Source organism: Cibotium barometz, chromosome 53, assembly GCF_041138505.1.
Source record: "Cibotium barometz isolate CiBa-2024 chromosome 53, ASM4113850v1, whole genome shotgun sequence".
In the NCBI taxonomy this organism is placed as follows: Eukaryota; Viridiplantae; Streptophyta; class Polypodiopsida; order Cyatheales; family Cibotiaceae; genus Cibotium; species Cibotium barometz.
In genome coordinates, this window is record NC_141098.1 from 5,254,523 (window position 1) to 5,326,611 (window position 72,089).

Here is a 72,089-nt window from a genome sequence, read left to right on the forward strand (position 1 = left end):
AGAACTCTATTGTCTGAGTTCACAGCTCGCAGATGAGTTCACAATTCGATCGTGATTAGGGTTGTTTTGCTTGCTTGGTTAGTGTCTCGAGACTTAATCTCGATTAGATTGGTGTGTTTGGTAGCTTAAGTTCACTTCGATTGCTTTAGATTATTTTGTCCACATAAGATTTGCATACACATGACCTCAGCACTAGTAGATTAGTTGTGTTTTGGTCTATTGTCCCTCAAGTGGTCTCTTGACACTTGCACTAGTGTTTCCATGCACTAATCAGGTCAGCTACATCCTCGGTAGACATTCTTGTTTGTTGGAGTTATCGCTAGACTACACACACTTGTCATGGAAGCCCATGAATATCCACTCCAAACAAACAAATTTGGGTGCCAAAATAGGTGATCTCAACTCAAAAGGGAGCAAAGCACGTGTGGATATGCAAAAAGGTAACTCCGCAATCCCGCATCTTGCTAACAATGCCAACATCACCTTCAAAGGCTCCCAAAGTACCAATGATCATCATAAAGGTATTGTAAAAGAAACTATCTTTGAAGCCAGCTCTCCCATGCTACATATGTCTACCATAGTGTTGGAAACTGTACAAGGAGAAATTTCATCTCCCACAATTCCACAAATGCCAAATCCATCTTGACACATACGCGAATGTGTCATACACTTGCAGCACTTACTATTTGGCACAAGTTCCTTGTCTCACAAAATAGGAAAGAAGCCTCATCGACAAGAGAGCCCTTGAGCTCACATGCTAAAGAATGCCCTCTCACACACAACATATTGCAGTGCTTATTCATAAATAGGGTCACAATACATGACCATGCATCAGACACTAACTTGATAAACCTAGGCACATGCACGTATCTCAAACCACCTATCGTCCACTAGGAGTGCTTAGGACTAGGTGGGGGGGAGGAAGTTCCTGCAAACCCATGTAAAATTAGAGAAAAAAAGGCTCGTAAATATTATGGGCATAATTTTGGGATTAATCAATTTTTTAAGTTTTTTGAGAAATTTCTCCAAAGTTGTTCTACTTTAATGTCCATGCGTATCCTATATGCTAGCGGTAATGCAAACCAACCCCATAGTGTATAGGTATTTTCAAGTATTTTTGAGTAAATATGTAACCTTCAAGCCAAAAAATCCCAAAAAATCATTAATTTTATCTCTATAACATCGAAAATTTTCATAATTCACTCGTGGATGTCCATATGTATATACCAATTTTCCAAAAAAAATGGTTGTGCTTTGAATAAGTTTTCCTATTTTTCTCGATAATAATAAAAAGCAAGAGATCTTCAAGCAAAAAGAAAGGCCAAATGTCTGATCAATTCAATGATATGAACACATAGAAAAATCTAGGATTGAATTGGAGCTCGATCAAAATTCATCAAATATGGAATGGTCAAGCCGATAGTTAAAATGGACCTATCTCGGCCACCAAAATCCCAAATGAGGAATGATTCGACCTAGGGTGTGTTTTAGGGTGCTAGAAAGTCATAGGGCTAACAAAAGTTGCATGACATCCTAGCTCACAGTTTCATATAGTCCACAAGACCCAAAAAACTCTTACAAAAAAGAAAAATGCACAAGTAGGTTCAATACACACACATCTAGGGATGAATCCACCCCACGGGAGCCAGTCCATGAATGTTTAGAAGTCACAAATGACTTACTTGCATATGAGAAGTTGCTGTAACAAATGAATTTCATGTTTCTTGATAGAATGGCATTGTCTTCAACTCGCAGTCGCAAAGGGAAAGAGAAGATGGAAAGGGAAGATCTAGGTCCCCGTACGAGCTAGATATGGCCACCCTCCAAATCACTCTACCAAAGTTTAAACCAAAAGGGTGAAGCAACTTGTAAAAGGACCTTGCAAACACCAATGGATGTCATACACTCTCTCTGTGGTGCATTTACAAAGGATGGCAAATTGTCCAATCTAAAGTCTCATGATTGGCATAAGATATGCCATGTAACATCTAAAGAAGTTTAAAATTCAACTATAACCATATTTATGGTGCTTAGTTTGTCACCTAATTCATCTTGCCTTTGGCTATTGAATGACATCGGATATTCACAACACCATCTACAAGCTTGTAAATTTAGTGCATGGATCTCTAAAAAAGAGATTGATATTCCATGCATTGATGTGTCTAGGAAAAATGAAATCAAAGTACTGTGTATGTTCGAGAAGGATTTCTCCACCACCATGCTTACCATTCAAGTCCACGTCCTTGCTCACATTATGGAGGAAGTGGAAATAGGAGAAACAATCACTTAAGATGGATGTTGTTCTATAAAATATTGAAAGGCTTTGTGTGACAAAGAGCTCAGCTCAAAGGAAGTATGGTAGAGGGTTGGCAAGTATGAGAGTCACTTGCATACATCTAGGAGTGGTTACTGTCAGAGTTTGATGTAAGCAACAAAATGTGATGACACCTTGAGATGACGAGCGTATCGCCAGTATCATTATGGTTGGGCAAGGCATAGAGAAGAGAATGGATAATGATCTTGATAAGAAGATTAATTGTTTTTGGATGTTGCACCACCCAGCCATGGAGAAGTGGTTAGAGAAATATGAGGACACAAAGTGTGAAAGGCATGTAGCCCAAGCCACAAGAGAAGCATCATCTTGTGCTCTATTTGTAGGTCTTGAAAGCCTTGCCACCCACTCAAGTGGCTTCATGACACTCAAGTGGCTCCATGACGCACTCACAGAAGCTTGAAGCTTGGGTATCGAGGTGATCGGGGAGGAGTGGGAGTTTTCTCGTCGTGGATGTACTAACAAGGTAACAAAGGAGTGGGAGTTTTCTTGTGGATGTAGTAACAAGGTAACATAGGAGCTAAAGTACAAAAATTGTAGAAACTTTAATTAGCTTACATATCTAATGCATTTTTTTCTATGTACATAGCGAAATGGTCCTAAGGAGGACACTTAAGGGAGAAGTGCGTAGATGTAGAGCGGCATACCTATTATTGTTTGTACAATGACCATCTGATCCAAACTCCATTGTGGTAGAGATTGTATATTTTAGGACACATCAAGAGATCATCAAGGTTGATTTTCAGAGATTTTATATGATTAACTTTGATGTGAAGTGGTTGAAGGTTGTAATGGAAGGCCATGGTGCAATCATGGCATAGGATAGAGTCCATAATTGGCACAAAGAAATTGCGAACTGATCTACAAGACACATTTTCTAAAACACTTTGAGTAGGTATGTGCTCACACATTTATAGAAGAAGATAGGATACTTGCATATTCCAACCATCCAAAATTTGCGTTTGCTATGCAAGTTATTTTCTATTCGAGAGCATCAAGTCCTCACTGGTGGTAGGGTTCTATTTTGCCAACCATGAGAGTAGACGGTATGGCATATGCTACAACTTATACAAAAAACAAGACAATATATGCCCAAATAGAGGAGGAGGATGCTTTGATAGAGGATGGTGTGGATATGTCATTAGGTGGAGAGTTCTTTATATATCTAGGCACATTTGAGGAGTTGTGTCAAGATGAATTAGATGACCGTAGCCTTGTCCCTTGGCTCCTGTAATTTGAATGATAAAAAAGCTCGGGTTGTTTCAATGTTGTGTATAATTGTAGATAATCCAAAATTTAACATGGTTTTGTATTTTGGCTAATTGTAATCTTTCAATTGTGCATTTTTTTCCAATTTGTTATGAAATTTTTCTATTTAGCTTTTCCCATCACCATGTCAACTGGTTCACCACTTTTAAATGAGGAGATTGCAGGCGGCCATATTTGCCCAAGCCTCACCAAATCAGTTTTGCTCAAATCAGTTCTGCTTCATTATGGAGCAAGCCTCCACTTGTAGTAGCTCGATAGGCTCTAGCTCACCCAAGGCCTCATAATCTTTGGCATGATCCCAATAGTCCTCTAGGTCCTCACGGCGCCAATGCAAGTCTTTGAGGCCTTGCAACAAGGGTAGACCTGGATCCTCCAATTGTAGAGATGCTAAGTCAATTTCTCCAATAGGCTCTCGAGTGGCCAAGACTCCACTACTACAAAGAAAATTTGTGTGGTCACTTTTTTTGACAATTTTCTCTAGAACCATGGCTCAGACATGTAAGGACATCTTGAGAGCTCAGACATGTAAGGACATCTTGAGACATGTAAGGACATCTTGAGAGCTCTTAATGAGGATAATAAGGAGGATGATTCAAACTACTCTCTTTTTTTGACAATTTTCTCTAGAACCATGGCTCAGACATGTAAGGACATCTTGAGAGCTCTTAATGAGGATAATAAGGAGGATGATTCAAACTACTCTCTTTAAATTTTTATGGGGTAGAGAATGTGTTGATGGTGAAAGGTCTGTTTTCTCCCCAAGCTTTTGCACCTTAGCATTGGTAGAGACGTCAAAAGCTGCATTTGCTATTTATGGGATTATATTTCTAAGGGTGAATCATGACTCTCACAAGGCTTTCGCCTCTACTATAATCAGATGTATAAAAGATCAATGTGGCACTACTACTAGCACAACCTGCTGAACCATCAAGGACAACTTTAGAGTAGAAGAAGTAGGATATGAAGGATGCACAAGTTATGCTAGTAATTGCTGGACCATCAAGGACAACTTTAGAGTAGAAGAAGTAGGACATGAAGGATGCACAAGTTATGGTAGTAATTGCTTTAACTATACTGGGTTCTATAACTTCACACATTAAGTTGTATAAAACATCACACAAGCTAGCATGTTCCAATAATAAAAGAACTATACTTGAATTTCTTTCTTGAATAAAGAGTTAGATAACCTTTGGATATAAGTGACAACATTGTTGATCATCTAGGAAAGATCAAGGATCTTTGGATATAGCTTCTCAACATTAAGTAGCCTATGAAGGAGATCGGGTTCTTATTGTACACATATAGGTAAGGGCAATTTTGCTAGTGGCAATTGATCACACAACTTATTTTTGCAGAGAGAAGCTAGAAGGAGATTGATCCAATGAGAAAGGGAAAGTGTCACTTTTCCAATATTATGGTAAGCATGTTGTAGAGTGCCTTAAGAGAATAGCAAAAGAGGCAAAAAAGAAGAATAAATATTATTGTATGTCAATTTTAGGCTTAGGAACTTCCTCCACCTCAAATACTTCTAAAAACGAGGAGTGTACTAGCCTATTAGTGCACAATAGGTAGCTTATGCATTCAACTCTCAAAGTTAGTGAGAGAAGAAAAATGTTTGGTATTTTGATTGTGAGCCTCAAGATATTTAAAGAGAGCAAGTGGAAGTCCCAGAAGAAAGTTATGGTGATAGTTCCTCAGAGCATCCATTAGGACCTATTCCTATTGGATCACCTGTAATTACTAAAGGTGTAGCACCTTTTCCAGAAAGGTTGAAGGAACCACTGGGACTTAAAGGCATGAAGCCTACCAACTTAGTATTAAGAGTGGCAGATCAAAGACGTATCAAACCTTTAGAAATTCTAAAGGAGGTTAAAACAATAGTAGGAGGACTTCAATTTCTTGTGAGTTATTTAGTTGTAAGGCCTCATACCTATGAAACCTTCTTTCCCATCCTATTGGTGGGAAGACCTTGGCTTGTTCAGTCCTGTTGTATGCAAAGCTCGCACAGAGGCACTATTACAATAGGACCTCATTCTGATATAGTGAGACTGGGGGTGGTGTCAAAAGGAGTTTTAAGGAAAGAAGATAGATTATCATCCTCACATGAGACTGATGTAATGGATTATAGTGACAAAAGCCCTCAAACAAAAGATGCAATAAATGTTTGCTTCACTTTAAACAAAGACAAATATGTAAGATTCTTGCATAATGGTTATCATATTCAAATTGAAGGCTCATCTAGAGAGATCTCTAGGGCTAATACTACTAGAAATTATGCTAAAGAAGTGGGATTAGGAGAGTACGATGTACATTTCTCTTCGGATAATGACTCAGACAACGATATTACCGACTGGATGACTTCTTCGAAACTCTTTAGATTGTTTATGCTTTGATATAGAGCAACGTGTAACTCCCATAGAATAGTTACGAGCAGTGTTATGTGCTCTACAAGACCAATTAAAACAAGAGAGAGAATTGTCTATAGAATGTGTGGATGCAATGATGTCTAAAATCTCATGACTAGAAAGAGAAAAAGGACAGGCATTAGTAGAAATTCGCCAATTGAGAGAACAATTGCAACTCTTAGAAGCTCAATATATTGAGGAGTCACTTTACTAGGAACAAGATATGATGTTATAAGAAGAAATCAAGGAGGATATATACAAAAAAGATGAGATTATATGGGCAAATAAAATTGAGGATGAAATTGAAATGAGTGTTGCTATGGTTGGGCTATATAATGTTGGTCAATCAAGTAAAGAGACAAAATTGATAAAGAAGTTACCTAATAAAGGAAAGGGAAAAGAGCGTAATGATGATAAAAGTGATTGGGATAAAAAAGGGACTAAACATGGATTACTTAATAACTTAGGTTTTTGGAAGACACCTCATCCACACATATATCCTCCAACACCTAGAAGGCAATCTCCTTTTCTATCGATTAATGAAAACTCCACAATTAAATGGGAAGTGGAAGAAGGAAAATTTCTTAATCTAGGTAGCCAACTTCAAGGAAAAACATTAGAGCAGTTACAAGAGGTTTTGCATAAATATAAACATGTTTTTGCGTGTTCTTACAAAGATTTACAAGGGGTTAAACCTGAGGTATGTCAGCACTACATAGATTTGGAGCCTAATACGAGCCTAATACTAAGCTAGTATGCCAACGACAGCACCGTACAAATCCTATTTATGCCGAACTAGTAGAGGCAAAAATTATGAAGCTCTTAGATGCAGGTTTTATATACCCCCATGGCATATAGTGATTGGATTTCACCAATTGTAATCGTGCCAAAGAAAAACAAGAAAATCCGTATATGTGTAGACTATCAAAAACTAAAGAGCAAAACCAAGAAAGATCATTTCCCACTTCCATTTACAGATCAAGTGTTAGATAGAGTAGCAGGCCATAAGCTATATTCCTTTTTGGACGGGTTTAGCGGGTACAATCAAATACATATCCATCCGGATGACCAATCTAAAACCACATTCACTACTACGAAATGGGGAACTTTTGCTTATAGAGTGATGCCTTTTAGATTATGTAATGCGCCAGTAGAGCGAGCAATGATGGCCGCTTATCAAGACTTCCTACAAAAGTGGATGGAGATTTTTATAGATGATTTTTCTATTCAAGGAGAAGAGGACGATATGCCAAGTAAGTTGGCCATGGTATTTGAACGTAGTCTAGAAATGTGCATATCCTTAAATCTCAAGAAATGTGTTTTGGGGTACCTAGAGGTGTGCTATTAGGCCATGTGGTTTCCTTTGATGGGGTTACTATTGATGATAGTAAAATCATTAAGATTAAGGAAATGCCTGCTCCCCAAAAATTTACGACAATTACGAGGCTTCTTAGGACATGCAAACTACTATAGGCGTTTTATTTTCCATTTTGCCTCGGTGGTGAGTCCGTTGACTGAATTATTGAAGGAGGATGTCTCTTATCTATGGACTCAGGAGCGGCAAAAAGCCTTTGAGGAAATCAAAAATTGCCTAGTTAATGCACCCATATTAGTAGTCCGAGATTGGAGTAAGAAATTCCATGTGCATGCTGATGCCTCTCACTTGATTGTAGGCTCAGTCCTATGTCAGGCTGATAGCAAGAAAATTGACCATCCTATCTATTATGCTAGTAGAAATTTGAGTGATGTTGAATGCAATTACACTACTACGGAAAAAAAAATGTCTATCCATGGTATTTTTGTGGATAAGTTTCACCATTATTTATTGGGTAAGAATTTCATTATCTACATTGATCACGAAGCGTTGAAGTACTTACTCAATAAAGCCGAGTTGTCAGGAAGAGTGATACATTGGATGCTCCTACTACAAGAATTCGAGTTTGAAGTAGTAACCAAACTAGGAAAATCTCATGTGCTAGCCAACCATTTGTCTAGGTTACTAACTACTGACACTAAAGTAGGAGTAAATAATGAGTTGCCAGATGCGACACTCTTTGCAATTGCAATAGATTTGCCTTGGTATGCTGATATCGCAAATTTTTTAAGTACAGCCAAGTATCCTATAGATAGTACAAAGCATGAGAAGCACAAAATATTAATGCAGGCTAGACACTATACCATTTTTGGGGGTTATATCTATAGATATTTTCCCCGAGAAGGTATCTATCGACGTGTTTGAGAAGATGAAATGCTCTCTATTTTAAAAGCTATGCACGATGAGCCATGTGGTGGCCATTTCGCAGGAGAATTAATAGCTAGAAAAGTATTATATGCTAGATATTGGTGGCCAACCCTCTATAAGGATGCATTTGTATATTGTAAACATTGTGATAAATGCCAGAGAGTTGGACGGACGTCTCCACAATCAGCAAACCCACTCACTCCTATATTGGCCTTAAAGCCTTTTGAAAAATGGAGAATAGATTTTGTTGGACCTATAGATCCACCAACAAGATATCGGTTCAATCGATATTTTGGTATGTATCGACTATGTAACAAAGTGGGTGGAAGCCAAACCCTTGAGACAAGATCGAGCCATTGATGTAGCAAAGTTCTTGTATGAGGACATAATCACAGGGTTTGGCTATCCCTTGGAGTTGGTGAGTGATAAAGGGTCTCATTTTCTGAATGAGACAATTCAAGAACTGACTGAATTACATAAAATTAAACATAGAAAATCAACTCCATATTATCCCCGTGCCAATAGACAAGTGGAAAAACTAATCGCATTCTCGGTACTATTTTAACAAAGAATGTGGCTGAGAATAGGCGAGACTGGGATGACTGTTTGGGGCACTATGGGCCTATCGGACCACTTTTAAAGTCACAACGCAAAAATACACCATTTAATCTCGTGTATGATAGAGAAGCAATATTCCCCACTGAGAAAGAAATTCCAACACTCAAGGTAGCATTATCAATGTGTTTAGGAGACAATGAGTCATTAAAAGCACGTTTGATTGAATTGGTGAAATTAGATGAAACTCGTTTGTTGAAGCTATGCAACAATAACGAAAAGCATGGCACGATCGCCATATCAAAAAGTGAGAGTTTAAAGGAGATAAAGTACTTATATATGATAGTCGATACTATAAGTATCTAGGTAAGCTCCAAATTTGATGGTTAGGGCCATTTCAAGTACTGGAAGTATTTACCAATGGGTCCATCCTAGTGCAAGACTTAAATCAGGAGTTAGGGCCATTTAGAGTGAATGGCTTGAGGCTCAAACATTATTTTACATAATAAGGATAGGAGTATTTATGTAAATATGTACAGTTTGTAAGAATGATTATTAAAATAAAAATAAAAATAAAAAAGTTTGAAGTTTATGTGTTCTTTTTGTATAGACAGGTTATTAGGAAATTTTGTACAGATTGGCTGAACGGGGTGAGTCTTCAGTTTCTAAATATACTTTATTTTACCAATGGAACCCTATTCTTTCAGGGTTAGGGGCAGAATTTTTACTAGACTTATCCTTAGAGAATAATTATGTAGAGGAGTTAGAATGGGTTGTGACTTGGCGGAGGGTAGACCTGGGCATAAATCTTGATGATGAATTATTAGTTAGAGCCGTTCACTCTTGGGTGATGGCAATTATAGACTTAAATGATCTATCAGATGAATCATCATCATCGTCATCTTATCACCTATCAGAAGTTGAAGAAACTGATGATGACATGATTGATGAGGATGATTATGACCAAACCCATATTTATGGAGTGCCTAGGTTTATGTTCTTCTCCCTAGATGCTGAGATGCAAGATTTTTATAGGGATGGATATTCTCGATGGTGGAGCCTAGAACAAGAAGAGGAAATTCTAGAAGAATATCCAGATTATGTTAATGACCCATTTATAGGATGGCATCCCAGCTATGCCAATGCACGACCTTTTGGTCCTCCTGAAGATGATTTTAGACCTCTTGACTTAGCAAATATTTCAGCCCTTACTTTGCTTGAGAGACCACCTTCTTAGTCATTTTCTTTATTATAAAAAAACAAACAAATAAAAATGGAAAAAAAACAAAACATTTAAAAAAACAAAAACAACGTATTGCATTAAACATGCTAAATAGTCGAGAACGGTAGTTGTGTTGTATGCACGTCAAGAAGAAGTATAGCTTAGCTGATAATACAGAATGAGTCCCTCTAAAGAGTCTAATCTTCAAAGGGTTATTGCATCCAAGATCATGCTCCACACAAACAGGTGTATCATTCCAATGCCTAAGTGTTTTAAGTTTAAGCATGCATGAGAATTGTTTTTGAAAATGTGGCTAATAAGGTCTCCTAGATAGGTCAAGGTCAAAGTGTTGACACTGTAGTCATTTCCTATTTATTGGTTGGGTTTAGTAACCAAAAACTTAAAATCTTTAGAGGAGCTAATGTTGGTTATATATTAACCTAGTTACAAGGTTGAACGAGGTTTAGATGATAGATCTCCTAAGACTGATACTGGCTATGACGTGTTTTCTATCTCTTGAGGGACTCCCTTGATTACGAAGAACCTACTTAGCAGTTGGGTAGTGTGTATTGTCCTTGTCCTGAACCTAAGGAAAGAACAAATAGAGTCATACTGCCTCTGTTTATTTATTTCCTTTGATCTCAAATTTAAAAAAAAAGTACTAAAAAGTATAGGCAAGGATATAAATAGATAAAGGCAAGTAGACCATTGTAAAATGAATCCCATGATGGCTATGATGGCAAGGCAGTAACTTACTCGAGGCTTAGGTTTCTATGGGATTAGGTGTAATGTAGTCCCTCTAGAGGTCTTAAACAAAGATAAGCTAAGTGGTGCTAAATTGCAAAAAGCTCTATAATTTAGACTCAGTAAAGCTGAGTTATTAGGTTAATCTATAACCTATATTGTGCAACCTACTAGCTATTGATAATGGAGTTAAAGGTTTGGGGTTAGTGAACTTTACTGGTTATTTAGGGATGCCTAATATGTGAGTTCTTTGATCTAGGCAAGTCTAAGAGGTCCTAATCAGTCACATTCAGATTACTGTTGAATGTATCATGTAATGCATTGCATGCTAAATGTCTTTATGATAAATGTTACAATAATGTGGTTTTATTGTAATATTTGGTGCTCGTCTCAAAGGAGCGGTCAGGTAGAGCACAAGCAATGGAATAGAGGAACGAGGAGTAATTGAACCATGAAGGTTGATGCGGCGTAGCAGACTTGTCGAGGACGACTTCGTAGTTAGGGGGGGATAAAAATGTCAACCCCTAAATTTTAGCCATTTTTGTATATATTTTGGGACAATCTCGGGGTTTTGCATAGCATAATAGGTCATTTTAGGCATATGCATGGATGCATGAAGGCATATGCATGGATGCATGACATCAGTTTTGTGTGATTATTTTTTAGGTATGCATCTGTTTGATAGTGTATATGGGCTATATTAAAAGAAAATATCAACGTGGAAGAGGAGTATTTGGGTGGCTAGGGGTACTAGAGGAAGTTGTAGCTAGTGTTATTAGAGAGGTGTTAGATATGGGGTCTCTTTGCATATGGGGGTCTCTTTGGTTACGTTGTCATGCTTTTGGTTGGGGTGCATATTCTTGGGCAGTGGTATGATGTGCCGCGACTCTTATGGGGTATGGCCGCTGGCTTTTGGTTGTCTGTTGGGTGGCCATAGCAAATCATCGGCCAGTATTTTATCCGAGAACCTATGATCATGTGAAGCAAGATAGTTAACTCTGGAGCCATCTACTAAAAATGTGTTTGGACTGGAGCGTTTCAAGCTTGCCGGAGTGTCTAAGGGGTATGGAGGCAATAACAAGTAAAATATTCCAACTGTCCCATCTTTCAAAACAATTAATTGTAGAGCTAGCAAACCTGAGTATTTAATAGTTTCATCTTCTTGTGTGTTATGTAAATTGCCCAATCCACGGATCGTGATGCCAGCTGCAACACTTTGCATCCCAAGCATAGATATTGCATACCTAGCTGGGGGAGGTTGGAGACAGGGGAGTGCAAGCATGGGGTGGGAGATTTGGCACTCCCCCCCATTCCCAACCGCATCTAGCTAGGGATGGGGTCCCTCCCGCAAGTAGTGGCTCATCATGTGGAACACAATAGGTGGGGAAAAAGCACACATGGGAAAGAAGCTCCTTTCTCACCATGGGAAAGTGTCAGCTCTTTTTTATCAGGTAGCTGATAATAAGTCTCTTTATATATATACCGATAGATTGTTTAGGTTTGAATGTGTTGGGCAATGAGAGACGTTGGGAAAAAAGAAGCGGGACCAGGTTTTGAAAGGAGGCACGCGTTTTCGCCCTTTTAGAACGGTTAGGTTTCGGCCGTTGTGAAAGGGAAGGACAACGCCCCCTCACACGTTGTTGATCAACATCCTTTGCTCTTGTACTTAAGTAGTGCTAGTCAAACCACTCTTGGGAACTTTTGTAAGAAGAAAATCTTGCTTACCAGTGAAGCAGACGGGTGGTTCAAGTAGTTGAGTGCGCTTGACTTCCCAATGCTAGAACATGGGTTCAAGTCTTCTCGTACCATAAGTCCATATTACGATAACCTCATGCCAAAAATCAAGCGGGTACCTCCACCTTATTATGATGGATGACCTCAACAATAGATGGGGGGTGGCCTCATCTCCACGAGGTTGGATGGGTGAGTTGTGATTTCAAATTTTCATTCTAATCGAAAAGAAAAATAAAATAAAATAATAGTCACTACTAAACTATATAAATCCTCTTTAATCTCATTCTTGGTGACCAAGCATCTTTGCACTTAGTGTGGTAGTCAAACCACTTAGTCTTGACACATCTAGCTCCATGGAAACCTTCTCCACTTACAATCCTTATTGTACACCTTCTTGAGCAAGCGTATGAGTAGCAATCAAACAGTTGGATTCTTTGAGTGGTTGGATTATCACGAAATGGCATTAAATTGTATTCTTGCTCATCAGAGAATTTTGTGGGAGCTTGTTCAATGACACATGTGTCAAGCGTGGTCAGCATTTGTACTTATTCCAATGGTTCAAAGTTAACTTCAGGGAATGGTTTGGGGATGTAAGATTTATTTCGCATGGGACAGTCTAAGATATACTACTCTTTTTGCTGTTCACTATCATTTAGCACTCCATGCATCCAAAGATGTGTGGTTGATTCAAAATCTTCTACATGGGTCTTTGCAACATCCCTAAAGCTATGGTATTTCAAATTTGTCCACATTATAGCATCATCTTACCTGATGTAGATGTAGTTATATGCCAAGTTTTGAATCATTTTGAGTTGACATATAAATGTTTGTTCCTATAGGATTTTGTAGTTTGGTGTTGTGCCCAAATCTATTACAACAAATGTATGTTCTTATTCAATACCACGTGAGGTCATGACAACTTGCTTTAATAATAATATTGGTCATTCTATGTAACCATCTGCAAGTTGAAGTTTCATGCTTGATTTTTTTACTGTTAGTCTTTTTTATTTCTCCTAAATTTGTTCTGTGGGGCTACAACAACTGTAGTTCTATTTTCGAGTATGGCTAAAGTTTTGGCATCTTTGTACTCAACTAAAAGAGTTGTGTTATTATCATCTTCCTCGTACTATTTTTCTACTTTGTTAATAGAAATAGGTTGCATCAATGGCTTAGGGTTATCTTTATCCTCTAGCTCTTTTTCAAGAGTAATTGCGCTATTTTTACTCCCATTTTCTCGAGGATATTTGTCACATATCTTCACAATTTTGGTTCCACCTTCAAAAGGTCTCATAAAGGTTTAAGGTAACTCATTCGAGTCAATAAAAGCTCTTGTAGGCTCCTAGAATCCAACACTAGTGGCATGGATTTTTATTGTGAGAGCAATCTGTGTACCTTAGACCTATCATCATGTTCTCCCAAGTATGAAGACATGATTTTAAACAAGTCATATTTATTAGATCAGACTTCTTTGGACAATGCACGTCTTCCTATAAGGATCCAAGCTCTAGGTTGAGTGTTTTATTTATATCCACTTCATCAATACAATATATTCGAATGTTTCGCTTTCATAGTTTGCGTCTCTAAAGGATTTCCAAAGCTCATATCGTCATTTTTTTACCTTCTAATACTACCGATAACTACGAAAGTTATGCTTGGGGGATAACTTTAGGCGGCACACTTACGATTGTTACTCTTGGAGCATTGTTTTCCTTGTCGATATTTTGCTCTATTTTGCACCCTACAAGCATGCTTGTCTCCATTTCTAGAATTTTCATGCGATGTACCCATCTCATCTGGTTTCTTCTCTAGGGTCTCCTTTGCTGTCTCAATCTAGGGTGCATCTATGTGCATTTTCAATGCTTGGAGCTATCAATACTAAGGGTCATAATATCCCTAGGTTTTGGGATCACTCGTGTGATCCATTCAATGAAATTTTGAGTTAAGCAATCGGTTCTTTTAAAGCTTGCATAGCTTCAAAAATCATTTTCTATATATCAAATTGTTTATATTTAATAGTTTGATATGGGTATCCTCTAAGTCATTACTTTTGAGTTTGATGAGGCCTTAGAATAGCTCCCCAGGCTTCAAGCATGATGTTCAGTGGCTCAAAGACCTTATCAACTAGTACGCTCCCCTCGATTTGACACTATTGTCTTTTGGTTCAGAAGTTGGTTGATTTGCAACTTCCAGAGCATTGTTTGATTTGCGTGAACTCCTTGGTAGGTTTGGACATATTCTCCTTTTTTTAAAAGAATGGAGCCAACTCTTCTTCTCGTTGTTTTCTGGCCTTTAGTCTAGCCGGTATGGCTTTCCATGAGCCCCTATGGTGTTTATGACCTTGGCTAGAAGATTCTCCCTTTGTTTCTTTGTTGTTCCCTTTATCTCTTTTGCTTGAGTCCATGTGATCACATTTAGTGGGACCATTGGATCTAGCTCTAAAGCATTGGGTGATGTGTAAACAACCGTTTGCATAAATTTTCCTATTTGATCTGGGTTCCAAGGACAATTTACAAACAAATGCAAGATTGCGCACTCTAAAAACAAAATCCCCCTTCCTCCCAATGTCTATATCGTGGGTAATCCATCAAATCATGGTCACTTTCATGTTTGTGCAAATTTTGATTTTGAACTAAGATTTTGGTTTAGGCTTGTAAAACAATCTAACTCCTCTGTTTTCTATGAACATTAGCATTTTCTTATCCATTTGGAGTTGGTTCATATCAACCACATCCAAGAAACATGAGGCAAACATCTAACATTCCAATCATCAAAGAAACTAAAGATGTCTAGATGCAACATGGCATTGTCGGTGCAAGGGTTATATCTTCGTGAGTAGATGGCACATATTCTATGTTTTGAGGTGAACTACACAAGGAGATTAATACCTAGGCATTGATGGTCACAATGGTTGGTATGGTTGGGCTACTTGTTTTTCAAATTCAAACTTTGGTTTATAAGCGTGTTGTTATCCTCTTGTATTATATATAGGTGTCCCAATATGCTTCTCTGTCATACCAATCTTGCGGTTGGGCTTGTGCTTGATTTACATGAGCTCATAACTCATATGTATCTCACATTTTCATGAATTTTGGCTCCACTAAAACTCAATGTTTGAGGGTGGGTCTGTCTTCACATCACTCTATGTATTTGACCTTTTAGATTTAGTATCAATACCCACTTTGTGTCCTTGTAGATGTCATTGCTATCTACTAAATCTATAGCCTCAAGAATGTATTGATCTAGTATGGTACATCTCTACATGTATACATCCTTTTTGCAGTGTTCATGTGTCAATCTTTCAAAAAATATGGATGTTAGACGTTCGCGGTCCAAATTTTAGACATCAAGCAACATATTATTTTAGCTGGGTGGTTACACCTTTCACATATTCTCTTATATCTTTTTTGAATTGGTGAATCGACATCAAGGATTTGTGTTTGATGCCTCATCTAAAAACATGGTTATGTCTTCTAAGTCAAGATTAACCCAAATGCTTCAAATTGAGTTAAGAATTTGGACACCTTTTGCTCATAGTACTTGTTTGAATCACATCACATGTTTTTGTATGGGTCCTCTACATTGCTTTGTTGACCCACTCTCATAGATGTGATAGGTGGACACTCTTGATATGCATGCATATGAAATACAACAATCATTTGATTGTGTACATCTACGTGAGCCATTTGGTTTGGTTTGTGTGGTCGCATTGGTCCTAGATTGGCAGAACGGCCACCATTATCCCCTTTAATTTCATATCTTGATTTTGCATTTATGGTATTAGCATCTTGCCATTGAAATTTAGGTATTTTTGGCCTCATTTAGCCTCCACTTTGGGCCTCATAACTTGGTTCAATCTCAAAAGTATTTTTCGTTTACCTTGATAGCCCTTGAGCATGCAAAATGGGATTATTTATGCTAGGCAAAAATCTAGAATTGGCATACCCATGTCTGTTGTTCTAGGAGAGCTCCAAGAGACCAATTCACTATCAGATGATACTGAGTGTACCCCGAAGAAGCCGCAACTTAAATTTTTTTATTTTTTTTGACTTTCGAGAACCCGATGGACCTTGCAACTCCAAATTACTAAATTTAGAATCATTTTATGAGTTCGAGGGGCCAATGAGCTTCCAAGTTGTATATAAGTTGGCCATAAGTTTAGTTTGCCAAGTCGGGTACAGCCTCCCAAGTCAATTAGCTTAAAAGACAACTTTTAAGTCATTTGTAGAAGTTAAGTTGTAAGAGATAAGACGATGAGCTAACCTTCAGGTAAATGCTATGCATGCCAAACTTGTCAAAATTTGATCTCATTTTGAAGCAGGTTGTTTGTCTCTCTGTGCTCTTCATTTTCAATCAATCAATGTCTTATTTTCGTTGATTATTGTGATGATTGCGATTACTGTGATTAGAGCAAGAATAATAGTTTTTTATTGATTTCTTGCAATTTAATTAATGTCTTGTACTCATACTTGATATGAATGATTATTAGTGTTAAGAACCTATTGTTTGTATTTTCACGTGATTCAATTGATTCTTTTTTAGTCCACCTACAGGTCGCTTTATGTCCGATTGATAGATTAGATTGGATTTTGGGTCATTTCACAAGCCTGCTAGCTTAGATAAAATCCTGTGACCGACCATTGAGCTCTAGGCATTAGTTAGTTGATTGTGCGAGAATCAGTTAGAAGCATGTTAGTTTGGTTAGAGATAGTTTGTTGTGCATACTCATGCTATGTTCATACCATTGATACCTCTGGCTATCTCCTGACACTTGCATAGCTGCTTCCATGCACTAGTTGGGTATGTTATGTCCTCTCAAGACATTTTTGTTTGTCAGAGTTCTCACTAGACTACAGACGTCCTTCGCGAGACAATGACATGCAAACATTGGCACCATTGCCAAGGAACTAGTACCTAGACTAGCACAAGGTCGATAGCCACACATAGTTTTTCTCTTATACGTGACCCACCTAAGTGCAAGCCTAGAGCATAGTTTACATTTAGGTAGACTTGTGAGGCAAAGATAGGAATTTTCGTCTTTTAAGTTGACTGGTGTGTTGTTTGTGCATGTAGAGGATCCAGGGTATGTTGTATACATGCTTACATGAGTATGGGATGTTAGAATGTTAGATTAGAGTAGGATGTCTGTGTTTGCATTAATTTTGTAGATAGAATTTTAGTTTTATGCAAATTTTACATTTTTATTAGATAGTCAAGTAGTAGCTACTCCTCACACATGCATCCGTTCCATTAACCATATACACGTACATCCATTGTATCCGAAATACACGCACACACACATATCCATCTCACCCCACCCATGCACACACACTCTCATATACACTTGCACACTTACACACCCATGCACACACACTCTCATATACACTTGCACACTTACACACCCATAGACTTACAAACAGAAACTCAAAGGAAAGGAAAAATGCAAAAGAGAAGAAGAGTTGGTAGATTCAAGCCAAAGAAGTAGATAGGGTAGCCATGCTAAATGACAAAGAGAGAATCATTGATGAAGTTAGCTCTCTCTTGATCTCCAACATCTAGCTTAAAAAGAGCAAATATGGGACCTATTGAGCATGAGCCTGAGAGAGGAGGATTATTTGGAGTCTCCACTGAGGAGATTACAGTCTCAAAGGACAACACTTAGTCTCTATGTGCGAAGAAATGCTAAATGGGAAGGGGAGCTCTACAAGTCAGCATGCCACTTATCTTACATATTAGGACTTTTATCAAGGTATATCATGCCAACTCTCCCCTACTCACTACTCAAGAGAGAGACAAAGCTCTACAAGTAGGAAAATCTTATATCTCCAGATCCAACCCAAGTGGGAGGATATGAGGATATTCTGGATGAAGCCTTCAATACAAGCACATTCAACAAAACTCAACCAAAATGGAGAAGGCTATGGTTCAAGAATCGACTAACTGATAAGGTGTGGTACAAACGTACCCCAAGAGAACTGAGAGTAGATCCATCTTTTTGTCCCATCAAGAGGAGACGTGTGTGGGTAGACTACTAGAAGTTAACTAAAGAATCTCCCCAATGGATCAATTGACAATGGATCCTCCACAAGGTAATCCTATAGACTAATATGTCATCTCCACACTGAAGCACTATGTCAATTTACTTGGAGATATACGAGACTTCACATGCAAAATATTTTTGAAGATTGTTTGGATGCTTCTAGTATGTCTTAAGATCTTTGAACATTTGGATGTCATTTGGAACTAAATGGTTTAGGTTCCCAAAAGAGAAAGATGGCATGGGATTTGATTTGGAGCAAATTTATGCACCACCCAAGGAGATCCTCTATGGATTCTATGCCCGCGCATCGTTTCTACCAGCTCATTATATAGTTACATGGGAGGCAACATTTTATATAGGATTCTTCGAGATCAACACATGTCTTTATACATTTTGCCAGTATGACCAGTCGATTTTTGGCCTACACAGTAGCAAAATAAAATAATCCCATTTGCCAAGTGCTCAAATCTAAAGAAGATTGGGAACGCACACAAAAAATTCAAAGAACTGCTGTCTGCAGAAGACCTAGCTGCCAAGTTTAAAGGATAAAGATAGCAATACCAAAAATCCACAAGCATGTCCGGGGGAAGAATGTTCCGGAGAGTAACAAAGAGCAATGGACTACCTAAAGATGATGGACACGCCTCGAGGAAGCTGCAATGCAATTTTTGAATTTTTGAATTTTTCAATTTTGAGAACCCAGTGGACCTCGTCAACTCTAGTTGCTAAAAATAGAGAGTCTATATATGAGTCGGAGCCGATGAGATTCCAAGTTGTAAATAATTAGTGCTCAAGATATGTCGGCGGTGACTTTGTGTAGAAATCGCCCAAGTCGTTAGTTTATAAGTCAATTTTTAGGTCATTTTTGGGTTAAGTTTTGTAAGAAGATAAGCGAGCCGCGACGAGCGTGTCAAACTTCCATTGTTTGCTACGTGCTGTTGCTACGTGCTGTGTACTTTACCAAAATTCAATTTCGTATGAAGTAGATTATTCTACTCATTGAGCTTTTTGTTTTCAAATATGTTAAGTTTTCTTGATTATACTATTGATTGCAATTAGTGAGTAATTAATGTATTTTTGATTAAGTATTTCCAAATAATCTATATCAAGTTTTCTTGATTATATTATCTATACAGGATTAACCACAACCCCACCTCCCTCCACGTGGGCAAAGGAGGTGGGACTATTTCAAAATAACCACTCCTCCTGCAAGCGTGAGAAGGAGCCAAATCTCACATCTTCCAATGCAATTTTGAATTTGAATCTAAGAAGATCTCATCTCACATCTTTCAATGAAATCTTTGTATACATGCTTACATACCTATAGATACACACACACATATATATTATGTATGTATGTGTATGTATAGGTATGTAAGCATGTATATATAAATAGTGTGCATGTGCATGTGTGTGTGTGTGTGTGTGAGAGAGAGAGAGAGAGAGAGAGAGAGAGAGATTACATGTAAGATGCATTTATTTGAGAGTGAGCACACCTCACCACTCATCCCTACCATTAAAATTTAATTAATTAAAATTATATATATGTGTGTAAATCTATTTAAGTGTGTGTGTGTGTGTGTGTGTGAGAGAGAGAGAGAGAGAGAGAGAGAGAGAGAGATTCTATGTGAGAGTGTGCGTGAAGAGAGAGAGAGAGAGAGTCTGTGTGTGTGTGTGTGCATGAGAGAGAGAGAGAGAGGCTACATGTGTATACATGTGTGTGTGTGTGTGTGTGTGTTTCTATTTACATTTATATATACATACATACATATGTATATATATATGTATATATATATATATATATATATATATATGTTTGTGTGTGTGTATGATATATCTATCTATATATTTAAAAGTGACCACAACTTATCACTCATCTTCGCACATTAAAATTTAATCAAAATTAATTAAATTATGTCGATGTTTGTATTTATATTTTTAAATACATGTATATATGTATAAGTATATGTGTCTATGTATCTAAAACATAATATTGTATATACTATATATTTACATATGTGTGTGTGCGTGAGAGAGAGAGAGAGAGAGTGTAAGTGAGAGAGAGAGAGAGAGCGCTTCTATGTGTGGGAGAGTGTAAGAAGAGAGAGGGAGTGTGTGCATGTGTGTGTGTGTGTGTGAGAGAGAGAGAGAGAGAGAGAGAGCAGGTGTGTATATGTGTGTGCATGTGAGAGAGAGAGAGAGAAGGTGTGTATATGTGTGTGCATGTGAGAGAGAGAGAGAGAGAGAGTTTCAACATTTGAGTGTGTACGTGACAGAGAGAGGGAGAGGGCATGTGTGTGTGTGTGTGTGTGTGTGTGTGAGAGAGAGAGAGAGAGAGAGAGAGAGATGGTTGTAGAGAGGGAATAGTTCTTTTCTGGAACCTTGGTCGGCAGCAGCAACGCGCGGGTGTAATACTAGTTGGTGAGTAATTAATGTATTTTTTCTTGTGATTAAGTATTAATTTATTAATTTCTTTATGTATACGTGTATCTTGATACGGGTTGGAACTGTAATGGCTCTCAACTTCTGTCTAGCGCTAATTAGACCGCCACTGCTGAAGATGACACCAGAGTTGGTTAACCTTCTGCAAGGCGTCTTGCAAATTGCTGACACCGCTGATTGGCAAGTTCATGAACCCAAAGCTGGCAGTGACCCTAACTAAACTCAGAACTGCGTGTATCGAGTTGCTCTGCACGGCAATGGCATGGGCAGATCATGCCGAACTGCGTGCCAAAATAATAGCCATGTTCTTTAAATCGTTAACTTGTCGGACTCCTGAGATTGTGGCCGTTGCCAAAGAGGGGTTGCGTCAGGCAAGCTTATTTTTTTCTTTTCAATTGGCTTATTCATGCACAAGAAGCTTAGGTATGCTGTGTTTTTCATCTCCTCGGATTAGGTATTGTATGCATATATAAGGCCACACACGCGCAATGCGCACATGCACACACGTATGCACGCACAATCATTCGCGCATGCACCCATGTACGCACTCACATATAATCATTCAGGAGTTCAATACATCGTGATTCAGCCCTGCACATGCACGATCAAAGGACTTGCTGCAGAGTAGCTTGAGGCCAATCTTGGTTAACCTTGCTCATACAAGGAGCCTTACCATGCCTTTGCTACAAGGGCTTGCCCGGTTGCTGGAGCTCTTATCCAATTGGTTCAATGCTACTCTGGGTTTGTTGTAAGCTTATGGAACATCTAAGGAAGTGGCTAGAGCCTGAAAAGCTTGCCCAGTCGCAGAGATTGTGGAAAGCTGGAGAGGAGCCCAAAATAGCTGCTGGTATGTGGTTTTAGCTATGATGTTCTGATCCAATTCAAAAGTTAGTTGTTGCTTCTCTTTATAGGTTTTAATTGAGGTGTTCTCCTTTTTGTGTTCTAGTTTTTTACATTGGAGATTGTGAAGCTTAGATTTCAAGTTTTGTGTTTGTCCCTTGTCAACGTCTTAAGGTCTCTTTTGTTCGCCTCAAAAGTTTGAGATTACGCTACTAGCTTAGAACCAATGATTTCAAGTTTTCGAGTTTTTGGTATGTCCTTGTTGTAAGAGTTTGAGATTGATTAATCAAGGATGAGTCTTTTGTTTATTTTGTTGGCTGGCAAAGCATGGGGAGGCCGTCCAAAGGAAAGCTTCAAATGCAGAGGATAGGGTAACATTTTTGCCAAGGTCCCAACAGACCAGAAAGCCCAAATCTGACCTATTGCAGGAGAAGCATTTAGTGCTCAAGTGTTACTGATATTCGACCAAAAACCCAAAAGATTTGCCAAAAATGTGCAAATGGAATTGTGCTTTGAGTTATCTGGAGTGCATGATTAAGCCGTCTTGAGAGTGGGGCCAAAACCATAGAAAATGAGGAACTCTCTGCACTACGTAGGAACATCTCACACAACAAGACAAGATAATAGTGTGTTTAGCCAAGTATTTTCCAACCAGTAAAACCCCTCTCAGACATCTTCATAGAGATAACCTCTATTTTAGAGGTTGCAAAGTTTTAAAAGATCGGATATCTATAGACCACAGAGGGGGGAGCTAGAGAAAGAAAGTGGGTGAATACTTTGGCGGGAGCATGTCTTGCATCAGGGAGGTACACAGTAGGCAACCTAGATTCTGACAACACTTGTGTTATGACAGCCATCATCGAGCTATTTCATCTTCTCCCAGCGGCAGCAGGGAAGTTTCTGGATGAGCTGGTCACTTTGACAATGCAGTTAGAAGCTGCTTTACCTTCGGGCCAGATCCACAGTGAACTCAATAGTCCTTACCGCCTACCTTTGACGAAGTTCCTAAATCGCTACGCAGCAGATGCTGTGGATTACTTTCTGGCTCGATTGACACAGCCGGGGTACTTCAGGAGGTCTGTAATGGTAACTTATAATGTGGGTCCCGCACCATGGGCGGCTGTCCATTTGGATGTGGTCCTACCTGACCTTTTGTGTGTTTCTACTATTGCAGATTTTTGGATATAATAAGATCTGATGCGGGTTAGGTGCTTCGGGAGGAGCTGGCAAAATCTCCAGATAAAATCATTGCTAAAATATTCACTCAGGACACTCTGGCAGCTCAGGAGGATGCCAATGCCGTAGGAATGCCGAACCCGCCAGATGCTGGCGTGGGCCTAACGGGAGCAGAGAGCTCGGTTACTGTCCAGGCTGGCGGTCCTAGCACTGCTACAGAGACTCCAGAGCTCCAGTTTCAGGGAATAGCATTGATCTCGGTGTTGGTAAATTTGATGCCCGATTGGTTGTACAACAATCGGCCTGTATTTGACGCTCTGCTTCGGGTTTGGCACTCTCCTGCACGGCAGGCTCGACTACAAAATGAGCAGAACTTGACACTAAATCAGGTAGGAAATGTCAGTAGGAGGAGATTCATAAGATAAAGGTGGTTGTACTGAGATTTGACGGGGAAATTAGGTACCTTAATAGTGGTTATGACTTTTTGGGCAGGTCAAAGAGAGCAAACGTCTGGTCAAGTGTTTTTTAAACTACTTGAGGCGTGCTGTCTACGACTGTCGTGTTGTAGCTTTTGGTGCTTCTTCAAATAACTCTAGTATGTTAGGCGTGTTGCATCTTCTTTAGCCGATTTTCAGCGCATTTGTTGCATTAGGGAGGGTGTTAGAGGTTCTTCACCTTCCAAATGCTTATCACTTCCTACTTAGGCTCACTCACCATATGCACAGGCCCTTTGTTGTGGGATTGGCCTCCTGTACAACTACCAGCGAGGGAATCTTAGTGCATCTCAGGGGTTGCTGGTTTTCCCCACGTGAAACCACTCTTAAGAATTTTCCCCTGCTCCACGACCGACCCAGCATGCTTACCTGTATATAAGGGTGGGCATGGCTCTCCTCCAGTGTGTGTGTTGTTGAATGCTTTGTACAGAGTTGCCTACTGGATATAGAGCTTGCCAAGACCTTCTACATTGTCCTATCTCTTGCGTTTCTGCTCCATCACCTTGTTCTCATTCTTCTTCCGCTGCCCATTCTGACAAACATTGCAAGAGCTGGACCATCTGTGTGTCTAAGGACTCACTTATGGGTTCAGGAGGCATGATGGTTAAAGCACACAAGGTTATGTATGACCAAGAGCTGAGGCTGAGTAGTAAGCTATTCAGGAGTTCACGTGGGAACTAGTGGTTATATTACTCTCTGAAGTGGCTTAATACATGTGAGTCACCTCAGCTTTGTGAAGGGCGACTACTCACTGTGCGTGGTTGGGAGGAGTAATCCCAATAGAGGCCTCGACATCTTTCTGTGTGCACTGCAGTTTTGGGGGTTCAGGCTGCTAACTATTGAGATAAGGAGGGTTCACCTGAGTGTTCTTAGGGGTCGAGCTTGGACCGTACAAGCACACCAGATGAACATAGGTGCCTCTATAGATGATGATGCATCCAATAGGTCGTGTAGCCAAAACCCTCTAGGTTATGAGGCTCAAGTTTTACCACTAGACCAACATGTGCTGGGGACAGAATTCATTCACCAGATTTGTCAAACAAATAGGCAAACGCTTGACTTAAGGACATGATTATGATCAATTATTCTTTTGTTGTCCATTCACACCAGGTTAGTGCAGAATATGAAGAACCCCTGAGAATAGAGCTCTTGCAACTAGCAACTTTCCTGCTAAAGCACATGTCAAATGAATTGGTTCATCACCGTAAGGAGCTGATCAAGTTTGGATGGAATCATTTGAAGCGTGAGGAAAGTGCGAGCAAGCAGTGGGCCTTTGTCAATGTGCGCCATTTTCTTGAAGCTTACCAGGCCCCAGAAAAAATCATACTTCAGGTTAAAATTGTCTGTCCTTTTTGCTTTTATTGGGAGTATACTTATGTCTCACACACGCACGCACACGTTCTCTCTTTCGCGCGCACTCTCTCTCTCTCTCTCTCTCTAGGCTAAATTTGAGGGTTTGTACATGTTTCAGGTATTTGTTGCCCTCTTACGTACTTGTCAACCCGAAAACAGAGTCCTTGTACGACAGGCCCTTGATGTCCTTATGCCAGCTCTTCCCAAGAGGTTACCACTGGGAGACTATAAAATACCTATCTGGATACGCTACACAAAGAAGATTCTTTTGGAGGAGGGACACTCGGTGCCCAACTCCATTCACATTTTCCAGCTGCTGGTCCGGCATTCAGATCTACTATTTTACAGCTGCCGTGCCCAGTTTGTCCCACAAATGGTTAACGCTCTTAGCCGGCTGGGTCTTCCATCTAATACTGCCCCGGAGAACAGACGACTGGCCATTGAGCTTGCTGGTCTAGTAGTGGCCTGGGAGAAGCGAAGGCAAGCAGAAGCCAAGTTGGCAGCTGAAGCCGAAGGACACTGCTAGATTGGAGATACCAGCATGTCTAGTGCAACCCCGAGTGAGAATGTAGCTGGAGTAGTGGGATCCAAGCGGAGTAGTGAGACAGCTGGGCTGCCTGGCATGGGTGATGACGTGAGCAAGCGCGTGAAAACGGAGAGTGGGTTGCCATCTTTGTCGGCCATGTCCCCGGGAATTGGTGCGAGTGCTGGTATGATACCAAACATTGGTACTCCTGGCTCCATGGGGCAACCCGATGAGGAATTCAAGCCGAATGCTGCCATGGAGGAAATGATCATCAACTTCCTCATAAGAGTAAGTATCTAGTTTGTGTGTCGTTATATGCCCAGAGTGGTTTATTGGAGGAGGGCGAGAAGCTTCTAGAAGCATTTTCTTAACACTGTTTTGCATGGCGGGTGGCCTTGGTAACAGAGCCCAAGGACAGAGAGATGGCTGCTATGTACAAACAGGCTTTGGATCTTCTTACTCAAGCCTTAGAAGTGTGGCCCACAGCAAATGTCAAGTTCAATTATCTTGAGAAACTCCTATGCAGCGTTCAGCCTTCTGGTCAAAATAAGGATCCTTCAACAGCTGTCGCGCAGGGGTTGGATGTGATGAACAAAATCATGGAAAAGCAGCCACACCTATTTGTTCGTAACAACGTACAGCACATTATTCAAGTAAGAGCTTTTGTAAGGTGTTTTGCATATCTGCTGTTCAAGGTTGTTTGCATATTTTCTGTTCAAGGTCTAATCTCTCTCTCTCTCTCTCTCTCTCTCTCTCCCCCTCGTTGTGTATAGTATTGCAACAGAGCCGTTAGTGGTAGAGCTCCATCCTTATCCTCTCATACTCATGATTATATTGTATATATCCAGCTACACACCTCCCTGATGCTCTCAGCCACCACGGCTAGTTGTTTAGGATTTTCATTTTGTACAAGAGGATACGCCATCATTGTAGATTGATTTTTCTCATAAGCTGATTTTGGCCTTCCATTGACGTCAATAGAGTCTCTCTCTCTCTCTCTCTCTCTCTCTCTTTTGGTGAAAGCAGCAGGTCTATAGTACTGGAAATCATACAGTCCCTAGGTAGTGCATAAGATGCCTGCTACCAGGGTGGTAAGGACTGGGTATACTGAAGAAGCACAACCAAATAGGTGGGGATCATGGAGGCCTGTAGGATGAATGGAGTAGGAACCACTCCGGGGGCCTATAGTGCCAGTGGATCTGATCACCGTAGAAGGTGAAGAAAATGGTAGAAGCACCCCACAAACGGCGGAAAGCCAGCCGCCGCTCTAGAGCCGCAGTGGATGATCCAACAGAGCTCTCCCACTGACTGCGCAAGGAGTGGATAGTGTTCAGCCAAATGCCAGTCAAAACCTGCTCTATCTCCAAGGTCTGAGAACTGAGAATATGAAGGCAACGTGCTGTCTAGAGAATGTCCTCAACGTAAGTCTAAGGCAAGCTCTGAGGATAAAGGAGAACAGAAGGGCAAGAAACCTAAGCCTTCTGCTGGATTAGTGCCTGACGTGGTTGGCGAGCAGCCAAATGGAGATGCTACGGAGTTATGTAGAGCATGGGGAAAAGTTAGAGATCAAATTGCTTTGGTTTTCTTTGATCCAGGAGCCCGTGCGAATTTTATATTTCCAGAGTTAGCATCGAAGTTGGGAATCCGTGCTCAGGAATTTGCAGATCCCCGCACTCCTCGGGCTCCTGGATATGTCGGCCTGTCACAGCAAACTACAAGAAAACCAAACAAATCCCAATAAGTATGCGAGACTCTTCTGAAAGTTACAATACACAAGAGTAGTTAGGTAATGAGGCACTTACAAACTCCTCTCGGAGCGTGTCGTAACCGCCGCTGCCAAGATGCGAGGAACCTACGCTTTCGTTCCTCCTCTCCGCCGCTCTTCGTTGTTTCGCGAACTTGTCCGGGTCCTCCGTTGCCAGGACATGGACTTTCTCCTGACGCTTCCCATGTTTTTTTCCAGTCTCCAACTGTTAAGTGGCGGCGCAATGGTGTCCTTGCAAGGCAACCACCACGTAATTCATGGCCCTCCGGGAGGTATCGAACATGCCCCTCATACACTGTCTTCTTTAGGGCCTGCGAATATCTTGCGTCGAGTCTGGGGCCACAAATGGGACATGCATGCATTATATCCTGATACTGTCAGTCCAGAGCACTCTCCATACCCTGGCCAATCGTGCATTGTCCACATTAATATGCCTTGTATCATTGATGCTCGTTGACCTGTTGGTTTGGACATGTCTGTAACATGAATACCCGTCCATAACGTTTGTAGCTTATCAATCAGAGGAGCTAAGTACACATCCATGTTCTTCACCTTGTGCTTGCCAGGAACTATCAATGATAAGAGAAAGTGGCCCCTTTTTATTGCAAGCCAAGGCGGAAGATTATAATTCACAAGGCACACCGGCCATGTGCTCCACGATGTGCTGCGAACGCCAAACGGATTTACTCCATCCATTGCCATTCCTAGACGCAGATTGCGTGGCTCATTTTTGAAGCTAGCGTACGTCTCTTCAATGTGTCTCCACGATGGCGAGTCCGCCGGTACTCTGAAGACATTGTCCGTAGACCTGTTCTTCTGATGCCATGTCATTAGTTCTGCAATAGCTTTGCACCTGTACATGTATGTGATACGTGGAATAATCGGAAAGTGCCTGAGGACCTTGACTGGCACAATCGATCCTTGGGCATCCTCCCGATACCTGTTGGAACCACATTTTGGACACATTGAAAGGTCCTCATACTTGCCTCGAAATAAGACGCAGTCTTTAGGACAAGCATGGATTTTTTTGTAGTCCAATCCTAAAGAGGTCAGCACGTCCTTCGCATCTTGACGGGTTGGAGGCAGTTCGTTCTCGTCGGGCAATATTTGGTCTTTTAAGAGGCTGCAATACGTTAAAAAAATGTATATATTAATGCCATGAATACGCGTGTATTATACAAAAAAGATTGAAAACATTGGAAACACTCACTTGAGCAATGCGTCGACACTATTGTCCGACCAACCGAAGAGGGATTGTAAGTTGAGCAATGCCAATGATGCACGAAGCACTGAAATCTTAGCTCTGTTGGGGTAAAGGCGTTATGCCCACCCTTATAGTGTGTACAAGCCCATAAGTTATAGTACATAGTACACTTAGTACTTTTAATGTACTAAGTGCACTATGTGTACTAGTGCAATATACATGTGTGATAGGGGAGTCACACACTCCTTCTTGATGAGTTGACTTATCCCCACAACTCTCTCTCTCTCTCTTGTTCTTCTCTGTGTATGTCTCCCACATGACCTAACCCTAATTCCTTCTCCTACACAACTGGTATCAGAGCTTTGGTCCCTCCCTCTTCTCCTTGATGGCTCCTGCTGATTTCTGTCCTTCTATTCTGGTCGTATTCAGCCCTGTCATGCTGGTCGCCTGCTGAATTTTTTTTTTCTGCCCAGCCATTGTGGGCTGCTCAGCTGCTGCCCAGCCAGCAGCGTGGGCTGCCCAGCTGCCCAGCAGCCAAGCGAGGGCTGCCCAGCAGCCAAGCGAGGGCTGCCCACTGGCGCTAGGCGACGTAGCACTACACAGCGAGTCGGCGGCAGCTTAGCGAAGGCGTTGAATTATTAGGGAAGTTGGTGGCGGGCGTCCATCGAATTCTAGCGCTGCTGGCGGAGACGGCGAAGGCAGCATAGCGAACCACAAGGCTTTGAGCGTGGAGCGAACACAGGCGCAGGGAAGAGTCAACGTGCAGCCAGACGTCCAATTCAGTCGGACACGTAAGCCACTAGGCGTATTAGCGAAGGCAGGTTTTTCGATCTGTATCTACCTCTCCCCCCTGCTCCAATGTGCGTCAGAGGATCGGCTGCTGTATCTCCCAAGCTCTTCTCAGTGGCTTGTGTCGCCTGCTTCCTCATTACAATTTTCTGCAACGAATCGAAGTTGTTCGACGTGGGAAGCTTTCTTCCCATTTCCATCAGGCTTTTGTGGAGAGGGCAGCCAGAGTTTGTGAGCGAAGAGCATGCCCGGCTGCACTTATTGAAGGCGGTGTTTCTTCCTTCCTCGTGGCAGCAGCAGAAGAGAGCAATAGGCAGCAATAGCTTTCAGCATCAGCATCAGCAAACCCCCCTTTCCTGCAAATCAGAGAAAAATCAGAAAATTACAAGGTATTTTCCTCAAATTTTTTTTGGGATTTGCAATTGAGCAAGTACAATCAACAATTGAGCAGATACAGGTGTCGAATTGCTCAATTTTTGAGCAAAATTGGCAAAATTGGGTGACATTGGTCACAATCAGGATCAATTTGCAGGAAATTGGTCACAATCAGGATCAATTTGCAGGAAATTGGATGTCGAAATTTGGGGCTTTTGATGTAATTGTGCAATTAAGCACTCATACATGCTGTATGATGTGAGAAATCGCACATTTGGGCAAAATTGCAGCAAATTGCAGTGCAAATCAAGGGGCTTTTGTGCCGATTTGGTTGATTTGCACGCAGGCAATCGCATTTGATGATGTGGATAATGTGTTGATGCCTTACAAGCACTCAATGTGCCTGTAAATCAAGGGGCTTTCATGTATTTGATGTATATGTGGCCAAGGGGAAGCATCGTGAACACTCTGGATGCCTTCATGTGCGTCAATGTACCATGTATGATCAGCAATTGATCTTAAATCAAGGGGCTTTTCAAGTTCTTATGCTTGTTGAGCTTGGCAAAGCAGCAGGCAAGACATTTATGCCTTGAATCCTCAAAAATCAGCTTGCAGTCAAGGGGCTTTTGCCCAATTTCTGTTCGGGACTGTTGTATGCAGTGTACAGGACTGTAAAAGTCTGATTTTCACTCATTTGGACAGCCAGGAGAGCATTTATTGCTATTGTACCTGTTGGTACAGATTTGGCACAGCTTTGTGCAAGTTTTGGCATGGCTGTACACTGTTTTGAGTGATCAAAAGGTTCAATTTCAGCTGCTGTACTTGTCGGTACAGGTTTGGTACATCATTGGAGAGCACTTAGTACTGCTGTACAGTACTTTGGAAGGGCAAAAGAGTACATTTAAGGTGCTGTCCAAAATCTGCAGCAACCAGATTTTGGTGATTTCATCACATAAAGTGGGAGAAAAGTTGCATTTGTGCTTCCGCAGTGGGAGATAAACTTTGGGAGAAAAACTGTGAGCACTTTGTGTGCTTTTGGTGCAGTGTTTACACATTTTGCAGGGAGTCAGGCATTGACAGGTTGCATATTGCTATGGCAACCACAGGTGAGAGCTCTTCATTGCTTCACATCAAGAAGCTTGAAGGCTCGCATAATTATGATATTTGGCAAACCCAGTGCTACAATGTGTTGCTCCAGAAAAAGCAGCACAAGCCTATCAAAGAAAGGGGTGTGATGCCCGCTTCTCTTACTGCTGAAGAGTGGGAAGATATGGATGAGCTGGCAAGATCTACTATCATGTTGTCTGTGTCAGACTCATTACTTTTCAGCATTCGTGAAGAGAAGACAGCTTGGGGAATGTGGCAGAGATTACAGGACTTGTATGCCCAACAAAGTGCCTCAAGCAAAGTGTATTGGTTGAAGAAACTCATAGGTCTTCAGATGAAGGAAGGGGCGTCTATGACAGCCCATCTAAATGAGTTTAATGGTATTGTCAGCCAGGTCATTAATCAAAAGTTGGCAATGGACGATGAGTTCAAAGCCACTTTTTTGTTATGCACTTTGCCAGAGAGTTGGGACACATTCAGGACAGCCACTAGCAATTCGAATGCTATGCTGTCATATGCAGATGTTGAGGGTGCTCTTCTTCAAGAAGAGATGAACAGGAAAAACAACTCTGTTGGAAAGTCCAATGCAATGAATGCACGTGGGAGATCCCAACAAAGGGGAAAAAGCCAAGAAAGGGGAAGGAGCAAGTCTCGCTCCAAAAAGGATTTGGAATGCCATTATTGTGGCAAGAAGGGACACATTAAAAAGCAATGCTACAAATGGAAAAATGATCAAAAAGAAAAGGGAAAAGGCAAAGACAAAGACAAGGATGAAGCCAAAGATGTAAAGCCGAAGGGCAAAAGTGGAGTCAAGATTGAAGAAATCAATGTGTCACATGCAGGTGGCAGTGAGGATGAGGTCCTCTTTACGTCTTCACTTGATGCCCATTCACTTCTTACAGGTGGTCCTGGTATGCACTCATGGATCATTGATTCAGGTGCCTCCTTTCATGTCACAGGTTGCAGAGACTTGTTTGTCAGGTATATTGCTGGCAATGAAGGAGTGGTTTATTTGGGTGATAACCATGCATGCAAGATTCTTGGCAGAGGTGATGTGAGGCTTGTATTTTCAGATGGCTCACAGCTTATGCTCCATGATGTCAGGCATGTGCCCGAGATCAAGAAGAATCTGCTTTCTACTGGACAGCTTGATGATGCTGATTATGTTACCACATTTGGTAGTGGAAAGTGAAAAATTAGTAAGGGCTCACTGGTTGTTGCCAGAGGCTCTAAGGTGGACACTCTTTACTTCATGCATGCAGGTGTTTGTCACCATGCTAATGTAAATGCAACCGAGCTGCCGGAAATTTCTCTGTGGCATAGCCGGTTGGGACACATGAGTGTCAAGGGAATGGAGCAATTGTCTCGTTTGGGTTACTTGCCTTCTCTAAAGTTTTCAAGTTTTCAGTTTTGTGAGCATTGTATATATGGTAGGCAACTACAGTGCCTCCACAAGAAAGCTCTTGGACAGAAAGATGCTCAATTAGAGCTTGTGCATACAGATGTATGTGAGATGCCTCAGCTTTCTTTGGGAGGGGCAAAATATTTTGTGTCTTTTATTGATGATGCCACACGCAAGGTGTGGGTTTATCCTCTTCGTTTGAAGAGTGATACATTCTCAGTGTTTCAGAAGTTTGTTGCTCTTGTTGAGAATCAAACTGGCAAAACATTGAAGGCTTTGCGTTCCGACAATGGTGGGGAGTATATGTCCAAACAGTTTCAGGACTTTTGTGATGCTAAAGGCGTCAAGAGGGAGCTCTCTACTCCTTATGATCCTCCACAAAACGGGACAGCAGAGAGGATGAACAGGACCATACAGGAGAAGGTCCGTTCTATGTTGTCACATGCTGCATTACCTCATGGTTTTTGGGCTGAAGCTGTTATGACAGCCGTTCACCTTATAAACAGGTCACCTAACACGAGGCTTGGTGGGAAAGTGCCAGAAGAAGTATGGACAGGGAAGCCTCCGTCATACAAGCACTTGAGAGTGTTTGGTTGCGTTGCGTACGTGCACATACGCAGGGAAATGCGCACCAAACTTGATCCTAAGTCTCACAAATGCATATTCCTAGGATATGGTGACAGAGGTGAAATGGGGTATAGACTTTGGGATCCCATAAATAGAAAGATTATACGCAGCAATGATGTCATTTTTGATGAAACATGCATGTATAAGGAGCCTGCAAGGCAACAGGAGCCTGGCAGAGTCATCTTTGATGATGATGGACATCATGGACAACAACAAAGGGCTGTAAATCAGCCATTACAGCAGGAAAACCAGCCCTTAAATGGTGCTGAAAATGGTCCAAATGGACAGCCAGAGATGGCAGAAGATATCCCTATGGATATACCACAGTTAGAGGATATACCGGGCATGATTTTTCAGCCTTATGGCATGGAACAAGAGCCACCAATGGGTGATATGCAGGCTGGACAGCAACCTGCAAATGATGGTCATTGGGTACAGAGGTCCACTAGACCCTCCAGAGCCCCTGACAGGTTTGTTCCAGGGGTTGACTACTTGATGCTCACTGACTGTGGGGAGCCCTCATGTTATAAAGAGGCTTTACAGAGGGCAGACAAAGCTCTATGGGAGCGTGCCATGAAGTCAGAGATGGATTCTCTCCATAAAAATGGAACTTGGAAGTTGGTGCATTTGCCTGCAGGCAAGAAGGTTTTGCCATGCAAGTGGGTTTACAGGCTCAAAGTTGCACCAGATGCAAAGCCAAGATACAAAGCCAGGTTAGTGGCTAAGGGCTTCAAGCAGGAATATGGTGTGGACTTTTGATGAGATCTTCTCTCCAGTGGTCAAAATGACCACACTTAGAGCTGTGTTGGCTTTGGTTGCGCATGATGATCTGGACTTGATTCAGATGGATGTGAAGACTGCTTTTCTTCACGGTGATCTCCATGAGGAGATATATATGCAGCAGCCAGAGGGTTATGCAGTGAGTGGAAAGGAGAAGCTTGTATGCAAGCTGAAAAAGAGTCTTTATGGGCTCAAACAGGCACCAAGGGAATGGTATCACAAATTTGATACATTCATGAAATCCCAGAAATTCAGGAGAAGTGACATAGATCACTGCTTATACACCAAGAAAGCTTTGGATGGCAGTCTCTTGATTCTCATTTTGTATGTTGATGATATGTTGATTGTCGGGAAATCTCGTAAAGAGATCGATGCCTTGAAGCAGAGGCTGCATCAAACCTTTGATATGAAGGATTTGGGTGATGCAAATCACATCTTGGGTATGCGGATACTTCGGGACAGAAATCAGCATGTGTTGTATTTGTCTCAGAAGGAATACATTGGCAAAGTCTTGCAGAGGTTCAATATGGACGGGGGGAAGAAGACTAGTACTCCTTTGCCTCTATATGTGAAACTCAGTGCTACGGACAGCCCACAGTCAGATAGAGACAGGGCTGATATGGCCAAGATTCCGTATGCTTCAGCTTGTGGCAGTCTCATGTATGCCATGGTTGCTACTAGGCCGGACATTGCATTTGCAGTGGGAGTGGTTTCTAGATACATGGCCAACCCTGGCAAGAAGCATTGGGAAGCAGTGAAAGGTGTCATGAGATACCTGAAGGGCACACAGGATTTGTGCATTTGTTTTGGCAAACAGGATGCATTAGTGCATGGTTACACGGATTCGGATTATGCCGGTCATCCAGATAACCGGAAGTCTACTACCGGTTATGTGTTTACATTCACAGGAGGTGCTGTGTCATGGATATCCAGGATGCAGAAGTGCACTGCCTTGTCTACTACAGAGGCCGAGTATATTGCAGCCACAGAGGCTTGCAAGGAGGCGTTATGGCTATCTCGGTTAGTGGTTGATTTGGGTTATACAGGGGATATTCCATTGTTGCATTGTGACAGTCAGAGTGCCATCCAGTTGGCAAAGAACCCTGTCTTTCATGCAAAGACGAAGCATGTGGATGTGAAGTATCACTTCATCAGAGAGGTGATAGAGAACAAGCAAATTCAGCTTGTTAAGATTCATACGGATGACAACCCGGCTGATCTGTTGACAAAGAGTTTGCCTCCGGAGCGGTTTGCTCATTGCAGACACTTGATGGGCATTGGATGAGGCCAGTTTCAGCCTTGATATGGCCTTGTATATTATCATGTACATGCTGATTTTTCTTTTCCTTTACTTAAGGGCACTTTGCCTTTAAGTGGGAGGTTGTTGGGGTAAAGGCGTTATGCCCACCCTTATAGTGTGTACAAGCCCATAAGTTATAGTACATAGTACACTTAGTACTTTTAATGTACTAAGTGCACTATGTGTACTGGTGCAATATACATGTGTGATAGGGGAGTCACACACTCCTTCTTGATGAGTTGACTTATCCCCACAACTCTCTCTCTCTCTCTTGTTCTTCTCTGTGTATGTCTCCCACATGACCTAACCCTAATTCCTTCTCCTACACAAGCTCCAGTGAACAGAGGTAATCGTGCGAGTTTCCGCATGCGCTCCTCCTCGCTAGATTGGACAGGTTCCGTCCTCTGTTCATGTACAGTTGTTTCCGGTATGTCATTGCTCTCGTAAAAGGCTTCTAGCATCTCTTCCATGGCATGCTCCTCTACCACCTCATCCGATATTGTAGTCCGTCTCTGATCCTCAATGGTCTCACGCGATCTCCTCCTCACTTGTGGCCGAATATCGGAGTCTGCATGGCCCCCTAGCGTTGGTTCATGTCCACCAGTATGCATTGCCGCGACGAATCGAATCACAAGTTCTGAATGTGTTCTTCAGGAAATCTACCCGACCTTCGGACGTGGTCTTCGCAAATTCTCCTCTTTCTAAAAATCTGATATTTGCACATTCTACAGGGACAAGGCATCCTGTCCGGTAGGTGCATCGATGGGTCCATCCTGAATTACATAAGTTACATAAGATACGTAGAAACGGAGTACATGTAGAGAGATGTACACGTAAGATACCTAGATTATGTAAAATACGTAAATTGTGAGTACGTGCTTGAAATTACATAAAGAGAGGTGTACATGTGCGTGTGTGTGTGCTCTTACATGCGTACATGCATGTACATGTGTGCATGCGTCTACACATGCATGACTCTATTCCCAGATGGGAAAACACCCAAACTTCTTGTCACAACAAGCATGGCGAAAGTCATCAGGACAGCCAAAAAAGAGGTATTTTGATTCACTAGCAAAAACGTGGACAAAAGCCTCACTAAACCTTCCATGTTTAGGAGCTAGCTTGAAAACCAAGTACTTAGTAGCTTAGGAGTGGAGAAGATAGACCTAGACGCAAACGAGAAGAAGGTGGTCATAAAAGGGAAAGTGGATGCAAGGAAGGTCTTTGATGCAGTGAAGAACAAATGTGGAAAGAGAACAATATTGGTTTATCCCAAGCTTCTGAGGGAGGAGGAGGAAAAGCAAGGAAAGGAAAGTGTAAAAGAGAAACAGGTATGTTAAATCATTAGCCTCAATGTTGTACTGCACATAAACACACACATACTCAACAGTGAAGACACATTTTGGGTGTTTCCCTTGTGATAAATGGTTTGTTTCCTTGGTTTTTTCTCAATGTCAATTAGCTTTGATAGGGGAGGCACCACCGGCATGCATTGACGACGACGAATCGAATCGCAGATTCTGAATGTGTTCTTCAGGAAATCTACCCGACCTTCGAATGCGTATGTCTATGCGAGTATGTGTATGCGTATGTGTGCGCGTATGCGCATGCATATGTGAATGTGCGAGATTGGACAGCACCTACTTTGTTTTTACCCTAAACCCCAAAAAAACTTTGTAACATCCCGTTCTACTTACGCATAATGCGAATTTTCAGCTTTTTAAAGACACGCATAGGCATATACATTCGCATAGAGTACACATGCGTCTAGGTGTATGTGCATGTGTGCGTTCATGTGTTCTTGTAATCAACCACACAAGTATTAAAACAAACCAGACAAGGTGGTTCAACAGTGCTCTTCCCGAAATCCCGACTCGGAGTGCTTTCTAGATGCTCAGTAGTGCTAAAACCAATGGTACCTCTCCGAAAGAGAGGGCACTACTAAGACACCAGCTCACCCCAAGACACCGGCGAGGCTATCACAATAGCAAAGCAGTTGGAGATAATGAATCCTGTCCTGCCTTGGCTTATTTTAACATATGTGTGTGTATATGGGTGTGTGTATGTACATATGTACATGTGAATGTGCGAGATTGGAAAAAATCGGACAACACCTACTATGTGAATGTGCATGACCTATATGTGTAGAATACGTAAAATACGTAAATCTATGAACTAGACATACGCATTAACATACACGCATAGGCATATACATTCGCGTAGAGCATGCGCATACGCATGCTCTATGCGAATGCGTATGTCTATGCCTATGTGAATGCGTATGTCTATGCGTGTGTCTATGCGCATGACCTATATGTGTAGAATACGTAAAATACGTAAATCTATGAACTAGACATACGCATTCACATACACGAATAGGCATATACATTCGCATAGAGCATATGTATGCGCATGCTCTATGCGAATGCGTATGTCTATGCGTGCATGTCTATGCGTATGTCTATGCCTATGTGAATGTGTATGTCTATGCCTATGTGAATGCGTATATCTATGCGTGTGCCTATGCGCATGACCTATATGTGTAGAATACGTAAAATCTATGAACTAGACATACGCATTCACATACACTAATAGGCATATACATTCGCATAGAGCATGTGTATGCGCATGCTCTATGCGAATGTGTATGTCTATGCATGCATGTCTATGCGTATGTCTGTCTATGTGAATGCGTATGTCTATGCCTATGTGAATGCGTATATCTATGCGTGTGCCTATGTGCATGACCTATATGTGTAGAATACGTAAAATACGTAAATCTATGAACTAGACAACACACACACTCTTTCTCTTGAATATTAAAACTGAGGGTTTAGGCTTACCTTGTGTGTTTGGTGGACTTGCGAGAAATAGAGCGGTTATGCGAGTGTACGTGTGTATGAAAGCAAAAACGATAGTACTAAAACAAGTAAAAAAATACATTAGTGTTGATTTAAATATGTATATATGTCTCTCTCCCTTTCCTCTCTCTTGTACTCTATTCTCTCTCCCTTCCCTCTCTCTCTCTCTCTTTGTCTCTCTCTCACTCTCTCTTCCTCGCTCTATTTTCTCTCCCCCAATCTCTCTCTCTCTCTCTTTTTCTCTCTCTACATGCACATGTACATATACGGACGTACATGTCCATGTGTATCCACATATGTACATGTATATGTACACATATATGTGTATGCATATATGTACATGTGTATATACACGTACATGTGCATATGCGGATGCGTATATGCACATGTACATGTGCATATGCGGATGTACATGTGCATATGCACATATCGTTCTACCTCTTCTCTCTCTCCTTCTTTTCCATCTTCTATTCTCTCTCTCTCTCTCCCTCCCTCTTCCTCACTCTATTACATGTACACATATACATATGCATCCGCAAATGTGCATGGCACATGTGCATGTACATGTGTATATGCATCCGCATTTGCACATGTATATGTACATGCGTACATGTACATGTGCGTATGCATCCATATACATGTACATACACATGTAAATGTGCATGTATGGATGTACATGTACATGCACATATATATATACGGATGTACATGTACATGTGCATATGTATCCACATATGCACATGTATATGTACATATACATATGTACATGTGTATATGCACATGTATATGTGCATAGGCGGATGCATATATGCACATGTACATGTCCACACATGTGCATATGCGGATGCATATATGCACATGTATATGTGCATATGCGGATGTATATGTGCATATGCATCCGCATATGCACATATCGTTCTACCCCTATCTCTCTCTCTCCCTCTTTTCCTCGCTCTATTCTCTCTCCCCCCTCTTCGTTCTCTCCCTTCCCTCTCTCTCTCTAACTCTCCCTCTTCCTCGCTCCATTTTCTCCCCCCAATCTCTCTCTCTCTCTCTCTCTTCCTCTCCCCCCCTCTCCCTCAATACACATGTGCCCTTCCCTCTCTCTCTCTCTCTAACTCTCCCTCTTCCTCGCTCCATTTTCTCCCCCCAATCTCTCTCTCTCTCTCTCTTCCTCTCCCTCCCTCTCCCTCAATACACATGTTCTTGTGTTTTTGTGTGTGTGTGTGTGCAGCACAACAAAGAGAGAGAGATGTGTGTGCATGAGAGAGAGAGAGGGAGAAATGCATGAGAGAGAGAGAGAGGGTTCCCTCCCCCTCTCTTCCTCTCCCTCCCTCTCCCTCAATACACATGTTGTGTGTTTGTGTGTGTGTGTGTAGCACAAGAGAGAGAGAGAGGTGTGTACATGAGAGAGAGAGAGGGAGAAATGCATGAGAGAGAGAGAGAGGGTTACCTGGTTTTCTTGCTCTCAGATCTGCAATTGCAGATCTGGGAGCGTTCGCGGCTCTTACCGTTTTTTAAGCGACGGTATGTTCGTCGGTATACGCGTCGGAATCAACGTCGGTACATGCGCCGGTAATTAAATTAATGGTATAACCGTCGGGATTTACGTCGATATACCCGTCGATATCAGTGTCGGTATATACGCTGGTATAAGCGTCGGTATATGCGCCGGTATAGGCCACGGTAAACGAAAATTTGATTTTTCAACAATCCAACAATTCCCTCCGGTTGACCGACGCCCATACCGACGACGGGGCCTTGGCGTCGGTATACAGCCGTCGGTATGCCCTAAACCTCTTGTAGTGCTTGCCATTATCCTTTGTGTACCTACTCGCTCGTTGGATCTAAAGTTTTAGTGAACAAAAAGCAAAAAATGAAAAATAAAACAATAAGTCCAAGAAAACAAGAGTGACAATATTGGTGATTTGTTATTATTGATTGATAAGTAGACGCACCTACAAGGCTCATGATATGGCAATGTCCCCAATATTTTTGTATATGTTATGGGCATTAGAAGTGAAAATCATGGAGATATTTTCCTTAAAAATGAAAAAAATATTCCCAAAACAATGCTCGTTACAGATATAACTTGGATCCACATTTTGAATGACTTCCCCTCCCCCCCACCTTGAATGAATCTAGGTGGTTTATGTACATGTGCATGGAATAAAATGTTATATATCTATGCACGACCTTGTAATGCGGTCTTATCCATGCAACACACCATTATGCATGGGTAATAGTATGTTGTGCAAGAAAATGGGTCTTTAATAATATGCTCAAGGCCTTTGAGCTAAGGATTATCTATCTAAATCAAAGAATGAGTTTCAAGAACTAAACCTTTAAAAAATTCAACCCACTCTTTGATGGTTTGGGTTAGTGTAGAGGTTGAGACTTCATTTGACGTTGATGCTTCCAAGGTTGTGGCCATTGATATTGGAGCCAAGACATTGGTTGATGTAGGGGCTTTGTTCATTATTGGTGACTCACTAACATTTGGTATTAACTTTGGCTCTTTTGTTGTGCGGCATGCTATTGATGTTGATGAAGGCTCTTTGTTGGTGGATTTTTGTTATAGAAATGTGAATTAATAATGATCTAATGTTTGTTTGATGTTTATTGGCAGATGAGTAGATGGAAAATAACAATTAAATATTATATTGAATTTATTTCTCACACAAAGAAATAAGTATTTAAAATTATATATATAGTTATCTCGTTATAAATAGAATCAATTAAAATAGAAAAGTAAGCTTTTAAAGCTGGACATGCTTTTTATCTCTATATTTTAAGTGATTTTTGGAGGAAAAAGTAGGAGCGCGCGCATAACTGGAAAACGGGACAAGAAAGTGATTTTATTGATTCTCACTCATCTCACATCGGAATTCAGTATTTGATGAGTTGTTATTAAGGTTTTGGCATGTTTTGAACGCAACGGTGATGTCAAAACTGCCAAAATCGACACCTAGGAGTTCCTACAATAATCAGATGTATTCCCAAGCGTAAGAGTAACATAGTATTTGTTTCTTTTTGTACAAAATATAATATGAAACTCTCTATGTAAAGAACTATAATTTCATAATGGAGGATAGAAAACCATGGCTTCTGTCATGGGGGAGGTTGGGCCCTATGGTGAGTCTTTCTTTGTTAAGTTTCTTTATTTTGTTATATATATATATATATATATATATATATATATATATATATATAAGTTGTGTGATTTGATTATGTTTAATAAATAATACATTGAAGAGGTTATCTTTAATTAAAGAATAACTTCTTTTACAGATTTTGTTTTTGAGTTTCTACTACAGTGGTATCAGAGCAACGCGTTCGATCTATGGTCATCGATTTATTCTCTCTAAGGGAGTTCTTCTATTTTTTTTTATAAGAAGACATGCTTTTGTTCTAATATAAAAAGCTAAACTCTATTTTTCTTTTGTTTTTGTATAAGAAGACATGCTTTTGTTCTATCATGAAAAGCTAAACTCTATTTGTGTGTAGAGATAGTTTTAGAGGAAAAGCATAAATTTTTTTGTTACACTTCCAAGTCATCATCATCATCTTCAAGGAAAAAAAAAAGGTATCGATATAGAGAAATTCTTGGACTACCAGGTATGTGTTTATTCAATTCATGTTGCACTAAAGATTTTCTCTTGATTAAAAGAAGCATGTGAAAAAAAAGGAATAAACTTACCTATGTTAGTATTTATGCATGATGGTATACAAATTAATACTAAAAAAAAGTTAATCTTTCTTTTTGTGTAGAGACACTTTAAGAGAAAATGCATGTCTCTTTTAGAGCCATGCTTTCTCCTCTATTCAAAGTTAACTTTGATGATTATATTTTTACTTCCATGTCATCATCCTCTTCATCAAGGAAGGTATAAGAGGTATCACTCTAAAAACAAAGTTTCTAGCATGACGAGGTATGTTTTATTCAATTTATGCTTGTTACAAGGTTTTTCTCTTGATATATAAAGCATATCACAATTAAAATTTACATATTTGCTTATGTTAGCGCACATTCATGATGTATACATGATTACATACAAATTTGTTCTTTATAGGTATGGAACTTTTAAACTTATCTACAAAATTAATGACAATGCATAATGATTGGAATCACCTCCTTATTGGCATATACATCATTCTTTTTAACAAGTTTAGTATGTCCATTTAGAGATAATCTCTTTTTGATCATAATGTCACAAAACGACCCGTGTTGATTAACAATATCATAGATATTTGGTCAAGGACAAAAATCATTAAATTGAAGAAGCCCAATGGGTTCAAGAATCTTTTTTGAATGCCAAATACCCATCACTCATATCTACTTATAAACATCAAACATCTTAAATGGTACACAGAAGCACCGATTGGGACAGTGTACGGATTTTTATTAACTAATACACAGAAGCATCGATTGAGACAGTGTACAGATTTTTGTTAATTGGTACACAGAAGCGCCGATTAAGACAGTGTACGGATTTTTTTATATTAACTCAATACACAGAAGCGCCGATTGAGGCGGTGTATGGATTTTTTATAAACTCCCCTATGAAAATATTTATGGTGTAGAAGCGTCGATTGAGGCAACACCCAAGTAACTATTTTATGGTGTAGAATCGCCGATTGAGGCAACACCCATGATAAATATGTTACTGTTTTATAGTGCAGAAGCGTCGATTGAGGCAACACCCATGATAAACATGTACAGAAGCGTCGATTGAGGCAGTACAATTGAGGACAACTACTTGTTAACTCGGGGAAATGTTCTGGAAATGTGAATTAATAATGATCTAATGTTTGTTTAATGTTTATTGACAGATAAGTAGATGGAAAATAAGAATTAAATATTTTTTGAATTTATTTGTCAACAAAAAAATAAGTATTTAAAATTATATATATAGTTATCTTGTTATAAATAGAATCAATTAAAATAGAAAAGTAAGCTTAAAGCTTGACATGGTTTTTATCTCTATATTTTAAGTGGGGTTTGGATGAAAAAGCAGGAGTGCGTGCATAACTGAAAAATGGGACAAGAAAGTGATTTTATTGATTCTCACTCATCCGACATCGTAATTCAGTGTTTGGTGAGTCGTTATTAAGATTTTGGCATGTTTCAGACGTAATAGTGATGTCAAAACTCCCATAATCGACACCCAGTAGTTCCCACAATAATCAGATCTATTCCCAAGAGTAAGAGTAACATAGTGTTTGTTTCTTTTTGTACAAAATATAATATGAAACTCTCTATGTAAAGAAACTATAATTCCATAATGGAGGATGGAAAACCATGGCTTCTGTCATGGGGGAGGTTGGGCCCTATGGTGAGTCTTTCTTTATTAAATTTCTTTATATATATATATATATATTAAGTTGTATGATTTGATTATGTTTAATAAATAATACATTAAAGAGTTTATCTTTCATTAAAGAATCACTTCTTTGAAAGATTTTCTTTTCGAGTTTCTACTACAGTTGTATCATAGCAACGAGTTCGATCTACGATCATCGATTTATTCTCTTTATAAGGATACAAGGGAGTTCTTCATATTTTTTCTTTTGTTTTTGGATAAGAAGACATGCTTTTGTTCTAACATGAAAAGCTAAACTCTATTTTTCTTTTGTTTTTATATAAGAAGACATGCTTTTGTTCTAACATGAAAAAGCTAAACTCTATTTTTGTGTAGAGATAGTTTTAGAGAAAAAGCATAAATTTTTGTTACACTTCCTAGTCATCATCATCATCTTCAAGGGAAAAAATAAAGGTATCGATATTGAAAAATTCATGGACTACCAGGTATGTATTTATTCAATTCATGTAGCACTAAAGATTTTCTCTTGATTGAAAGAAGCATGTGAAAAAAAAAAGTATAAACTTGCTTATGTTAGCATTTATGCATGATTGTATATAAATTAATACTAAAAAAAAAGTTAATCTTTCTTTTTGTGTAGAGATACTTTAAGAGAAAATGCAGGTCTCTTTTACAACCATGTTTTCTCCTCTGTTCAAAGTTAACTTTGATGATTATATTTTTACTTCCATATCATCATCCTCTTCATCAAGGAAGGTATAAGAAGTACCACTCTAAAAACAAAGGTTCTAGCATGACAAGGTATGTTTTATTCAATTTATGCTTGTTATAAGGTTTTTCTCTTGATATATAAAGCATATCACAATTAAAATTTACATATTGGCTTATGTTAGTACACATTCATGATGTATATATGATTACATACAAATTTATTCTTTATAGGCATGGAACTTTTAAACTTATCTACAAAATTAATGACAATGCATAATGATTGGAATCACCTCCTTATTGGCATATACATCATTCTTTTTAACAAGTTTAGTATGTCCATTTAGGGATAATCTCTTTTCGATCATGTCACAACGACCCGTGTTGATCAACACGACCCGTGTTGATCAACAATATCATAGTTATTTGGACAAGGACAAAAATCATTAAAGTGAAGAAGCCCAATGGGTTCAAGAATCACTTTTGAATGCTAAATACCCATCACTCATATCTACTTATAAACATCAAATATCTTAGATGGTACACAGAAGAGCTGATTGAGACAGTATACAGATTTTTGTTAACTAATACACAGAAGCGCCGATTGAGGTAGTGTACATAATTTTGCTAACTGGTACACAGAAGCACCGATTGAGGCAGTGTACAGATTTTGGTTAACTCATACACAGAAGCGCCGATTGAGGCGGTGTATGGATTTTTTATGAACTCCCCCATGAAAATATTTATGGTGTAGAAGCGTCGATTGCCAAGTAACTATTTTATGGTGTAGAACCTAATGTTTGCTTGATGTTTATTAGTAGATGAGTAGATGGAAAATAAGAATTAAATATTATATTGAATTTATTTGTCAACAAAAAATAAGTATTTAAAATTATATATATAGTTATCTTGTTATAAATAGAATCAATTAAAGTAGTAAAGTAAGCTTTTAAAGTTGGACATGCTTTTTATCTCTATATTTTAAGTGGTTTTTGGAGGAAAAAGCAAGAGCGCATGCATAATTGAAAAACAGGGCAAGAAAGTGATTTTATTGGTTCTCACTCATCCGACATCAGAATTCAGTGTTTGAAGAGTCGTTATTAAGGTTTTTGCCTGTTTCGGACGCAGGGGTGATGTCAAAACTCCCAAAATTAACACCCAATAGTTCCTACAATCATCAGATGTATTCTCGAGCGTAAGAATAAGATAGTGTTTGTTTCTCTGTCATGGGGGAGGTTGGGCCCTATGGTGAGTCTTTCTTCGTTAAGTTTCTTTATTTTATATATATATATATATATATATATATATATATATATATATATTAAGTTGTGTGATTTGATTATGTTTAATAAATAATACATTGAAGAGTATCTTTAATTAAAGAATCTCCCTCTAATAGCAAAACAAGCCTAAGGAAGTTACCCAAACAAGCAGAACATTCCCTAATCGCATCCGGGCGGCAAACTCACCCACGAGCTGTGAACTCGAAAAGTAGAGTTTCGCTAATCGGAATCGCACAAGAAGGGATTCTACTCGTAGAGCTAAGCCTCTAGACTAATCCTAATAAGTTTGGTCTAAAACGGAGAACTCTATCGCGCTAGATCTGCTAAACATGCTTTGGAGTCCTAATCACACAACTAATTAAAATGCTAATCAAACATTAACAAATTAGTAATGGAAAGGAAGAGCAGAGGACACAGAGTAACCTCATCAAATGTGCATTCTCAATCCATAGGAAACCATGAGAATGCAGACCACCTTTGTGTTGGAATTAAGGAACGAATAAGACGGCCTTTATGTTACCTCAGATGTTATTGTAATTTTTCTATATATCAATGAATAGTAGTACAACCAAGTTATTGAAACTTCCAAAAGTAGGTGCTTCCTCAATCCATAGCAAACCATGACTGAGCGGTCTGCCTATATGTGGAACTTTAGTAACAAAGAAGAAGTCTTTTATGTTACCTAAGATGTTACATAATTTCTCTTAAGCTTTTTCTTCACAACAAATCAATGAACATAATATTGTGCACATGAAGTTGGATGTAATCTAACAAGCATATGCATGTATGCATTATCATTCTCAAAATAAAAAATGTTGATATGAGGGTTTAATTTTTGAAAACATTGTTTTATGGATCCCACCTTTGTTGTGCACATGAAAAGATCGCAAAAAATTAAATTCCCAATTTGTATGATTGTAGTTAAATTTGTATGATTGCATTTGTGATTAATGGATGTACGCAAGGTTTAAAAATTATTATAACCTATTTGAGATGTAAGAATTTGTTCAATGTTTGTGTTTTTTTGGACATATTTAGCTTTCATTACCCTTGCTTCTAACTTACCCTTGCTTACTCTAACCCACATGATCCTAGCACTCTTTAAATTAGTATTTATATTGTATTGAAGAAAAGGTTTTTAACGCACATTTTGAGCTTCCATTTGGCAACTTTATGGTAGTTGTTTCAAACTGTAGGGTCCCCGATCCCGAAGGAAGTTTCCATAAATTCCAAGCAATTAAATTCCTCTTCTTAATTAAAAAAAATAAAGGATAGGGAACCCCCACTTGCACTAACCATAAGGTTATGCTACTAAGTGGACTGACTTATGGACACCCAGCACTAAGGCTGGTGCTATCCACAAGTGGGGTGAAGTGAAAAATAGGAAAGCACCCGCATCTCGGGTCCACCCATCCGTGAATGGTAACCTGAGCCATTCTCCAGCTTCCCACCCAACTCACACTGCTTACTTATATACTTTAATTAGGTTCGTTACATTTTTATTACATTACAAGGAATGTGAAAAATCAGCACAATTAAATGCTGAAATTTCACCTTTGATGCACGGTGAAAACTCCTCATAATCTACCCTATACGGGGGTGAAATCTGTGTGTTGATTGGACTAGAAAATGAGCTATTAAAGGCCTGAATTTTTCGGAGCGTATGAGCTTGGGTTAATGTGTGTCTTTGGGGGGGGGGGGGTGCCTTGGTCTTTAAATAGGCTAGAACTGAATTGGGAACTGAATTTGGAGAAGGCGCCTACTGCCATGTGGCACCCTGCCCATGCACATGCTCCATGCACCATGCACCATGCATTGCCCATGTCCCCTTGCCACTTAACTGGGCCTACTCAGTTAACTGGGTCCCCACCTCTCAACTTAACTCTTTCCCACTTATGTTACCTTGACTACCTCTCAACTTTAGTGGAACACCTCTTCAGTTAACTAGGTTGACCTCTTAATTAAGGTCCCACCAATTTTCCCAGTGCTAAAACCTGGTCCCAGTTCTTGCCTCGCTTGAGGAACTTTTACCGGTCCGATTTAACTGCAGTTTGAACCTACTCGAAGAGCTTAATAAATATTATTTTTCTCAAGGGATTTCATGGTTCTAAACCCAATATTTTTCTCTTAAAATTTTTCTCAGCCTTGGTTCTAAAAAATTTGCCCGGTGCCTTGGGGTCTCGGGGGAAAGACTTGAAGGAGCATAAAAAGAGAAGAATAATTTTGATATTAAAAATTAATACTCCTCACATGTTTCTCACTATATAGAAGAGTTGGAATGAATAATACCTCACAATTTTCATCTTTGAATGTACTCAAAGGAGAAAATCGCTCTAGAGGAGAAACATTTGTTATGTAGTTGTTGAGGTCCACAACTTGTTGCTCAGACTAGATTCCATGCACTAATGTATCATACATTGAGATGAATGTTTTTCTTACAATTTAAAACATGTTCTATAGAGAACTACTCAAAGCAAACAAATTGTGAGATCCCTGTTCCCACCGCGCAACGGATTCGGGGTACTAGCAGCGGAAGTAGCACTTCTTGCGCGAGGCAGGGTCCCACACTCAGGGCCTCGTCACGGATATCGGACAAAAGACTAATCCGTCGGTTTTTCCAAAACCGAACCCGGAAAAACTTCCCTTAACTGGAAAGCACGGGCGATTCCTCCAGGATAACTTTTTACTCTAACGTAATCAAAGCCATTAATAGTGTGATCAAACTGATCCGACTGCACCTATAAAGATACTCGGTCAGATCAAGGAAGAAACTTGCACTTGGATCATTGGGATCAACGTTTTTTTCCCCATCAAGAGGCACAGCCGTTGATTCCTATCCATAGAACAATTACTATCCTGGACTTACTTCATCTATCGTAATAACGGAAATTGAGTCTCGATTTACGGATCCATCAGTCCAGCCTAACCCCATCCAATCCCATGGGTTAGCCAACCGCCCAACCACTATAGTGATGGGATCCAATTTGGAATTTGGTTAGGTTTTGTCCCGGGTACCAAGGAAAAGAGTTCCAAGGTCCCCTAGCCGGAAGTTCATGCAAACATAAAACTAGCCACACCACTTACTCACCCAATATGAAATTGCCTTTTTCTTAGCATCAGCTAACTTTAAAACAATCCTTTAATGAAACCATAGTACCACTGATCATAATCTTTCAATTTATCCGGTTGATTCATAATTTTCCATCATTCCTTCATCAGAGTATCTATGGCATCATTGGCAACTAGAACGCTCACCACCTGTCCACACAGGGGCCTTTTCAATAGTTTCTAGCCCATAATACTCGGCAATATAATCACTTATAAAAATCAAGATGGACTCTCGTTGAAGATCAGCAAGATCAACCAAACAGATCCATATAAAGAGCCATGGACTCATCCATTGAAGACCAGCAAGGTCAATCAACCAGATCCATGCCCGGTTTCACAAAACAACTCTTACTCCTTGTTCCAATATCTTCCACCACGACGCACGTGTGGGTATCTTCGGCGACCCAGAGCCCGAGCACCGTATGGTCAGCACCCTCTAGGATCCTTCGCAGGTGACCTAGCGCTTCACTCATAGGCCGCTTCCTTGGTCCCTCATCCACCGTACCGGAAGCTCACCATTTAAATCGAACCGAGGCTGGTCAAGACCTCAGTCGACCTTGCTACGCGAGACGTCCTCCATTGACTCTCCGTTAGCAGTTGCAACTTTAACAGTTAGGTCTTCATGACCTTAATCCACAAGACGGTCAAAATGCTTCCCCAGCATTCTTGACATAAAACAGTCATTTACAAACAGTCACAAAATACAGTTTCTAAATCGAACTCTCGTCTTTTCACATTATCCCTCCTTAGTCCACATTACTTATTCCACATTCCATTCAATGTGTACTCATTCTCATCCATTTCCTCATATCGACGACACATTAATTCACATACACATTCACATTCACATCCATACATCCACATTTACATGCATACATCCATTTTCACATCCTCATTTATACATCCACATCCCATATCCACATTCATACATACACATCCATACATACACATCCACATCCACATTCACATCCATACATCCACATCTACATGCATACCTCCATTTTCACATCCTCATTTATACATCCACATCCCATATCTACATTCATACATACACATCCATACATCCACATCCACATCCACATTCATATTCACATCCATATATCCACATCTACATGCATACATCCATTATCACGTCCTCATTCATACATCCACATCCACATACATACATACATCCACATCCACATTCCCATTCACATCTATACATCCACATACATACATACATCCACATCCACATTCCTATTCACATCTATACATCCACATCTACATCCACATTCATATACATCCACATCCACATTCCCATTCACATCTATACATCCACATCTACATCCACATACATACATACATCCACATCCACATCCACATTTCCATTCACATCTATACATCCACATCTACATCCACATTCACATACATCCACATCCACATTCCCATTCACATCTATACATCCACATTCACATCTATACATCCACATCTACATCCACATACATACATACATCCACATCATGCATATACATCTTCATGCAAACATCCATTTTCACATTCATACATCCATACTCCCATCTCCACATCCACACATCCACATACATACATCCATACTCCCATCTCCACATCCACATCCACACATCCACATACATACATCCATTTTCACATTCCCATTCATATAACCCCATATGCCTTCACATCTAATCTTTTACATCACATCCATTCTCGTCCTATCACAACCCATATACATCTTATCCTATCACATACACTTCTTACCTCATCCCATACACATCTTATCACATCTTAATTCATCTTATCACCTCTTATACACCTCTTATCACATCCCATCACATCTCATATCTATTTATAGAATACAAGAAAATTCTTATATTTGATATAAGATTTCTTTACACATTTACTTATGCATAAATTCCATTTAAGGAGATTAATACTTCCGAAGTAAAATCAATCTTTAATGCATCTTCCTATGCATAAATTCATTTTAAATGAAAATGACACTTTTGAATTAAAATTCAATCTTTTATGCATCTTCCAATGCATAAATTCAATTTAGATGAGAATGACACTTTTGAATTAAAAATCAATCTTTTATGCATCTTCCTATGCATAAATTCAATTTAGATGAGAATGACACTTTTGAATTAAAAATCATTTTTTTATGCATCTTCTTATGCATAAATTCAATTTGGTAGGAATTACACTTTTAGAATAAAAGAATTTCTCTTATGCATCTAAGTTATGCATAAAATCCATTTTTATGATGAAAATCACACTTTTAGTATAAAAAGAATATCTTTTATGCATACCTCCATGCATGAAATCCAATTATGATAAAAGTAATACTTTTATAATAAAATAATCAACTTTTATGCATACCTATATGCATGAAATTCAATTGTGACAAAAGTAACACTTTTACATTAAAATAATCATCTTTTATGCATACCTCTATGCATGAAATCCAAATATGATAAAAGTAACACTTTTACATTAAAATAATCATCTTTTATGCATACCTCTATGCATGAAATCCAAATATGATAAAAGTAACACTTTTACATTAAAATAATCATCTTTTATGCATACCTCTATGCATGAAATCCAAATATGATAAAAGTAACACTTTTACATTAAAATAATCATCTTTTATGCATACCTCTATGCATGAAATTTAAATATGATAAAAGTAACACTTTTACATTAAAATAATCATCTTTTATGCATACCTCTATGCATGAAATCCAAATATGATAAAAGTAACACTTTTATGTTAAAATAATAGTCTTTTATGCATACTTCTATGCATGAAAATCAATTATGCATAATATAAAAATCAATTTCTCTATGATTACAATGAATATCTTTCAATTAATCTAAGATGATAATTCCTAGAATATGGTAGGAAGTCCTCTTTTCATGCTTTGAATGAAATTATTATATGCGTAATTTTTATAAAAATTTTGCCATAGCTCCGCTGCTATGACTGATAAATCTCAAATTTTTTAAGGGATAAAGCTTATCATTAAGAAAATAATTAAAATGATCCCTAATTGGACCCTTAATCTATAATGGATTGAATCATCAATATTCATGAAATACATAAACTAAAAGCATAGAAAAAAGCCACTAATTTGGTCTCAAGCATAGATTAATCTTGGATTAAGAAAAAGCTTTATGAAAAGCTTCATTTGGATTGAGAATGAGTCATGAGTATGATCATTTCTTGAGTGAGAGAGAAATTACATAAAAACCATTTGAATTAAGCATAAATGAAAATTTATGTAATTTTTAACTATCATTAATCAATTAACTTCAATAGCATTCATCAAATTATGTAACTCTTCACTACCATTCATCAATTAACTTCAATAGCATTCAAAAACCATTCCAATTAAGCTTCTCAAGCTTGAGAGGGGTTGAGAAGAGAGAAGCATTGAGAAATTATAGAAAAGATCAAAATTCACCATTTACCTTACAATTTGCTTGATTCTTTGTTCACGGTAGAGGTCCCCAACCAATCAATTGGTTAAGTATGTTGATGGAGTCAATAATGGGGATTGAAGAAAGAGGGAAGCTCCAATTTCTTCAATTTGGAGAGAATTTTAGAGAATAGTAGAAATTAGCATTATTTCAGCGTAACTCTAGTATAGAAAAATTCTTCTATTTTTTTTCAAAGGGCTCATCTTCTATTTATAGGAGAGGGAAGCTCTAACCAAAGCTAACTGAATTCTAGAATTTTCTAAATTCAGTTTGGTTGAATTTGGACTAGATTTGGACCTAGTTTGGTTACTTTTTGATTCGGTTTGGTTCTATTTTGATTTGGTTTGGTTCAAGAGAGAGGAGAGATAAAAATATCACATTATTTTTGAGTTTAAAACTCATTCAAGCATGTGAAATATGCACCTCCTTTAAAGAACTCCCCTTCCTTATATATGTGTCAAAATGGAATCATTATACCCAAAATATCTCATATTTTTAATATTGCTCATAGTTTTTTACTAATAAACCTTGTACATTTTCAACTCTTCATCTTATGTGAAATATGCACCTCCTTTAAAGAACTCCCCTTCCTTACATATGTGTCAAAATGGATTTATTATACCCAAAATATCTCATATTTTTAATATTGCTCATAGTTTTTTACTAATAAATCTTGTACATTTTCAACTCTTCATCTTATGTGAGCATTTACTCATTTTTGGGTATCTTCTTTTACAAATTGGATTTATCTCCTCCTTACACATGGATTGATGCTATTGGCCCATAGGAACCTTAATTGGACCATAATCCAAAAATTTCTGAAAATCTAGACTCTTAGGCTAAGGTCCTTTATACCCATTTCCAATTAATTTCAATTACATTGGAAAGTTCTTTTTGAATTTCTATTTCAGGGAAACTTATTTTAATAAGATGAGATAATTTTTTATCCAAAAATACTAAAAATCTGAATATTCTCTCTCTAGAATATTTTCTCTCTCTAGGTTAAAATAGTTAGAAACAAGGTCTTTATATTTCTGAAGAGGGATTGATTACAGGAGGGGAAGATACTAGACATCAAAAGGGGGTTGGGGGAGGAATCTTACATTCTACCCCACTTAAAAAACGCGAGATGTTCTCATCTCGCAACTTGGGATAATTTCGCAAGATGCACGAATAAAGATTAACCACCAAGAAAAGTCTCAAGAGAGTAAGATTCAAGACAAGAACAAGATTTAAACTTTATTCATTCTTGGAACATATACAGTAAAGATAGAAGAACTCTTTACACTTCCATAAGCCCGTCCATCATATGATCACAAAAGCAGCACTCACAAGCTGCGCATGTATAAGGTAACTCATCTATGGGAATAATTCTGTTGGTTATTGCCGCACCTATCTCAGTGGTATGAGGTGATCTCACAAAAGGACCTCTGAGAGGTAAGCCAAAAATGGGGTAAAGGCATATCTTCTCATGAGGAAGAAAACACGCCAGTAAGAAGACCCGCTCAGAAAACCCAAGATGTCTTGATCTCATGACGCAGTAGTATCGGGGACCCAAACCCAAAGCTTCAATAACCATGGCCAAGCGGACATTGTTACGAAAGTGTTGCTGACCCCAGGGTGTTACCCTAGTTATGTTTTGATAGGTCCGCCATTTGGTCTGAGCTACAGAAGTTCCCAAGTGAGGGAAAAGTGAGCGCTCATACTGTTCTATAAAATCCTTCTTCTTCACAGACTCGCGTCTTGAAGGTGAGAAATCATCATGGATAAAACTAATTCTTGTTGCCAAGCCATGAAGGAGATTAAGAAAGAAGGAGATTGATGGGAGTAAGATTACTGTGAGCGACAAGTAAAAGTTACGACTTATATAAAGGAAGGAGCTAGCGTAACTTAGAAGCCAACGGTATCTTGCCACTGAAGTTTTACCGTCTTTCCATGATTTGGGTTTGGCACATATTTCTATGAAATACATTAAGAACTTTGAGATGAGGAGATAAAAGAAGCTCGTAAGCTAAGTCACTTACTTTCTTTGAATTTAGATAAGGCTCACAATATCTGGGGGATAACTTCTTAAACTCCCCAATAGATAAAGAACTTCTTTTGGGCCGTACTCGAATGAAGACCAAAACCTTGGTATCCAAAACACCGATTTTTACTTCTGAACTCATTGTTCTGAATCCTTAAAACAGGTGGAACTCCTGAGAAGTATTCTAGGGAAAGGGTCTTCCTTTTTTAAACAAAATCTTTCTTTTATTTTAGAGAGGGAATAATTATAAGATCAAAAAGGGAGATTCTTACTCCTATATACCTCGAAGGTTGGGGAGGAATCTTACATTCTACCCCACTTAAAAAAGTGCGAGATGTCCTCATCTCGCAAGGTAGAGGATAACTCTTTTTCTTAAGATCCAATTTTATTCTGGGGTTCCTTATATTCTGGTCAACCCAACAGAATACTGGGATAAATATCCCTTAGAACTCATCAACAATTCATTCAGATCATATCATTCATATCTTTAACATGATAATGGTCCATTAGACCAAAAAATTTCCTTCTGAACATTCCTCCACGGGAATTTCAGTCAAGTAAGTTCTCAATTTGTCATCCCTTAACTTGATCTAACGGTCAAGTATTAATAGTAGCAATCTGACAGCACAATCCACTAATCTCATAGTGATTTGCTGAAATCATTATCATCATTCCAGTTATGAATATCATCATAGGGACTCGTCCCATTCATCCTCATTGAGGTTTCGCTCAGCTTATTACATTTCAACCAAATTTCAGGGATCATCATTTTTCAATCAAAATCCAAATCAATTCATCAATTCTCAAACAGAATTAAAAATCATATCAACCACATTCGAAATCATCCTCTGGATAGCATTAACGCTTATAATTTCAAGTCTTAGATTTACTCGTATATACTATCAGTAAAGAGCTGCAGTATACTCTCGGTATATACGGGTAGTCATGGCCCTTGGAATTATAAGGTAAATACCATCATGTCTAGGCCTCAAGCAAGTCAGGGATTCTATATAATTACGGTACTTCCATCTGAAGACCCAATTACCAAATTACGAATTTCAGTTTGAATATCAAATTGTATGAATTATATCACACAATTACAACCTTTTTGTGCTTCTTGATAAATTTTTGACATATTTGGCTTCTCAGTTGATCTTTAATAACCAATTGGTTCTGATACCAACTGTGAGATCCCTGTTCCCACCGCGCAACGGATTCGGGGTACTAGCAGCGGAAGTAGAACTTCTTGCGCGAGGCAGGGTCCCATACTCGGGGCCTCGTCACGGATATCGGACAAAAGACTAATCCGTCGGTATTTCCAAAACCGAACCCGGAAAAACTTCCCTTAACCGGAAAGCACGGGCGATTCCTCCAGGATAACTTTTTACTCTAACGTAATCAAAGCCATTAATAGTGATCAAACTGATCCGACTGCACCTATAAAGATACTCGGTCAGATCAAGGAAGAAACTTGCACTTGGATCATTGGGATCAACGCTTTTTTTCCCATCAAGAGGCACAGCCGCCGTTGATTCCTATCCATAGAACAATTACTATCCGGGACTTACTTCATCTATCGTAATAACGGAAATTGAGTCTCGATTTACGGATCCATCAGTCTAGCCTAACCCCATCCAATCCCATGGGTTAGCCAACCGCCCAACCACTGTAGTGATGGGATCCAATTTGGAATTTGGTTAGGTTTTGTCCCGGGTACCAAGGAAAAGAGTTCCAAGGCCCCCTAGCCGGAAGTTCATGCAAACATAAAACTAGCCACACCACTTACTCACCCAATATGAAATTGCCTTTTTCTTAGCATCAGCTAACTTTAAAACAATCCTTTAATGAAACCATAGTACCACTGATCATAATCTTCCAATTTATCCGGTTGATTCATAATTTCCCATCATTCCTTCATCAGAGTATCTATGGCATCATTGGCAACTAGAACGCTCACCACCTGTCCACACAGGGGCCTTTTCAATAGTTCCTAGCCCATAATACTCGGCAATATAATCACTTATAAAAATCAAGATGGACTCTCGTTGAAGATCAGCAAGATCAACCAAACAGATCCATATAAAGAGCCATGGACTCATCCATTGAAGACCAGCAAGGTCAATCAACCAAATCCATGCCCGGTTTCACAAAACAACTCTTACTCCTTGTTCCAATATCTTCCACGACGCACGTGTGGGTATCTTCGACGACCCAGAGCCCGAGCACCGTATGGTCAGCACCCTCTAGGATCCTTCGCAGGTGACCTAGCGCTTCACTCATAGGCCGCTTCCTTGGTCCCTCATCCACCGTACCGGAAGCTCACCATTTAAATCGATCCGAGGCTGGTCAAGACCTCAGTCGACCTTGCTACGCGAGACGTCCTCCATTGACTCTCCGTCAGCAGTTGCAACTTTAACAGTTAGGTCTTCATGACCTTAATCCACAAGACGGTCAAAATGCTTCCCCAGCATTCTTGACATAAAACAGTCATTTACAAACAGTCACAAAATACAGTTTCTAAATCGAACTCTCGTCTTTCCACATTATCCCTCCTTAGTCCACATTACTTATTCCACATTCCATTCAATGTGTACTCATTCTCATCCATTTCCTCATATCGACGACACATTAATTCACATACACATTCACATTCACATCCATACATCCACATTTACATGCATACATCCATTTTCACATCCTCATTTATACATCCACATCCCATATCCACATTCATACATACACATCCATACATCCACATCCACATCCACATTCACATCCATACATCCACATCTACATGCATACCTCCATTTTCACATCCTCATTTATACATCCACATCCCATATCTACATTCATACATACACATCCATACATCCACATCCACATCCACATCCACATTCATATTCACATCCATATATCCACATCTACATGCATACATCCATTATCACGTCCTCATTCATACATCCACATCCACATACATACATACATCCACATCCACATTCCCATTCACATCTATACATCCACATCTACATCCACATACATACATACATCCACATCCACATTCCCATTCACATCTATACATCCACATCTACATCCACATTCTCATTCACATCTATACATCCACATTCATATACATCCACATCCACATTTCCATTCATATCTATACATCCACATCTACATCCACATACATACATACATCCACATCCACATCCACATCCACATTCCCATTCACATCTATACATCCACATCTACATTCACATTCACATACATCCACATCCACATTCCCATTCACATTTATACATCCACATCTACATCCACATTCACATCTATACATCCACATCTACATCCACATACATACATACATCCACATCATGCATATACATCTTCATGCAAACATCCATTTTTACATTCATACATCCATACTCCCATCTCCACATCCACACATCCACATACATACATCCATACTCCCATCTCCACATCCACATACATACATCCATTTCCACATTTCCATTCATATAACTCCATATGCCTTCACATCTAATCTTTTACATCACATCCATTCTCGCCCTATCACAACCCATATACATCTTATCCTATCACACACTTCTTACCTCATCCCATACACATCTTATCACATCTTAATTCATCTTCTCACCTCTTATCACCTCTTATACACCTCTTATCACATCCTATCACATCTCATATCTATTTATAGAATACAAGAGAATTCTTATATTTGATATAAGATTTCTTTACACATTTACTTATGCATAAATTCCATTTACGGAGATTAATACTTCCGAAGTAAAATCAATCTTTTATGCATCTTCCTATGCATAAATTCATTTTAAATGAAAATGACACTTTTGAATTAAAATTCAATCTTTTATGCATCTTCCTATGCATAAATTCAATTTAGATGAGAATGACACTTGTGAATTAAAAATCAATCTTTTATGCATCTTCCTATGCATAAATTCAATTTAGATGAGAATGACACTTTTGAATTAAAAATCAATTTTTTATGCATCTTCTTATGCATAAATTCAATTTGGTAGGAATTACACTTTTAGAATAAAAGAATTTCTCTTATGCATCTAAGTTATGCATAAAATCCATTTATGATGAAAATCACACTTTTAGTATAAAAAGTATATCTTTTATGCATATTCATCAAATTATGTAACTCTTCACTACCATTCATCAATTAACTTCAATAGCATTCAAAAACCATTCCAATTAAGCTTCTCAAGCTTGAGAGGGGTTGAGAAGAGAGAAGCATTGAGAAATTATAGAAAAGATCAAAATTCACCATTTACCTTACAATTTGCTTGATTCTTTGTTCACGGTAGAGGTCCCCAACCAATCAATTGGTTAAGTATGTTGATGGAGCCAATAATGGGGATTGAAGAAAGAGGGAAGCTCCAATTTCTTCAATTTGGAGAGAATTTTAGAGAATAGTAGAAATTAGCATTATTTCAGCGTAACTCTAGTATAGAAAAAATCTTCTATTTTTTTTCAAAGGGCTCATGTTCTATTTATAAGAGAGGGAAGCTCTAACCAAAGCTAACTGAATTTTAGAATTTTCTAAATTCAGTTTGGTTGAATTTAGACTAGATTTGGACCTAGTTTAGTTACTTTTTGATTCGGTTTGGTTCCATTTTGATTTGGTTTGGTTCAAGAGAGAGGAGAGATAAAAATATCACATTATTTTTGAGTTTAAAACTCATTCAAGCATGTGAAATATGCACCTCCTTTAAAGAACTCCCCTTCCTTACATATGTGTCAAAATGGAATCATTATACCCAAAATATCTCATATTTTTAATATTGCTCATAGTTTTTTACTAATAAACCTTGTACATTTTCAACTCTTCATCTTATGTGAAATATGCACCTCCTTTAAAGAACTCCCCTTCCTTACATATGTGTCAAAATGGATTTATTATACCCAAAATATCTCATATTTTTAATATTGCTCATAGTTTTTTACTAATAAACCTTGTACATTTTCAACTCTTCATCTTATGTGAGCATTTACTCATTTTTGGGTATCTTCTTTTATAAATTGGATTTATCTCCTCCCTACACATGGATTGATGCTATTGGCCCATATGAACCTTAATTGGACCATAATCCAAAAATTTCTGAAAATCCAGACCCTTAGGCTAAGGTCCTTTATACCCATTTCCAATTAATTTCAATTGCACATTGGAAAGTTCTTTTTGAATTTCTGTTTCAGGGGAACTTATTTTAATAAGATGAGATAATTTTCTATCCAAAAATATTAAAAATCTGAATATTCTCTCTCTAAAATATTTTCTCTCTCTAGGTTAAAATAGTTAGAAACAAGGTCTTTATATTTCTGAAGAGGGATTGATTACAGGAGGGGAAGATACTAGATATCAAAAGGGGGTTGGGGGAGGAATCTTACCAATCTATGTGTAGGGAGGAGATAAATCCAATTTGTAAAAGAAGATACCAAAAAATGAGTAAATGCTCACATAAGATGAAGAGTTGAAAATGTACAAGGTTTATTAGTAAAAAACTATGAGCAATATTAAAAATATGAGATATTTTGGGTATAATAAATCCATTTTGACACATATGTAAGGAAGGGGAGTTCTTTAAAGGAGGTGCATATTTCACATAAGATGAAGAGTTGAAAATGTACAAGGTTTATTAGTAAAAAACTATGAGCAATATTAAAAATATGAGATATTTTGGGTATAATATTCCATTTTGACACATATGTAAGGAAGGAGAGTTCTTTAAAGGAGGTGCATATTTCACATGCTTGAATGAGTTTTAAACTAAAAAATAATGTGATATTTTTATCTCTCCTCTCTCTTGAACCAAACCAAATCAAAATGGAACCAAACCGAATCAAAAAGTAACTAAACTAGGTCCAAATCTAGTCTAAATTCAACCAAACTGAATTTAGAAAATTCTAAAATTCAGTTAGCTTTGGTTAGAGCTTCCCTCTTCTATAAATAGAACATGAGACCTTTGAAAAAAAATAGAAGAATTTTACTATACTAGAGTTACGCTGAAATAATGCTAATTTCTACTATTCTCTAAAATTCTCTCCAAATTGAAGAAATTGGAGCTTCCCTCTTTCTTTAATCCCCATTATTGGCTCCATCAACATACTTAACCAATTGATTGGTTGGGGGCCTCTACCGTGAACAAAGAATCAAGCAAATTGTAAGGTAAATGGTGAATTTTGATCTTTTCTATAATTTCTCAATGCTTCTCTCTTCTCAACCCCTCTCAAGCTTGAGAAGCTTAATTGGAATGGTTTTTGAATGCTATTGAAGTTAATTGATGAATGGTAGTGAAGAGTTACATAATTTGATGAATATGCATAAAAGATATTCTTTTTATACTAAAAGTGTGATTTTCATCATAAATGGATTTTATGCATAACTTAGATGCATAAGAGAAATTCTTTTATTCTAAAAGTGTAATTCCTACCAAATTGAATTTATGCATAAGAAGATGCATAAAAAATTGATTTTTAATTCAAAAGTGTCATTCTCATCTAAATTGAATTTATGCATAGGAAGATGCATAAAAGATTGATTTTTAATTCAAAAGTGTCATTCTCATCTAAATTGAATTTATGCATAGGAAGATGCATAAAAGATTGAATTTTAATTCAAAAGTGTCATTTTCATTTAAAATGAATTTATGCATAGGAAGATGCATAAAAGATTGATTTTACTTCGGAAGCATTAATCTCCTTAAATGGAATTTATGCATAAGTAAATGTGTAAAGAAATCTTATATCAAATATAAGAATTCTCTTGTATTCTATAAATAGATATGAGATGTGATAGGATGTGATAAGAGGTGTATAAGAGGTGATAAGAGGTGAGAAGATGAATTAAGATGTGATAAGATGTGTATGGGATGAGGTAAGAAGTGTATGTGATAGGATAAGATGTATATGGGTTGTGATAGGGCGAGAATGGATGTGATGTAAAAGATTAGATGTGAAGGCATATGGGGTTATATAAATGGGAATGTGGAAATGGATGTATGTATGTGGATGTGTGGATGTGGATGTGGAGATGGGAGTATGGATGTGTGGATGTGGATGTGTGGATGTGGAGATGGGAGTATGGATGTATGAATGTAAAAATGGATGTTTGCATGAAGATGTATATGCATGATGTGGATGTATGTATGTATGTGGATGTAGATGTGGATGTATAGATGTGAATGTGGATGTAGATGTGGATGTATAGATGTGAATGGGAATGTGGATGTGGATATATGTGAATGTGAATGTAGATGTGGATGTATAGATGTGAATTGGAATGTGGATGTGGATGTGGATGTGGATGTATGTATGTATGTGGATGTAGATGTGGATGTATAGATGTGAATGGGAATGTGGATGTGGATGTATATGAATGTGGATGTATAGATGTGAATGGGAATGTGGATGTAGATGTGGATGTATAGATATGAATGTATAGATGTGAATGGGAATGTGGATGTGGATGTATGTATGTATGTGGATGTAGATGTGGATGTATAGATGTGAATGGGAATGTGGATGTGGATGTATGTATGTATGTGGATGTGGATGTATGAATGAGGACGTGATAATGGATGTATGCATGTAGATGTGGATATATGGATGTGAATATGAATGTGGATGTGGATGTGGATGTATGGATATGGATATGGATGTGTATGTATGAATGTAGATATGGGATGTGGATGTATAAATGAGGATGTGAAAATGGAGGTATGCATGTAGATGTGGATGTATGGATGTGAATGTGGATGTGGATGTGGATGTATGGATGTGGATATGGATGTGGATGTATGGATGTGGATATGGATGTGTATGTATGAATGTGGATATGGGATGTGGATGTATAAATGAGGATGTGAAAATGGATGTATGCATGTAAATGTGGATGTATGGATGTGAATGTGAATGTGTATGTGAATTAATGTGTCGTCGATATGAGGAAATGGATGAGAATGAGTACACATTGAATGGAATGTGGAATAAGTAATGTGGACTAAGGAGGGATAATGTGGAAAGACGAGAGTTCGATTTAGAAACTGTATTTTGTGACTGTTTGTAAATGACTGTTTTATGTCAAGAATGCTGGGGAAGCATTTTGACCGTCTTGTGGATTAAGGTCATGAAGACCTAACTGTTAAAGTTGCAACTGCTGCTGACGGAGAGTCAATGGAGGACGTCTCGCGTAGCAAGGTCGACTGAGGTCTTGACCAGCCTCGGTTCGATTTAAATGGTGAGCTTCCGGTACGGTGGATGAGGGACCAAGGAAGCGGCCTATGAGTGAAGCGCTAGGTCACCTGCGAAGGATCCTAGAGGGTGCTGACCATACGGTGCTCGGGCTCTAGGTCGTCGAAGATACCCACACGTGCGTCGTGGAAGATATTGGAACAAGGAGTAAGAGTTGTTTTGTGAAACCGGGCATGGATCTGGTTGATTGACCTTGCTGGTCTTCAATGGATGAGTCCATGGCTCTTTATATGGATCTGTTTGGTTGATCTTGCTGATCTTCAACGAGAGTCCATCTTGATTTTTATAAGTGATTATATTGCCGAGTATTATGGGCTAGGAACTATTGAAAAGGCCCCTGTGTGGACAGGTGGTGAGCGTTCTAGTTGCCAATGATGCCATAGATACTCTGATGAAGGAATGATGGGAAATTATGAATCAACCGGATAAATTGGAAGATTATGATCAGTGGTACTATGGTTTCATTAAAGGATTGTTTTAAAGTTAGCTGATGCTAAGAAAAAGGCAATTTCATATTGGGCGAGTAAGTGGTGTGGCTAGTTTTATGTTTGCATGAACTTCCAGCTAGGGGGCCTTGGAACTCTTTTCCTTGGTACCCGGGACAAAACCTAACCAAATTCCAAATTGGATCCCATCACTACAGTGGTTGGGCGGTTGGCTAACCCATGGGATTGGATGGGGTTAGGCTGGATTGATGGATCCGTAAATCGAGACTCAATTTCCGTTATTACGATAGATGAAGTAAGTCCCGGATAGTAATTGTTCTATGGATAGGAATCAACGGCGACTGTGCCTCTTGATGGGGAAAAAAGCGTTGATCCCAATGATCCAAGTGCAAGTTTCTTCCTTGATCTGACCGAGTATCTTTATAGGTGCAGTCGGATCAGTTTGATCACTATTAATGGCTTTGATTACGTTAGAGTAAAAAGTTATCCTGGAGGAATCGCCCGTGCTTTCCGGTTAAGGGAAGTTTTTTCGGGTTCGGTTTTGGAAATACCGACGGATTAGTCTTTTGTCCGATATCCGTGACGGGGCCCCGAGTGTGGGACCCTACCTCGTGCAAGAAGTGCTACTTCCGCTGCTAGTACCCCGAATCCGTTGCGCGGTGGGAACAGGGATCTCACAGTTGGTATCAGAGCCAATTGGTTAATAAAGATCAACTGAGAAGCCAAATATGTCAAAAATTTATCAAGAAGCACAAAAAGGTTGTAATTGTGTGATATAATTCATACAATTTGATATTCAAACTGAAATTCGTAATTTGGTAATTGGGTCTTCAGATGGAAGTACCGTAATTATATAGAATCCCTGACTTGCTTGAGGCCTAGACATGATGGTATTTACCTTATAATTCCAAGGGCCGTGACTACCCTTATATACCGAGAGTATACTGCAGCTCTTTACTGACAGTATATACGAGTAAATCTAAGACTTGAAATTATAAGCGTTAATGCTATCCAGAGGATGATTTCGAATGTGGTTGATATGATTTTTAATTCTGTTTGAGAATTGATGAATTGATTTGGATTTTGATTGAAAAATGATGATCCCTGAAATTTGGTTGAAATGTAATAAGCTGAGCGAAACCTCAATGAGGATGAATGGGACGAGTCCCTATGATGATATTCATAACTGGAATGATGATAATGATTTCAGCAAATCACCATGAGATTAGTGGATTGTGCTGTCAGATTGCTACTATTAATACTTGACCGTTAGATCAAGTTAAGGGATGACAAATTGAGAACTTACTTGACTGAAATTCCCGTGGAGGAATGTTCAGAAGGAAATTTTTTGGTCTAATGGACCATTATCATGTTAAAGATATGAATGATATGATCTGAATGAATTGTTGATGAGTTCTAAGGGATATTTATCCCAGTATTCTGTTGGGTTGACCAGAATATAAGGAACCCTAGAATAAAATTGGATCTTAAGAAAAAGAGTTATCCTCTATCTTGCGAGATGAGGACATCTCGCACTTTTTTAAGTGGGGTAGAATGTAAGATTCCTCCCCAACCTTCGAGGTATATAGGAGTAAGAATCTCCCTTTTTGATCTTATAATTATTCCCTCTCTAAAATAAAAGAAAGATTCTGTTTAAAAAAGGAAGACCCTTTCCCTAGAATACTTCTCAGGAGTTCCACCTGTTTTAAGGATTCAGAACAATGAGTTCAGAAGTAAAAATCGGTGTTTTGGATACCAAGGTTTTGGTCTTCATTCGAGTACGGCCCAAAAGAAGTTCTTTATCTATTGGGGAGTTTAAGAAGTTATCCCCCAGATATTGTGAGCCTTATCTAAATTCAAAGAAAGTAAGTGACTTAGCTTACGAGCTTCTTTTATCTCCTCATCTCAAAGTTCTTAATGTATTTCATAGAAATATGTGCCAAACCCAAATCATGGAAAGACGGTAAAACTTCAGTGGCAAGATACCGTTGGCTTCTAAGTTACGCTAGCTCCTTCCTTTATATAAGTCGTAACTTTTACTTGTCGCTCACAGTAATCTTACTCCCATCAATCTCCTTCTTTCTTAATCTCCTTCATGGCTTGGCAACAAGAATTAGTTTTATCCATGATTATTTCTCACCTTCAAGATGCGAATTATGCATAGGAAGATGCATAAAAGATTGATGCATAGGAAGATGCATAAAAGATTGATTTTACTTTGGAAGTATTAATCTCCTTAAATGGAATTTATGCATAAGTAAATGTGTAAAGAAATCTTATATCAAATATAAGAATTCTCTTGTATTCTATAAATAGATATGAGATGTGATAGGATGTGATAAGAGGTGTATAAGAGGTGATAAGAGGTGATAAGATGAATTAAGATGTGATAAGATGTGTATGGGATGAGGTAATAAGTGTATGTGATAGGATAAGATGTATATGGGTTGTGATAGGGCGAGAATGGATGTGATGTAAAAGATTAGATGTGAAGGCATATGGGGTTATATGAATGGGAATGTGGAAATGGATGTATGTATGTGGATGTGTGGATGTGGATGTGGAGATGGGAGTATGGATGTATGTATGTGGATGTGTGGATGTGGAGATGGGAGTATGGATGTATGAATGTAAAAATGGATGTTTGCATGAAGATGTATATGCATGATGTGGATGTATGTATGTATGTGGATGTAGATGTGGATGTATAGATGTGAATGTGAATGTAGATGTGGATGTATAGATGTGAATGGGAATGTGGATGTGGATGTATGTGAATGTGGATGTATAGATGTGAATGGGAATGTGGATGTGGATGTGGATATGGATGTATGTATGTATGTGGATGTAGATGTGGATGTATAGATGTGAATGGGAATGTGGATGTGGATGTATATGAATGTGGATGTATAGATGTGAATGGGATTGTGGATGTAGATGTGGATGTATAGATGTGAATGTATAGATGTGAATGGGAATGTGGATGTGGATGTATGTATGTATGTGGATGTAGATGTGGATGTATAGATGTGAATGGGAATGTGGATGTGGATGTATGTATGTATGTGGATGTGGATGTATGAATGAGGACGTGATAATGGATGTATGCATATAGATGTGGATATATGGATGTGAATAGAATGTGAATGTGGATGTGGATGTATGGATGTGGATATGGATGTGTATGTATGAATGTAGATATGGGATGTGGATGTATAAATGAGGATGTGAAAATGGAGGTATGCATGTAGATGTGGATGTATGGATGTGAATGTGGATGTGGATGTGGATGTGGATGTATGGATGTGGATATGGATGTGTATGTATGAATGTGGATATGGGATGTGGATGTATAAATGAGGATGTGAAAATGGATGTATGCATGTAAATGTGGATGTATGGATGTGAATTAATGTGTCGCCGATATGAGGAAATGGATGAGAATGAGTACACATTGAATGGAATGTGGAATAAGTAATGTGGACTAAGGAGGGATAATGTGGAAAGACGAGAGTTCGATTTAGAAACTGTATTTTGTGATTGTTTGTAAATGACTATTTTATGTCAAGAATGCTGGGGAAGCATTTTGACCGTCTTGTGGATTAAGGTCATGAAGACCTAACTGTTAAAGTTGCAACTGCTGACGGAGAGTCAATGGAGGACGTCTCGCGTAGCAAGGTCGACTGAGGTCTTGACCAGCCTCGGTTTGATTTAAATGGTGAGCTTCCGGTACGGTGGATGAGGGACCAAGGAAGCGGCCTATGAGTGAAGCGCTAGGTCACCTGCGAAGGATCCTAGAGGGTGCTGACCATACGGTGCTCGGGCTCTGGGTCACCGAAGATACCCACACGTGCGTCGTGGAAGATATTGGAACAAGGAGTAAGAGTTGTTTTGTGAAACCGGGCATGGATCTGGTTGATTGACCTTGCTGGTCTTCAATGGATGAGTCCATGGCTCTTTATATGGATCTGTTTGGTTGATCTTGCTGATCTTCAACGAGAGTCCATCTTGATTTTTATAAGTGATTATATTGCCGAGTATTATGGGCTAGGAACTATTGAAAAGGCCCCTGTGTGGACAGGTGGTGAGCGTTCTAGTTGCCAATGATGCCATAGATACTCTGATGAAGGAATGATGGGAAATTATGAATCAACCGGATAAATTGGAAGATTATGATCAGTGGTACTATGGTTTCATTAAAGGATTGTTTTAAAGTTAGCTGATGCTAAGAAAAAGGCAATTTCATATTGGGCGAGTAAGTGGTGTGGCTAGTTTTATGTTTGCATGAACTTCCGGCTAGGGGGCCTTGGAACTCTTTTCCTTGGTACCCGGGACAAAACCTAACCAAATTCCAAATTGGATCCCATCACTACAGTGGTTGGGCGGTTGGCTAACCCATGGGATTGGATGGGGTTAGGCTGGACTGATGGATCCGTAAATCGAGACTCAATTTCCGTTATTACGATAGATGAAGTAAGTCCCGGATAGTAATTGTTCTATGGATAGGAATCAACGGCTGTGCCTCTTAATGGGGAAAAAAGCGTTGATCCCAATGATCCAAGTGCAAGTTTCTTCCTTGATCTGACCGAGTATCTTTATAGGTGCAGTCAGATCAGTTTGATCACTATTAATGGCTTTGATTACGTTAGAGTAAAAAGTTATCCTGGAGGAATCGCCCGTGCTTTCCGGTTAAGGGAAGTTTTTCCGGGTTCGGTTTTGGAAAAACCGACGGATTAGTCGTTTGTCCGATATCCGTGACGAGGCCCCGAGTGTGGGACCCTGCCTCGCGCAAGAAGTGCTACTTCCGTTGCTAGTACCCCGAATCCGTTGCGCGGTGGGAACAGGGATCTCACAGTTGGTATCAGAGCCAATTGGTTAATAAAGATCAACTGAGAAGCCAAATATGTCAAAAATTTATCAAGAAGCACAAAAAGGTTGTAATTGTGTGATATAATTCATACAATTTGATATTCAAACTCAAATTCGTAATTTGGTAATTGGGTCTTCAGATGGAAGTCCCGTAATTATATAGAATCCCTGACTTGCTTGAGGCCTAGACATGATGGTATTTACCTTATAATTCCAAGGGCCGTGACTACCCGTATATACCGAGAGTATATTGCAGCTCTTTACTGACAGTATATACGAGTAAATCTAAGACTTGAAATTATAAGCGTTAATGCTATCCAGAGGATGATTTCGAATGTGGTTGATATGATTTTTAATTCTGTTTGAGAATTGATGAATTGATTTGGATTCTGATTGAAAAATGATGATCCCTGAAATTTGGTTGAAATGTAATAAGCTGAGCGAAACCTCAATGAGGATGAATGGGACGAGTCCCTGTGATGATATTTATAACTGGAATGATGATAATGATTTCAGCAAATCACTATGAGATTAGTGGATTGTGCTGTCAGATTGCTACTATTAATACTTGACCGTTAGATCAAGTTAAGGGATGACAAATTGAGAACTTACTTGACTGAAATTCCCGTGGAGGAATGTTCCGAAGGAAATTTTTTGGTCTAATGGACCATTATCATGTTAAAGATATGAATGATATGATCTGAATGAATTGTTGATGAGTTCTAAGGGATATTTATCCCAGTATTCTGTTGGGTTGACCAGAATATAAGGAACCCTAGAATAAAATTGGATCTTAAGAAAAAGAGTTATCCTCTACCTTGCGAGATGAGGACATCTCGCACTTTTTTAAGTGGGGTAGAATGTAAGATTCCTCCCCAACCTTCGAGGTATACAGGAGTAAGAATCTCCCTTTTTTATCTTATAATTATTCCCTCTCTAAAATAAAAGAAAGATTCTGTTTAAAAAAGGAAGACCCTTTCCCTAGAATACTTCTCAGGAGTTCCACCTGTTTTAAGGATTCAGAACAATGAGTTCAGAAGTAAAAATCGGTGTTTTGGATACCAAGGTTTTGGTCTTCATTCGAGTACGGCCCAAAAGAAGTTCTTTATCTATTGGGGAGTTTAAGAAGTTATCCCCCAGATATTGTGAGCCTTATCTAAATTCAAAGAAAGTAAGTGACTTAGCTTACGAGCTTCTTTTATCTCCTCATCTCAAAGTTCTTAATGTATTTCATAGAAATATGTGCCAAACCCAAATCATGGAAAGACGGTAAAACTTCAGTGGCAAGATACCGTTGGCTTCTAAGTTACGCTAGCTCCTTCCTTTATATAAGTCGTAACTTTTACTTGTCGCTCACAGTAATCTTACTCCCATCAATCTCTTTCTTTCTTAATCTCCTTCATGGCTTGGCAACAAGAATTAGTTTTATCCATGATGATTTCTCACCTTCAAGACGCAAGCGAGTCTGTGAAGAAGGATTTTATAGAACAGTATGAGCGCTCACTTTTCCCTCACTTGGGAACTTCTGTAGCTCAGACCAAATGGCGGACCTATCAAAACATAACTAGGGTAACACCCTGGGGTCAGCAACACTTTCGTAACAATGTCCGCTTGGCCAAGGTTATTGAAGCTTTGGGTTTGGGTCCCCGATACTACTGCGTCATGAGATCAAGACATCTTGGGTTTTCTAAGCGGGTCTTCTTACTGGCGTGTTTTCTTCCTCATGAGAAGATATGCCTTTATCCCATTTTTGGCTTACCTCTCAGAGGTCCTTTTGTGAGATCACCTCATACCACTGAGATAGGTATGGCAATAACCAACAGAATTATTCCCATAGATGAGTTACCTTATACATGCGCAGCTTGTGAGTGCTGCGTTTGTGATCATATGATGGACGGGCTTATGGAAGTGTAAAGAGTTCTTCTATCTTTACTGTATATGTTCCAAGAATGAATAAAGTTTAAATCTTGTTCTTGTCTTGAATCTTACTCTCTTGAGACTTTTCTTGGTGGTTAATCTTTATTCGTGCATCTTGCGAAATTATCCCAAGTTGCGAGATGAGGACATCTCGCGTTTTTTAAGTGGGGTAGAATGTAAGATTCCTCCCCCAACCCCCTTGATGTCTAGTATCTTCCCCTCCTGTAATCAATCCCTCTTCAGAAATATAAAGACCTTGTTTCTAACTATTTTAACCTAGAGAGAGAAAATATTCTAGAGAGAGAATATTCAGATTTTTAATATTTTTGGATAGAAAATTATCTCATCTTATTAAAATAATTTTTCCTGAAACAGAAATTCAAAAAGAACTTTCCAATGTGCAATTGGAATTAATTGGAAATGGGTATAAAGGACCTTAGCCTAAGGGTCTAGATTTTCAGAAATTTTTGGATTATGGTCCAATTAAGGTTCATATGGGCCAATAGCATCAATCCATGTGTAGGGAGGAGATAAATCCAATTTGTAAAAGGAGATACCCAAAAATGAGTAAATGCTCACATAAGATGAAGAGTTGAAAATGTACAAGATTTATTAGTAAAAAACTATGAGCAATATTAAAAATATGAGATATTTTAGGTATAATAAATCCATTTTGACACATATGTAAGGAAGGGGAGTTCTTTAAAGGAGGTGCATATTTCACATAAGATGAAGAGTTGAAAATGTACAAGGTTTATTAGTAAAAAACTATGAGCAATATTAAAAATATGAGATATTTTGGGTATTATGATTCCATTTTGACACATATGTAAGGAAGGGGAGTTCTTTAAAGGAGGTGCATATTTCACATGCTTGAATGAGTTTTAAACTCAAAAATAATGTGATATTTTTATCTCTCCTCTCTCTTGAACCAAACCAAATCAAAATGGAACCAAACCGAATCAAAAAGTAACTAAACTAGGTCCAAATCTAGTCTAAATTCAACCAAACTGAATTTAGAAAATTCTAGAATTCAGTTAGCTTTGGTTAGAGCTTCCCTCTCCTATAAATAGAACATGAGCCCTTTGAAAAAAAATAGAAGAATTTTACTATGCTAGAGTTACGCTGAAATAATGCTAATTTCTACTATTCTCTAAAATTCTCTCCAAATTGAAGAAATTGGAGCTTCCCTCTTTCTTCAATCCCCATTATTGGCTCCATCAACATACTTAACCAATTGATTGGTTGGGGGCCTCTACCGTGAACAAAGAATCAAGCAAATTGTAAGGTAAATGGTGAATTTTGATCTTTTCTATAATTTCTCAATGCTTCTCTCTTCTCAACCCCTCTCAAGCTTGAGAAGCTTAATTGGAATGGTTTTTGAATGCTATTGAAGTTAATTGATGAATGGTAGTGAAGAGTTACATAATTTGATGAATATGCATAAAAGATATTCTTTTTATACTAAAAGTGTGATTTTCATCGTAAATGGATTTTATGCATAACTTAGATGCATAAGAGAAATTCTTTTATTCTAAAAGTGTAATTCCTACCAAATTGAATTTATGCATAAGAAGATGCATAAAAAATTGATTTTTAATTCAAAAGTGTCATTCTCATCTAAATTGAATTTATGCATAGGAAGATGCATAAAAGATTGATTTTTAATTCAAAAGTGTCATTCTCATCTAAATTGAATTTATGCATAGGAAGATGCATAAAAGATTGAATTTTAATTCAAAAGTGTCATTTTCATTTAAAATGAATTTATGCATAGGAAGATGCATAAAAGATTGATTTTACTTCGGAAGTATTAATCTCCTTAAATGAAATTTATGCATAAGTAAATGTGTAAAGAAATCTTATATCAAATATAAGAATTCTCTTGTATTCTATAAATAGATATGAGATGTGATAGGATGTGATAAGAGGTGTATAAGAGGTGATAAGAGGTGAGAAGATGAATTAAGATGTGATAAGATGTGTATGGGATGAGGTAAGAAGTATATGTGATAGGATAAGATGTATATGGGTTGTGATAGGGCGAGAATGGATGTGATGTAAAAGATTAGATGTGAAGGCATATGGGGTTATATGAATGGGAATGTGGAAATGGATGTATGTATGTGGATGTGTGGATGTGGATGTGGATGGGAGTATGGATGTGGATGTGGATGTGGAGATGGGAGTATGGATGTATGTATATGGATGTGTGGATGTGGAGATGGGAGTATGAATGTATGAATGTAAAAATGGATGTTTGCATGAAGATGTATATGCATGATGTGGATGTATGTATGTATGTGGATGTAGATGTGGATGTATAGATGTGAATGTGGATGTAGATGTGGATGTATAGATGTGAATGAGAATGTGGATGTGGATGTATGTGAATGTGGATGTAGATGTGGATGTATGTGAATGTGGATGTAGATGTGGATGTATAGATGTGAATGGGAATGTGGATGTGGATGTGGATGTATGTATGTATGTGGATGTAGATGTGGATGTATAGATGTGAATGGGAATGTGGATGTGGATGTATATGAATGTGGATGTATAGATGTGAATGGGAATGTGGATGTAGATGTGGATGTATAGATGTGAATGGGAATGTGGATGTGGATGTATGTATGTATGTGGATGTAGATGTGGATGTATAGATGTGAATGGAAATGTGGATGTGGATGTATGTATGTATGTGGATGTGGATGTATGAATGAGGACGTGATAATGGATGTATGCATGTAGATGTGGATATATGGATGTGAATATGAATGTGGATGTGGATGTGGATGTATGGATGTGGATATGGATGTGTATGTATGAATGTAGATATGGGATGTGGATGTATAAATGAGGATGTGAAAATGGAGGTATGCATGTAGATGTGGATGTATGGATGTGAATGTGGATGTGGATGTGGATGTATGGATGTGGATATGGATGTGGATGTATGAATGTGGATATGGGATGTGGATGTATAAATGAGGATGTGAAAATGGATGTATGCATGTAAATGTGGATGTATGGATGTGAATGTGAATGTGTATGT

General features: G+C 38.8%; 3 protein-coding genes across 3 annotated transcripts; 2 read left to right on the forward strand and 1 right to left on the reverse strand.

The window, feature by feature from the left end:
• Window positions 1-21,080: 21,080 nt before the first annotated feature.
• LOC147608222 (uncharacterized) lies at window positions 21,081-23,131 on the forward strand. Its single transcript, XM_086789244.1, has 3 exons — window positions 21,081-21,829; window positions 22,676-22,898; window positions 22,997-23,131. The coding sequence occupies exons 1-3, from the start codon at window positions 21,712-21,714 to the stop codon at window positions 23,028-23,030; spliced, it is 375 nt and encodes a 124-aa protein (XP_086645370.1). The 5' UTR covers window positions 21,081-21,711; the 3' UTR covers window positions 23,031-23,131.
• Window positions 23,130-42,358, forward strand: LOC147608223 (uncharacterized). The gene is made up of 5 exons (XM_086789242.1): window positions 23,130-23,387; window positions 24,603-24,824; window positions 24,964-25,659; window positions 25,777-26,024; window positions 40,873-42,358. The coding sequence occupies exons 1-3, from the start codon at window positions 23,130-23,132 to the stop codon at window positions 25,369-25,371; spliced, it is 888 nt and encodes a 295-aa protein (XP_086645368.1). The 3' UTR covers window positions 25,372-25,659; window positions 25,777-26,024; window positions 40,873-42,358.
• On the reverse strand, window positions 27,295-28,434 carry LOC147608224 (uncharacterized). The gene has a single exon (XM_086789243.1). It carries the CDS (start codon window positions 28,100-28,102, stop codon window positions 27,425-27,427), a length of 678 nt encoding a protein of 225 aa, XP_086645369.1. The 5' UTR covers window positions 28,103-28,434; the 3' UTR covers window positions 27,295-27,424.
• Window positions 42,359-72,089: the final 29,731 nt, after the last annotated feature.

Bases quoted from the DNA above. Each gene is read 5' to 3' on its own strand.
- LOC147608222 (XM_086789244.1), top strand. From the start codon at position 21,712: ATGCTACTCTGGGTTTGTTGTAAGCTTATGGAACATCTAAGGAAGTGG. The intron at 21,830-22,675 runs GTATGTGGTTTT...GTGTTATGACAG, and splicing joins GGAGCCCAAAATAGCTGCTG to CCATCATCGAGCTATTTCAT. The intron at 22,899-22,996 runs GTCTGTAATGGT...CTACTATTGCAG, and splicing joins CAGCCGGGGTACTTCAGGAG to ATTTTTGGATATAATAAGAT.
- LOC147608223 (XM_086789242.1), top strand. From the start codon at position 23,130: ATGCCGAACCCGCCAGATGCTGGCGTGGGCCTAACGGGAGCAGAGAGC. The intron at 23,388-24,602 runs GTAGGAAATGTC...CATTCACACCAG, and splicing joins AGAACTTGACACTAAATCAG to GTTAGTGCAGAATATGAAGA. The intron at 24,825-24,963 runs GTTAAAATTGTC...TACATGTTTCAG, and splicing joins CAGAAAAAATCATACTTCAG to GTATTTGTTGCCCTCTTACG.
- LOC147608224 (XM_086789243.1), bottom strand. From the start codon at position 28,102: ATGTGTCCAAAATGTGGTTCCAACAGGTATCGGGAGGATGCCCAAGGA.